Source organism: Bidens hawaiensis, unplaced genomic scaffold, assembly GCF_021521415.1.
Source record: "Bidens hawaiensis isolate Kalapana, Puna unplaced genomic scaffold, B.hawaiensis_p1.1 tig00010928_1, whole genome shotgun sequence".
In the NCBI taxonomy this organism is placed as follows: Eukaryota; Viridiplantae; Streptophyta; class Magnoliopsida; order Asterales; family Asteraceae; genus Bidens; species Bidens hawaiensis.
Genome location: NW_027491845.1, coordinates 219760 through 291848, shown reverse-complemented (window position 1 = coordinate 291848; position 72089 = coordinate 219760). Strand labels below are relative to the sequence as shown.

General features: G+C 35.7%; 3 protein-coding genes across 3 annotated transcripts; 1 reads left to right on the top strand and 2 right to left on the bottom strand.

Moving 5' to 3' along the window:
• Window positions 1-20519: 20519 nt before the first annotated feature.
• On the top strand, window positions 20520-25102 carry LOC143536806 (expansin-A1-like). The gene is made up of 4 exons (XM_077030719.1): window positions 20520-20617; window positions 20739-20882; window positions 20955-21237; window positions 24462-25102. Exons 2-4 carry the CDS (start codon window positions 20753-20755, stop codon window positions 24766-24768), a joined length of 720 nt encoding a protein of 239 aa, XP_076886834.1. The 5' UTR covers window positions 20520-20617; window positions 20739-20752; the 3' UTR covers window positions 24769-25102.
• Window positions 25103-57738: 32636 nt separating this feature from the next.
• LOC143536794 (uncharacterized) lies at window positions 57739-59203 on the bottom strand. Its single transcript, XM_077030708.1, has 2 exons — window positions 58609-59203; window positions 57739-58514 (listed from the first exon to the last, which is right to left on the bottom strand). The coding sequence occupies exons 1-2, from the start codon at window positions 59201-59203 to the stop codon at window positions 57739-57741; spliced, it is 1371 nt and encodes a 456-aa protein (XP_076886823.1).
• Window positions 59204-59283: 80 nt separating this feature from the next.
• Window positions 59284-59915, bottom strand: LOC143536793 (uncharacterized). Its single transcript, XM_077030707.1, has 2 exons — window positions 59886-59915; window positions 59284-59727 (listed from the first exon to the last, which is right to left on the bottom strand). Exons 1-2 carry the CDS (start codon window positions 59913-59915, stop codon window positions 59284-59286), a joined length of 474 nt encoding a protein of 157 aa, XP_076886822.1.
• Window positions 59916-72089: the final 12174 nt, after the last annotated feature.

The window sequence follows — 72089 nt, the reverse complement described above, 5'->3', positions numbered from 1 at the left end:
TTAACAACATAACATGTTTGTTAAAGATTGAAAAGAATATAATTGTACTATGTATACTGTTGGAATTTATAGAAAAAAAAACAAAACTTGAATATGTATTCATTTTACAAAGCAATTTTTGTAATCATTAAATTATAAATTCATGCTTAAAAGTTTATCCATTTTTTTTAAAAGCAATCCATTTATTTATTATATATTATTATTGTAAATTGTTATAAATTTATAAATTATAAATATATGTTTTATATCTATCAATTTATATTTCAATTAAAAGTAAACCATATATTTATTCAGTTATTTAGTAAATATATATCAATCACTTTCATATATAACAAAGTTTATCATATTTAATTTATTGATTTTTTTATTAAGGATTGTTTCGGGTTTTGTGGAACTTAAATTTAATTTTTAGAGTCAGAAGTTGGTAAATAGATTGTTTGGTACAAGTTAACGACATTTGGGTCAAAATTTATTATGGGTCAAAAATGGAAAATTTGAGTATTTTAAAAATTTTGATAATACATATAGATTTATCGCCAAATTTGTTACGGGTTCAATGAAGTGTTGATTTGAAATGTCAAACGGATGAAAGTTAGAACTTTAAACATGATCCGGGTTTCAAATTTTTATTTAAAGACATTTTAGAAATAATCTAAAGGTTCGGGATTGGGAATATTGACTAATTTTCCCTCAGAAATTAAAATTTAAAAAAAGATAGTGAGTACTTCCGACATGCCACCCCCATGCCTATCAATGTTTTTAACTTTTATCAAATTTGAAACACTTGTGTCAGCATTAATTTTTTCTTCAATGGTTGTTTGATCCTCTGTCTTACACTCGTTCTAATCAATAACTTAGATCTGATCCAGATCTATATGTTGATATTGATTATACGGATCTAACTCTTTCTAACCTCAGTTTGATTGTTATGTAATGTATATATTATCAATATAAGATTAATGTGAAGCTTGAGAGAGAGAGAATACTTTAAATATTTCTGAATAATGTTAATTCTCTCAAAACTTCAACTGTTTACAAGTGAACAGTGGTTCACTATTTATAGAAGACGATCTGGTTTGCTAACATCCCCTAGCGAACCAGCTTCCCCTTCGTTAACTTAAATTAACTTAACGAACCACCCCCTGATTCGTTAACATCCCCTAACGAATCAGGAGGGAATACATTATAGAGTCCTAGTTCGTTAACATTCCTAGCGAACTAGACTTAACCTTAACGAACTAGTCTTAGTTCGCTAACATTCCTAGCGAACTAGACATGACATAACGAATTAGATAAACAAACATTAAATATTACATTAAAATAATCAAATAAACATTTAATGATAATTACAAAGACTCGAGACGCAAAACCGTGCACTAACAGACACCCCCTCGTCTTGAGCTCTTTGTCTTTAACTTATTTGAAACGCTTTGTCTGCCAATCTCTGCAACTATGAATCCCGTGCTTATGGCATACACGAACAACACGTTGGAATTGCATAGCCAGGTCGTAATCTTCTTGGCGTTCAAACAAAATTTGCTTCCTGTGTAGCACGTCATTGTCTGTCTCTGATAAATTAACCAACCACATAGGATCGATTGTCTTGATTAGCTCAGTCTGTAGTCCTCGACCACGAACAATAACGGCCTCGCCAGTACGATTGTCATAGTACTAACGGTTGAAAGACAGATAAATATCTTGCGGCATTGTCTTTACAGGAATTCTTTTCATTGTCTTTGGTGGCTTCACTTTCAAAACAAGTTTCTTCCAGCCAGTCCACGGATCAATCTCATCAGTACGTTTACGTCTTGGGACCTGGGGCTTGAAGAACTTGAAGCCATGATTGACCTCGAACAGTAAGTGTTGATGAAACCACTCAGCAGTTCGGTTGCCCCCACGATTGATAAATGGACGTCTCGCGAGGGTGCGTACATCCCAACGCGGTAGTGTTAGAACATCCATTATCCTCTCGTAATATTGCACACCTTTTTCCCATTTAATAATACATACCTTAAGGTCTGAATCATAGAGCCAGGAGACAATGTCACCATGTACCTTTGAAACTGTCTTGAAGGTAGTCATTTGATTTGCCTCAATCCAAGCAGCAGCAGTATCCTTTCTTTCTTTATCTACATACCGAAAAGCACTGATGATCTTACCCACTTTCTGGCGTTTGAACCATCTTTCAATGTCATCATCAGTCACTTCTTTGAGTGAAGGAACCGTTCGCTGCACAATCTTCTCCAAATCGTTCTCAGTTTCTTTAATTACGTCTTCATGAAATACCGGAGCACCTTGATCAACATTTGCGTGTTGATACAAGTCCGGGTACTCTTCAGCAGTAACATCCTCCATTTCGATCTCCTCGTTCTCATAAATAAAGTCTGTATTCATAAATACTGGATCATCTTCCATTTCTTCCTCATTGATCACTTCGACATCGGGCTCAGTCTCTAATGTAGTCAGCTGATCGTCATTCAGCCCAAGTAGAATAGAGATCTGCTCCCTTGTCAAAGATCTAACCACAAACTCACCGATCTGTATCTCATCTCTGTTCACCATACTTCTAACTATCCCCAATTTATCAATAAATATTACCGTGTTAGCCTCAATCATCTCTATCGGCTTGGCAGCTGTTGGATCTTGAAATGCGATTATCTGCTTGTTTGAATCATCAGCGCCACTCACACCAGCACCAGAGGATGAACCATGTGATTGTTTAGGCTCACCTCCTGCATCAGACTCGTCAGGATCATCATCGTCATTTTTGAGTTTCTTGAGGGCATCATCTTTACAAGTTAATTGTAAAATTAACTCATCTTGTTCTTTTAATTTCACCCCCTGAGACTCAACAATCGCACGTAGCGACTTGGTCTCCTTCTGACAAAACGAAATGTAACTCATCATTTTTCTTTGATTCTCCATGAATCGTTCTTGATTGAGTCGGTCAGCTGCCATTTGGTTTTCATATAAGTGTAACAGATTAAGCAGCATTTCTGTTTGACGTCCAGGTGACAAATTGTATACAGATGGATGAACTGGTTGAATAGGACCCTGAGGCCGAGTGATTCTCATGAAAGAGACATCACTAGGCAGAGATGGAGGAAATGTAGTTGTTGGCAGAGGAGGCGGTCCCATTGTAGGTTTTTTTTTTTAATTTATTTTGTCGAGTTTGAGCAGAGAATCATATTGATCAAATTGCCCTCCCATCACAGTTTTATATTTCAGCGATATTATGACTGGCGATAAGTCGGTCATTGGTATTGTTGTCCACATAAATCTAATAACACACATTCAAGTATTTTTGTGATATGATTAAATAGTTCAATTAGAGCACAGAATATCAGAAATCATCAGCCTCTAATCTCGGTTCAAGCTTAATTTGATTTTTGCCAAATCACCCCAATTTGACTTAAACCATTATATTGTTGATCAAAATTTTTTTGATACCAATTGAGAAATTTTGAGCAATGCATCAAGTTTCTTTTACTGTGAGTGAGTATGCACGAGTCCATCTGTTGGCTTACATACATTGTATCCCTTGGGGTCCGTTTCTTAATGGTATTAAGATGCACGCAAGGGAGGAACAATTGTATGACTAACGATTTTGATCAAGTCAGTAATGTAAATTGTACGAGGTACAGCAGTGATCAAGTTTAATGACTTTGGGTTTGCTCTAGAAAGCGAGTAAAATATTCATGCATATGAATACCCAGATTGTTAAACCGCATAAAGACTCACAATATCCAGAAACTTAACGCTTGTTATTTGCTTTATTTGATTTTTGAGTGATCAACAAATATAAGGCTTGAGTATGACTGGTTATTACATTTCTGTCATCCTCACCAAGACTTTCTCTAGAGACTAACACCCCTTTCAATTTGGCGTTTCTTTATGTTTATATTACATACTTTACTCTACTGGGTTGTTTTAAGACCTACCAATGCACCAATGCAATTAAGCAGACAGACTTTTAAGCTTACTTTTTGCTGAACTTGGGGTCAAAATAATCAATGTACTATCATTTTCTCTTTTTGCTTCAAAAACTCAATATTTTGAGGAGCATAAAAGCAAACTAAAGATAAATTTAATCGCCCCAGTTAACTTAAGTTAATAAATAAATGGCTATCCTTCAATCCACAAGTGAATTATAGGACCAAGACATGCAAGCATGCTTCACAAACTTAAATAACCGACATAATTTTCAGCGAGAAAATAATCTAAAAATCTTTTTGGATTTTCTCTGTACAAACATTAAAACACAATATTTTTGGTTTTTCAGATTTTTCTGTACAAAACATAAAACACATTCTTTTTGGTTTTTCAAAATTTTAAAATGTTTTTGGTTTTTCTAGATATTTAAAAGGAAAGCATTACAGAACAGAAATCACAATATTTTTTGAATTTTGAAAATTTTTAATGTTTTTGGATTTTATCTATACAAACGAAAGCACATTCTTTTTGTATTTTCTATACTTTTCACCCCCTAAAATATAAAACATAAAAAATAAGACTAAATTTATAAAGCAATTAAAAGATAATTATCCTAATTTTAGGATCTCAGCAAGGGTCTTCAATCCATTTAAACCAAGCAAAAAAGTAAAACGTGTTTTATCAAACGCTTTGGTAAATAGATCGGCTTTTTGAAAATCTGTGTGTACTTTCTCAAGATCAATTAATTTCTTTTCATAGCAATCCCGTATAAAATGATATCGAATCTCGATATGTTTCGTTTTGGAATGGTGTACGGGATTCTTGGTGATACTTATAGCAGCAGAATTATCAATCAAGATGGGAGTAGTAAGAAACTTCAAACCGTAGTCGCGAAAATGTTATCCACAGAACCTGGGAACAGCAACTCGAGGCTGCAGCATATTCAGCTTCGGCGGTTGAAGTAGAGACCGTTGTCTGCTTCTTACACTGCCAGGAAACAAGCCGGTTTCCTAAGAATTGACATCCTGCAGTCGTTGATTTGAAGTTGATCTTGCATCCTCCATAATCTGAGTCTGAGTAGGCGGTAAAATCGAAAGAATTATCTTTGGGGTACCATAACCCGATGTCAGGATTTCCCCGTAGATATTGCAAAATACGCTTGACCGCTGCCAGGTGAGTCACTCGGGGACTAGCTTGGTACCTAGCACACACACAAACAACAAACATTATGTCGGGTCGAGAAGCAGTTAAATACATTAGAGAACCAATCATAGCACGATAAAGGGTCGGATCAACAGTATCCTCCAATTCATCCGGTGATAAATTGTGACCCACTGGAAGAGGAGTTGAAGGGATTTTTCCGGCAGTTATCTTGAATCGGCTCAAGACGTCGTTCACATACTTAGTCTGATGAATGAAGATTCCCTTATCAGATTGATGAACCTGCAGCCCTAAAAAGAAATTCATCTCTCCCATCGAGCTCATTTCGAACTTTGTTTGCATGGACTTCTCGAACTCCTTACATAAAGTGTCGTTTGTAGACCCAAATATAATATCATCAACATAAATCTGGACTAGAAGAAGATCATCACCAACAGTTTTATGAAATAAAGTGCAGTCAACAGTTCCTCGTTTGAAGTCATTATCCGTCAGATGGTCGGCTAGTGTGCCATACCAAGCTCTCGGGGCTTGATGTAAACCATACAGGGCCTTGTTTAAACGGTAAACACGGTCAGGATAATCAGGATCTTCAAAACCAGGTGGTTGTTGAACAAACACTTCCTCATGTAGTTCACCATTGAGAAAAGCACTTTTGACATTCATTTGATAAACCTTGGTATTCTTGTAAGCAGCATAAGCCAGAAAGATTCGAATCGACTCTAATCTTGCAACTGGAGCATATACCTCAGTATAATCAATACCCTCTTGCTGATGAAAACCTTGCACCACTAGACATGCTTTGTTTCTGACAATCACCCCTCGATCGTCCTTTTTACATTTAAATACCCACTTAGTCGGAATAGCTTTCTTGACTCTAGCAGGTTTGTCTATTAAATCCCAAACACCCAATCGTGCAAACTGCTGTAATTCCTCTTGCATAGCTTCTACCCAAGAAGGATCTTCAAGTGCCTTACGAGCTGTCGTTGGCTCAACTTGAGATAGAAAGCAATTGAATTTAGCAATATTCACAATTCCCGAAGAGTGTAAATTAGTGTAAGCACACAATACGTTATTGTTGCTTGACGAAGCAACTTGATGACGTGTACGAACGCCCACATCAAATTCTCCAATGATTTTGTCCTGTGGATGATATCCATGAATCCGAAGAGTAGGATTTTCAGAAACAACAACATTGTCAAATAAATTAGTGTAATGTTCACCCAACTCGGGAGATGAGACATTATCACAATCAAGATCGATAACTTGAATCTCAGCTTGATCATCATTGGAAGAGGTAGAGGCACAATCAATAACAACTGGAGGAACAACTTGAGATTCTTCAGTTGTAGCATCGGGTTGAACTTCATCTGCATTAGTATTTGAAGAGCTTGGAATGTTCAATTGTTCTTCAAAGTAAGCTCTAACCAGATCTTCATCGATGTGATCAGTCGAAGGAGTAAACGAATTAAATAAACTATCGTAGTCAAACATCCAGTCTGGACCTTTCCCTTGTTGAGGAGTTGTGTACTTTTGACAGTCCACATGGTACCATTCTTCAACACATCCAGATGCAAAATTAAATACTCTTTTCTTTGGAGACGCATAGCCCAAGAAATATCCTTCGATAGCCTTTTCATCAAATTTACCCGAATCCTTCTTCAACATTGTACACGGACACCCAAATGGTTCCAGGTACCTTAAATTAGGTTTTCTGTTATTTAATATTTCATAGCTTGTCTTCTTGAGTTGCTTAACTGTTAGAACCCGATTAAGTGTATAACAAGCTGTGTTCACTGCTTCATTCCAAAATTGAATAGGAAGCTTTGAATCAGCAAGCATTGTACGTGCAGCTTCAATCAGAGTACTATTTTTTCCTTTCAGCAACACCGTTTTGTTGTGGTACATAAGGTGCACTATATTCTCTATGAATTCCCTTTTGAATACAAAAGAAATCCAAAATAGTGTTTTTGAATTCAGTACCATTATCACACCGGATTCTCCTCACCTTTTGTTTGTAAAGTGATTCGATCTTGGTAATAAGGTATTGTACCAAAACAGGTGTTTGATCTTTTGAACTCATAAATAACACCCATGAATATCTTGAATAATCATCTGTCACGACAAGACAATACCAGTCTCCAGAAATACTCGCACGATTCACTGGACCAAACAAATCCATATGAAGTCGTTCAAGAGGAGTATTAATGGAATTCAATAACTTAGATGGATGTGTCTTCTTCTTCTGCTTGCCCTTCTTGCATGCAACACAGTGATCAGATAACTTAAAGTTCTTTAGTGAGACACCCTCAACTAAGTCATTTGCCATTAAATAATTCATCTTTCTAACATGAATGTGACCCATTCTTCGATGCCACAGAATCGAGTCTTTCTCGGTTGCTTTCGAGACAAAACATGTTTCGATTGATGTTGATATCTTAGAACTCATGTTTAAAACATAAATATCATTTGATCGTGGTGATCGCATGACAACCATGTCCTCGGGAATCACGTAACCCGGTTTCAAGATAAGACACTCTTTGTCAGTAAATATTGTAGTGTACTTTTTATCACAAATCTGCGATACACTCAATAAGTTATGATCAACCTTGTCACAATAATTTACTTTTTCAAATGTAATATGACCATTTGAAACATCACCCTCTTGTGTGATCATGCCTCCAGAATTCCCAGCAAATGCTACATAACCACCTTGAATATTTCTTACGTTGGTTAATAGGTCAAGATTTCCGGTGATATGACGAGAACATCCGCTATCCATGATCCAGTTTTCACCAGAAATGGTCTTGGATGAACCCTACACATAAACAAAAGTGATTAGTTCAAAAAGGCAGCCCAGGCATCAGTCTTGGGCACCTTTTGGTTTTCTCTTTGATCATTAACTTTAACAGTTTTCAATTGTTGTTCCGCCACTTGGGAATAAGTTACCGGCTTCTTAGACTTTCGTCTTAAATAAGCTGCCTGAAAAATGTTTGAATTCATGTTTTGACATAAAGGTTCAGTTGGAATGAATATTGGTTTCACTTGACCGTGTGTCTCATTGATCTGAAACACCTTCTGAGGATTCACATCAGAGAACAAGATATGAGTATCATCAGCATACGACATTGGTCGTTTCAGAATCTCCTTAACCACTGGAATTGGTTTAGATTTGTCCTTGATAAAAGGATAAAGATTCTGAAATTTTTGTTGATTACAATTTCTCACAACATGACCTTGTTGACCGCATAAGAAACACGTTCGCATGTCCACATGGTGATGTTTAGAAGAAATTGGAATAGATGATTGATGATGACCCATTCTTCGATGCCACAAAATCGAGTCTTTCTCGGTTGCTTTCGAGACAAAACATGTTTCGATTGATGTTGATATCTTAGAACTCATGTTTAAGACATAAATATCATTTGATCGTGGTGATCGCATGACAACCATGTCCTCGGGAATCACGTAACCCGGTTTCAAGATAAGACACTCTTTGTCAGTAAATATTGTAGTGTACTTTTTATCACAAATCTGCGATATACTCAATAAGTTATGATCAACCTTGTCACAATAATTTACTTTTTCAAATGTAATATGACCATTTGAAACATCACCCTCTTGTGTGATCATGCCTCCAGAATTCCCAGCAAATGCTACATAACCACCTTGAATATTTCTTACGTTGGTTAATAGGTCAAGATTTCCGGTGATATGACGAGAACATCCGCTATCCATGATCCAGTTTTCACCAGAAATGGTCTTGGATGAACCCTACATATAAACAAAAGTGATTAGTTCAAAAAGGCAGCCCAGGCCTCAGTCTTGGGCACCTTTTGGTTTTCTCTTTGATCATTAACTTTAACAGTTTTCAATTGTTGTTCCGCCACTTGGGAATAAGTTACCGGCTTCTTAGACTTTCGTCTTAAATAAGCTGCCTGAACAATGTTTGAATTCCTGTTTTGACATAAAGGTTCAGTTGGAATGAATATTTGTTTCACTTGACCGTGTGTCTCATTGATCTGAAACACCTTCTGAGGATTCACATCAGAGAACAAGATATGAGTATCATCAGCATATGACATTGGTCGTTTCAGAATCGCCTTAACCACTAGAATTGGTTTAGATTTGTCCTTGATAAAAGGATAAAGATTCTGAAGTTTTTGTTGATTACAATTTCTCACAACATGACCTTGTTGACCGCATAAGAAACACGTTCGCATGTCCACATGGTGATGTTTAGAAGAAATTGGAATAGATGATTGATGATGACTCACATTCTTAGTCATGCTCTTAGCAAACTCATCAGATAATTCAGATTTCTTCTTTAAATAAAAATCTAAATTAGAATTTTGAAAAACTTTGTAGTGTATCTGTTCCAGTTGACTTAACAAAATTAATCTTCTTAGCTTGCTTTAAAAATTGTTGTGCCTTAGTCAATGGATCAGATGAGACTGATGCTTTTGTTTGAGCATACACACGTTCAAGTTCTTAAATTTTTGAAGTTCATTGACAAAAACACTCTCAATTAGCTCAGGCTTAATGATACTAATTGGAATATCTTTTTCATTGAACATTGTGTCCATTCCTTTTAACTTAAAAACTCTAGCAGCAGATGGCTTAGAACTATAAGGATTAATGAAACGCATTAAATCCTCATCAGAAATTTTCGGTTTAACTGATTTCTTTGCCTTCATAGAGTTCACTTTCTTTGAATTTTCCTTTTTCTCTTGAGGTTTGTGTGAACCATACACTGCATCCTCAAATTCGTGAGGTTTGCACAGAATATGATTAGAACTGGGAATGTTCTTATTCTTGTGTATAATCTCTGGTTCAAAAACATCCTCGATAATGACCTCGTCATTGTGTTCAACAAATACCTTTTTGCTTTGGACATGAGATTTTTGAGGAGCAACTTGGGGTTTGACAATTTCCGGTTTAACCATTTTTGGTTTTTCAGAAATTACAGATTCCTTTTGAATCAAATCCTCTTCTTTTCTTGCAAAAGGATTAATTTTATAATCATTATGAAAAGGTGGTGGAATTTCAACAAAACCAATACCTTTCTTAGAATCTTTTTGTTTTCCAGAAACGTCAATAATTTCATTCAATAAAAACGAAGAATTTCGAAATTTACCCAACTTGTTCTTCAACTCAAGAACCTCATTCTCAAGCTCAGTTATTTTAGAACGATGTTTCAAGATTTCCTGAAACTTTTGGTCATTAATGGTCATTTTCACAGATAGCTCGGCTTTGAGATCATGATTACTTGTCGACAATGCTTCAATCTTTTCTCGAGATTTCATTTGAGACTCAAGAGATTGTCGATAAGTGTCTTTAAGAGAAGCAATTTCTCTTATAAGATTATCATTTTGATTTTTCAAAGCTTCTAACTTAGAGTTATTAGATTCACAGTCAACACATGATGCTTTAACAAATGAATTGAAGAGATAGAATTACTAACCTCATTGATCTTAGCCATGCAAGCAAACATTGATTCAGAAGACTTGTCACAAGAATCATCAGAATCAGATCCAGAATCATTTTCTGAAGACATCACACTAGCAGTAGCATCTTGACAATCTTCATGTAACCCAAACATAGCTAAATTTGCTTGAACATCATTGCACAATAGCCTTTGAGACCAATCAGTTCCATCTGCTAACATCGCTTGTGTTGTAGAAGTAGACGGTTTCTTTTTAGCATCACTTCCTCGTGGTGAAGAAGCATTTTGACTTTGACCACGAGGTCCAGTGTATTTTTTTCTTGGTTTGTCGCATTCCTTCGCGAAATGACCGAATTCTTGACAATTATAACACTTCACCTTCAATTTGTCAAAACCCAACTTCTTGTTTAACGCTGGAAGATCTTTTCCAGTTTTCTGCATGAATCTTTTAACTTTACGAACGATCATGGCCATATTCCATTTTAAATCCATGATCTCTAAATCATCCGGATCTATTTGATCATAATCCTCATCTGTTAACTCACTCGTGGCAATTTTACTACTCACCAGGTTTTCATATGAAGACATAAATGCCGTCAGAAAAGCAAAGTTTTGCTCAGCTTCCTTCATATTCACACTAGTAGGTGTAGCAAATGGATTAGTACTAGTAGAACTTCCAGAACCACCTGAATTACCAGCAGAGTAGAAACAAACTTTTGGATCATTAAATAATGCAGATTCTTTTTCACTTGCGGCATGAGTAAGAAAAGCAGTGATAGGTGAGATTGTTGAACTCAGAGGCATACTTCCACCATAGAAAGCCGGATCTTGATTTTCTTCTGAAGACTTGTGACACTTAAGATCATATTCTCTTACTTCGATCTTTTGTAGGAATTCAAGTGCTGTCAAATCTTCATTCAGAAAATAATCATTCTCTTTCAAAACCATGAGAAATGTTGAATAGGAACTAGGAAGCACACTCTTGATAGTGTCAATTTTATCTCTTTCAGAAATTTCCATTCTCATTTTATCCATTTCAGCAATCAAATGACTAAATCTGGTAGTCATTTCTTCAACTGTTTCTCCTTTTAATAAATTAAAGTTTCGAAATTGAAACTTGAGCATCACTTTCTTACTCTCAGCTGTGTTTCCCATGCTTCTCATACGCAGATGTTGAAACAAAGATGCACATCTCTTGATACTTCCAACTTGATGAAAAATATTCTCTGGTAAAGCCATAGTCAATGTAGAATATGCTTTTATCTCAATTTCTAAAGCTTTCTTTTCTTCTTGTGAATATTGAGAGACAGCTTTAGGAGTATACCCAACAGTATCATCACCAATCATTGGTGCAACATAAACCTCATTTAGACAGTATGAACAGTCAGGATGTACCGATCCTAAATGCGCACGAAACCGAGGTTCCCATTTGGCAAAGTCACTGAACTTCATCAATCTTGGACATTTAGAATGTGAACCAATCTCGGTATCAAGTTGCAACATCTGTTGCATCAGCATATTTTGAGATGCCAATGCATACATACCAGCCATCTTTGAAAATAAACAAGTAATAAAATATCTTAACGAATCAGTGAACAGTAGTAGCGAATGGTGAACAGTTGTAACGAACTGTGATTAGTTGTAACGAACTGTGAACAGTTGTAACGAATTGAGACTTAACGAATCAAGTCTTAACGAATGAGGAGAATAGGTTAACGAATCAAAAGTCAACTAAGCGAGTCAACCTTAACGAATCACAACTAAGTTTAACGAATCATCCAAATGACGAAACAGATAACGAATGTGATAAAGGCTTAACGAATCACAAGTCAACTTAACGAATTGACTAAACGAATTGACCAAGTCAACTTAACGAATTGATCAAGCGAATTGACCAAGTCAACTTAACGAATTGATCAAGCGAATTGACCAAGTCAACTTAACGAATTACTTAGGAATGCTTAGCGAATTAAGATAACGAATCAGCTACAATTGATAACGAATCAACACTATAGCGAATTATAATATAACGAATCAGGTTGTTACAACTGTTTGTAACAAACTTGATTCCTTTTTGCCACGTGGCAAAAAGTTGTTATGGCACAAATTCCAAGACAAACACGTGTCAAACGAATCAGTTATCTAGTTAACGAACTAGATAACACGAATTGATTAACTCACACGAATCAGCTAGCGAACTGATTAGCGAATGGCACGAGTTTATAGCGAATCAAGTTAAAGACTTAGCGAATCGCTTGAAACTTTATAGCGAATTGCCATAATCTTCAAATCTTCAAACATTCAAGAACAAATTTCCAGAAATATGAAGATCAAACCCAGAAATATATCAATTCCAGATCTGTAATACACACACAATTCTTAACCAAACTCAACACATAATATACCAAAATGCTCGTAATCGCAAAGCGAATTCAACCCAACACATCTCGTAACCAGTTAACACCATACACGAACCAATTTCGACCAAAATCAAACCCCTGTTCACGGACTCAAACCGAAAACCCAATACACATCACAAATCCAATTCACAATTCAATTCCACACAATTGAACCTCAATTATACCTTAACTAAACCAGTTTTACTCTAATCCATCCATAATCAATCCAAAACAACCCAAATTGATTCAAATTCAAACTAAACAGAAAATAAATCAAAAATTATAATAATAACAATCAAAACCAAGTGAATTGAGCCCCGAAAGCTCTGATACCACTTGTTTGATCCCCTGTCTTACACTCGTTCTAATCAATAACTTAGATCTGATCCAGATCTATATGTTGATATTGATTATACGGATCTAACTCTTTCTAACCTCAGTTTGATTGTTATGTAATGTATATATTATCAATATAAGATTAATGTGAAGCTTGAGAGAGAGAGAATACTTTAAATATTTCTGAATAATGTTAATTCTCTCAAAACTTCAACTGTTTACAAGTGAACAGTGGTTCACTATTTATAGAAGACGATCTGGTTCGCTAACATCCCCTAGCGAACCAGCTTCCCCTTCGTTAACTTAAATTAACTTAACGAACCACCCCCTGATTCGTTAACATCCCCTAACGAATCAGGAGGGAATACATTATAGAGTCCTAGTTCGTTAACATTCCTAGCGAACTAGACTTAACCTTAACGAACTAGTCTTAGTTCGCTAACATTCCTAGCGAACTAGACATGACATAACGAATTAGATAAACAAACATTAAATATTACATTAAAATAATCAAATAAACATTTAATGATAATTACAAAGACTCGAGACGCAAAACCGTGCACTGACAATGGTGATCAGAACCTTGTATTGGAAGCATGTCATGCTAAACCATGCTCAAATGAGCAAAATATTCACAAAATTGAATGTGTTAACATGTTATTTTTTATGTTGTCATTATTGCAAGGTTGATAATCCCCTGAAACTTATCAAAATATTTTTCATGGTGTAGCTCAGAGAAACATAGTTTTTAAAGAACATCCGTCGTTTTAATTTAATATTCTCCTTTCCTTCTATGGGTTGTAAATTGATAAATATTTCAACAAAGTTAATGCTCCTTCGGTGTTATGCTGAGTGATCAGAACTACTATTGTATGAGAAGTGTTCTTCCTGAATTCTTTCAATTATACATATATAACACTGACAATGAAAGTTTCAATAAAATGAGTTTTCTCGGGTACGCTTTTGCTCGTGCATTCTTTGTTAAGTTCATTTAAAAAAAATCATTTTATGATATAAATAAATTTAAATGTACACATAATATAGTATAGATGTAATGCATTTATTCATATACGTTATGTAATTATTTGCTTTACTTGCAATTTTATAATTTGGATAATCTCATGTGTTACACGTGCTCTAAATCTAGTAATATAATAAAGGAATTTTTACATATTTCCCCTTACTAAATACCCTTAATTACATATATCCCCAACCCCAAATATCATATTACATATTTCCCCTTTTCATATAAAATTACCTATCTATCCTTATAATAAATTAAATATAAAACAAAAAAAAACCCAATCACCCAACATCTATCTTCTTCCATAACCCCAATCATTGTCTGTTAGACCAGGGCCGCCGCCGCCGACCAACCATCACCTTTCATCATTTTCCGGTGACCTTCTACCGGCACTAATCATCATTTTCCGACGACCTCCAGAAACGACCTTCACCATTTCGCCACCATCTTACCACTGTCAACCAAATCTGAAACCATCTTCACCAAATCTGGAATGACTCGTCGGAAAGGCGATTACAAGGTGGGTTTTCCAGTATTTTGTTGCCGCCACATGCAATTTTTATCCGCAATCACCACTCGGGTCCGGGTGGAGCTTGGCCGGAATGGGATTAATGGTGGTGGATCCAGGAGGAGCTTGGCCGGAACAGGATTAATGGTGGTGATCCGGGAGGAGCTTGGCCAGAACGGGATTAATGGTGGTGAATCCGGGAGTGGGAGGTTGAATTTTTTGTGGGGATAACTGATTTTGTTGTTTGATGTATTAGTTAAAATATTGATTTTAGATTTTAGGGTAATTTAATAAAAAAAAAAGGGTAAATTAGTTAACTAATAAGTTTGTTTTATTGAAATGGATAAATATTTAATATATATATATATGTTAGGAAAGGGAAATATGTAATTGTTGTTTCGGTTTTAGGAAAATATGTAATTAAGGATGTTAGAGCATTCACATCCCATTCCATATATTTTCCCTATAATTTAGCTAAAAAACACCATTCTATAAATTTATTTATCATTTTTCAAAATTCTTTCACATTCTATTCCCTATTTATATCCATAAATTAATTCTTTATTACCTTTTTCTCTTTTGTCTTATTATATAGTAAATGGTGATTGGGAGATATGTGATATATTATATGGTATGGATAAAAAATGAGTCCCTGTATTTAGGGATTTACTTTAGTTGCCATATAACTCATCCATATAATAGAGAATGGATTGAAGAGGTGATTTTGATGATTTTTTAAAAATTTACCATAAATTATATGGGTTTGACAACTTTAGAGAATGGGTTAAGAATGATCTTAGGGAGGGAAAATATGTAAATGCCCATATAATAAAAGGATCCAATTAATTCCAGTTGATGTACAAAATTCAATTATATGAATCCATTTCTACGTACTTTATCCAAATCATTTTGTTTTTTAAGCTAAATAAAAACTCCCATGTCTATAAACTCAATTCGATGGCTCAAATATAAAATGAATTATTTAGAAAATTTCATGGTCGATACAAAAATTTGAAGCAAACACTCAATGAAACCTTTCAAATAAATCCAAATCCACAAACCAAATCCATAAAATCTAAAATTTGTTCATCTTGATCTAAATAGTAGACGAACCAGTATATGTATAACTGAAAAAAAATCTAAATTGTTTGAACGTTGGCTGCTATCTTGTTAGCGTGAATGGATAAAAATTTGTCCAGAGGTGGTATGTGCGATGTGGGTCAACACAAGTCAATGAATGAGCATTGTTATATATTCAAAATCAAAGGTTCTTAAAGATTTGTAGTTGTGGCCAGTTAATTCGTACATGATGTCTGTCAAAACATTGGTTTGACTTTTTGATCGAAACTTATTTACACGGGGTGTCTGAAGTTTAGACGGGCATTCATGCTGTTAGACGGTGCGTCCCATGAACATGATCTTGTCTGTAGTTGGCTTTAAAAGGGTCGCATGAATAGTTAGACGGTCCATCTAGTAGTTTGTACATACTCGTTTATGTAAAAAAAAGGTTTTAAACATCGTTTCAACATTTTGTTTATAGTTATTAACCCTCATACATGGTTATAAATGTTGTTAACATTCCGACAACACCATTTTAACAAGGTTTGGTTCCTATAGCTAAAATCATGGCTTAAATGTGTGTAAAACAACTTTTAACGGTCTTATAAGTCAAAACTACACCTAATAGTAATTAACATAATGACTAAGTTAATGATTTTTAGTACTTCTAACACCTTAGAAATTCAAGAATAAGGTTTTGTAGCTTTCTTTTGATTTTGGATGTTAAACAGATGTTTGATGATGGATATGAGCATGCATGAGAATTATTGAGATCCCCTTTTATAGCCCAAAGTCTTTGGATATGCATAGATACGCTCTTGACACATTTACAGCCTTGCTGTCAATTAGTTTGATGACTTAGCAGTTAGTCCACTTGTCGATCTGAAATGGGTAGGAGGATTAGATGGTACGTCTAATTCACTCCCGGCGGTTATGTTTGCTATTAGACAGGACCGTCTCAAAACGTGGGTTGATGAAACGGTTCATCTAATAAAATACCCTTTGTAAGTCACCCTTTAGAGGGGTTTTCTAATCTATTAGGCGACCCTTCTAATCCCAAATTTACAATATTTCATATTAGACCATGGACTTTAACTTTGCTATAACTACCAAAGGGTCCTTTAATTTCCAAAGTTGGTAATTTAAACACTAAAATTGGAGGATGTTATTATTGGTTAATCTAGGTCAATCAAAATTACACTTGTTCAATCTAGATCGATCTTAGTCATTTATATATGGTCAATCATAATCATAGTTAATCAACATATGCCAATCATGGTAAATAAAACCGCCAATCTTGATGTATATAGTCATTTACTATCGTATTTTGTCAATCTAGGCCAATCACAACTATACTTGATTATTATGTGTTATTTGCATGCACCTATAACCATTCACACCCATACATTGCTAATATAGATCAATCATGGTCACCCTATGCTAATCACAATCATACTTTTAGGTCATACATGGTCAACAATGGTGATTTATGGTCATACTTAATTGGTTAATCGAGTCAAATCACAACAATACTTGATTTAAGTCAAGAATATATACTCGATTACAACTATACCGGGTTTATATATCAATCATATATGTATATGTATGTCAATCTGGGTTAATGATGGTCAACACTAGTCACAACCACACTTGGTGATTATAAGTTGATCACAACTTAACTTGGTGAATGTAGGTCATGCATTTTCACGTTTAGGTCAAAGGCCAATATTAATCAAAACTCCTAACCATGCCATTTCACCCTTAGTTAGATAGGTTGTTGTATGAACACATTTTGTATATTTATTCTGATTTTTTATTTAAAGAAACTTGTTAGTGATATTTTGAATGGTTTTGGTATATGGCATTGAAAATATTTTTATTTAGTTATTTCTTTTGTTAAAAACCTATTACCGACAAAATAATAGCGGTGATTAACTGTCATGATCTTTAAGTGAAATAACCATAAGTAGTCCATCGGTGATTCAATCATTCGTGATCCTCAATGAGTGTTTATTTACCCATGAGCTTCTTTAATGAAATTCATCGATGGAGTAATGACTCTTGATATATTAACTAACAAAGTAGGGGCGTATTTTACGATCTATATAAGTTTTTTTTTTTTGCTAAACCAACTCACTTCTCTCCCCCTCTCTCTCTCACTCACACACAAATACAAACATGCGCGCGCGCACACACACATATATATATATAATTATTAAGTAGAAAGATCAAAAGAAAACTCATACTCAAAGAAAAAACTTAAAAAACTAATAAGAAAATATTTTTGATTTATAAAAAAATATTTTCAATTTTTTTTTCCTTTCATCCTTCTTATATTTTGTTATTTTTCACCAAAAAAGAAAATTGATGTAGTGCACATATGCAATAGTGTTATATTACATAAGTGCAATAGTGTGTATATATTTAATATGTTCAATAGTGTTTAATTGCATATACACAATAGAGTGAATTGTATATACGTGCAATATGGTTGTATTATATGTAAAAAATAAATAAAAAATTGATGTAATGCATATGTGCATTAATGTTGTATTACATGCATGCAATAGTGTGTATTTGATATGCGCAAGTGCATACGTGTATTAATGTTGTATTACATATATGCAATAATGTGTATTCGAGATGTGCAATTTAATAGTCTTATGCTGCATATATGCAATACTGTGTATAATATATGTGTAATAGTGTTTTGTTATATGCAATACAACACTCTTGCATATATGCAATACACATTATTGCATATGTGCACTACAACGACGATAGTTTTTTTTGAACACTATTAACATGTAAAAGAATGAAAGAAAGAAAAACTATAAAATATTTTTTGAAAAAAGTTTGAATTCTAGCTTGGTAAATGTTATATTTTTTTAGATTAGTTTGTAAGAGTTAAAAATATGTAATTACATGTGGAAATTGTATTTATGGATATATAATAATATCATTTGAGTTAAGTTAATTATTTAAGAGTTTTTAAGTTTTATGTTTAAAGAGGAGCTTTTTTTTATTTCACCCCAAATTATTAATTATGTTTTATTTTAAAAATATAACTAATCTATTAAAGTAACACAATTTTTTCAAAATGACATTTAACTTGGCACTCCATATGGACACTCATGGGTATTACCCCTTAACCGGCCATTCATAAATCGTTATTCATTTCTACTATCAAGTATCCACAAACCATAAAATAACTGAAAACACCTACCTATAAGTACCCTAAAACATTTTTTGTAATATATGTAATAAATTGATTATTAATGAGTATTTTACTTGCTTCAAAAGCCTCCAACAATCATATAACCACACGGCAAACCTTTGCCACAAATTGTAATTTGGCAAACTACCCATATAGTTAAGGGTGAGTTTGTCATGTGGTAAACTACCCATGAACCTTACCTACACTAATGCCCCAGTCCCTCTTATGATCCATTACTCGTTTTCCTATTATAACTCATGACTCATAAGGCTTTATATAATTTTGAAAAATAAATTTTTATATGATACAAGTTTCAAACCTAAGAGCTTATGTTACAAACCAAATGTGCTTATCAACTCCACTAAAACAGTAATTGCGCCTGATTTCTTGACTTAACATATATAAATGTGATTTCTCTTCAAATATAAAACAAAAATTATATTTGATTGTTAACATTTCCATAATTCACAATATCACATTGTCTTCTCATATCTCTTTAACACAATCATTTAAGATTTTTCGTCGTTTCTCCTTTTATTTTAAAGTATAATATATTTTTATTTATTTTTCTTTTACGACAAAACCTTAGTATTTGTAAATTTAGTTTTTAAATCTGAAACAACATTTTTTTATAAATATCATTTTTATATACACAATATTTAATATAACAATATCGGTAAGAATAATTTATTTTAAATAAATCAAACACCAAGATTTGATTTTTAACTTAAAATTATAGTGTATAATATATCAAAAACTTAATAAAAAGTCACAAATAGAAATTATTATATGAAATAATTGAATTTACGTATTACATAAAATATTTTTTTTATTTTTATTATAATTTCTACCCGTGTGGAGCACGGGCTTTAACCTAGTTAGTTACGATTATTGGAATTGCATTTACACCATATTGCTCGGGGTAAACTATAACTTATTTTTGGAATATGGTATATAAATGAAAATAGTTTCCAATATTTTGATACACGTCATATATTAGAGTAATTAAATAGATTAAGACATGACGTATTAAATGCGTGACAATATACGAAATCAAGACTTTGGTATCATAAGTCATGATTCCCATATTTCAACAAAAATCTTAAGTTTAATGCATGTACACCAACAAGTATATATACTTGTACTTTAGAAAAAAAATATATAATTAGTCGTCCCATCAATATTTTAACATTTGTTTTTCTTAATTAAATATAGTGATCAAATTAGACCCGATTAGATCAAAGATCATTTGACACAAAGGTATCTGATGATTTTTTTTTTCATTTAGATTTAAAAGTTAGTAGGTTCAAATAAAAATTAGGCAAATGTGGATTTAAGAGTACATTATGTTTAAAAAAGTTATATTGAGCATAACTATTAATATTATTATACATGTATATTATTAATATCGGAACAAGTTTCTCAATGTGTAGGGGTCCATGCACACTCAAGAAACCCCCCTATTTAATCCCCCATCTACATTTCATAAAATCTATATCCTTTCAAGCTTGCTCATGATCAACATCTTTACTCACTCGTAATCCTTCTACTTCTCATTATATTTACATGTTTTCTTCCTTTCCTTTCTTAAATCCTAACATATATCCTCATCAAGTGACCAAAGCAAGACTATTTCAATTATTATTATTTTTTTGCAGGAAAATACGCGAAAATGGGGTTGACATTCATCTCGATTATGAGCTTTTTGTCGGTGTTAACACTGGTTAATGGTTACTATGTAACTCCATGGAGCAACGCTCATGCCACCTTCTATGGTGGTGGTGATGCTTCTGGAACAATGGGTAATCACAACTCTTCATGCACCAAGTATAATAGTTTGAATTAGGGTTAGTAACAATATTTATGACTTTTAGGTGGAGCTTGTGGCTATGGGAATTTGTACAGTCAAGGATATGGTACAAACACTGCTGCACTGAGCACACCCTTGTTTAACAACGGCTTAAGCTGCGGTGCATGTTTCGAGCTTAGGTGTGTCAATGATCCACAATGGTGTCTTCCAGGTACCATTGTGGTTACTGCCACCAATTTTTGCCCTCCAGGCGGATGGTGTGACAATATCCATTTTGACCTATCGCAACCTGTTTTTCTTCACATTGCTCAGTATCGTGCCGGAGTCGTCCCTGTCGCTTACCGAAGGTATTCACTTCTATAAACCATCAATGGTAATTTACTTAGTCGTATTACATTCGACAACACCATATTTAAGGTCATTGGCTTTAATATTTCCATATATACTTTAAAGGTATTTTAACTAGTTAGTTAGCAGTATTGTATGGTCACTTATGGTCAAACGTGACGTCTCATATATGCCAGACCTGTTATCTATAATAGTTTTTTGGGAGAGAGAGATAATAAGTGTTCTTGTATAGAAACATGTCATGAGAAAGGAGAGAGCATGTTTTTAGTTGAGAGTTCTCTAACTTTAATGGGGTAAGTTATGTTTAATTTGCCTTTTTACATAGACACGTCATTGTTTCTAGTTGACGATGCATAGTCTCATAAGACCGTCGTTGTCACGAGTGGTGAATTCGTCTATTAACAATATTTATTACCACCATTCACGGCTATTGATTTGGATGGCTGTGAAGGGTGATATCGTCAGTTAGATATCTAGAAGGATTCTCTTTAAATACTTTAATTAGAAGGGCGGTCAATATCAGCGACAATTTTGTCTGTTTAACATACTTGTGTAGTCCGGTACCGGTATCAATTATCACAACTGTCTTGCCAAGGGTATTTTCGTCATCAATTCGTGATATTTTCATTACACCGTATTCTATAAGGGCAAATATGTCTTTATGAACATCCAATAAAGAATTTTCTTTTTGACAATGAAAGTACCAGGACTGTATCACTGTAATACGATTTGCTATTTTTCATATTGAAATTATGTGTACTTGGTATCTTAATTTAAACTATCATAGCCTAATTGTGTTTATTTTAACAAACAACGAATAAAACCAGGCTATCCGGGGTATTTTAAACTATACACTCATAATCGCAAACAACGTCGAATATCCCAAGGCCACCATCTCCAGTTTCGGGAAAACCCATCATTTAGAGACGCACTCACGTAAAACCCGGGTGAGATCGGATTTGCGCTTGAAACAATGATCTCAAAGCCAAATGTTTGTTTGTTTTTTCAAGTACCAGTCGAGCTAAAGTTATTTACACCGTACCTTAGTTATTAAAAAGTGGCATAGAGATAATCAAAATTATTTATGCCTTATTTTAATACCATTTATAGTTATTTTATACTTCTTCCGTTCAATTATAAGTGTCCACATTTTTTTTTATATTTGTCACATTACAAGTGTCAACTTTCAAAATTTATTAGTCAATTTCCAAAGTTACTCTTAAAAACACATAACTAACATTAATAAACAATACTGATAGACCCACTTTTCAATTACATTATTGTCATTTGGTAAGAAAAAAAGTAAATATTCAATCCACCTTAAAATTTTTGTTTTTTAAACATGAACACTTATAATGGGACGGAGGGAGTAATACCTTAGAGACTTTATTATTTTATATGCAGTCAAATGCTCAAATTTATCCTATTACCCATTTTCATTGCAAATAAGGTTACGATGAAGTAGTAAAGAAGAGACTTGGTATTTTAAATGAGTCAGGTTTGATTTGGTCATATTATTTAGATTTAGCTACACTAGGTGATGATAGGAGACTAGGCGAGTAGATGGCAGCGTTCACTAGTTAGATATTTAAACATAACAAGTTTTATCTTACCACACTATCGTGCATTAAGATAAGTATTCACGCGCGTTGGCCTTTGATGAAGGTTTCGTCCGGATCGAAGGCAACTACTTCATTTAAAGAATTTGTTGAGCGTTAAAAAAATACTTTTATTAATTTATGTGGTATTTGTCGGTGCCTTACGTCACAAAAGTAATCGTGTTGGCTTATAGCCACGTTGTGGCAATTATTTCGTATATTTACGTTTGCAATATCTCTGCTCATCGCCACGGTTGGTTCTTTCATCTTTCTTCCGTCGGTTACGCCATGAAAATCACATTCAGTTGAATATTTCTTTTTTATTTTCCTTTTTTATCTAATTGTCGGCCAGTACATTTTTCTTTCTTTCTTTCATAATATTATTATTATTATCATTATTATTATTATTATGAACACGACCGAACCCGAAATGAATAAACATAACCGAGTTTGAGTTAACCCGTTAACCCATTTAATTAGTATTTAAATTTTTTTAATTATAGTTTTGTATATGTTTTTTTTCCATTTTTCATTTGTCTGAATATTCTCTTGCAAATTCCAATTCAATTTTAAGTTTTTTTTAAATTTCTATAAAAATTAAATTCATATTACTTATTTGTTATATATGTCGGCTCTAAATTATATCCATTTTGTTTATAAGAGACTATTTTAGTTTTTTTTGTTTCTTTTTGATAAATGAGTTAAACATGTCATTTTCTGGTTGTCCTGAATTTGTATATGTGCGGGCTAGCATTGAAATATTTGACACGAATAGTAATGACATGTGAACCTCTCAAGCCACCAACACGCAGTCCATCAACTAGGCACGATTAACACCCCTTATTAAGCGTATAACGTTAAGTATCATGAAAGTATTAGAGAATGCATAATATATTAGCTGAGTATTAGATAATGCATAATATATTAGCTAGTTTATTATAGCCAAATTGTATAGATGCATTTTGGTTCTATTAAAGTTATGAACGTATCATTATTATATATTTATAGACTATAAATACACAGGTGGAAATATAACAATGTTTAAATAATTCATGTGTAGCATTATTGAGTGTAAGTTTAGTTAGATTTGGTTTTCACTCGAATATAACGGTTCTATAGTGCTGGGTTTCCTCCATAATTGTGTTTTTGAGTTAGTCATGCATGGAATATCAAAATCAATATAGACGGTTGACATCGTATTGAGGGTAGTTACAATCAAGAAAACCAACACATGTTTTTTGGTCATATCATGACACTACAAGTACTATATAGATAATAATATATACAGAAGGATTTGGATTTGTCAACCATGTGAACCTTTTGAGTGCCCAATCGAATTGACAGGGTGAGCAATAATACAATCTTGTCACACAGGAGTACATGAGTTATCAAGAGATTGAAAATGCAGCATCATATTGTATAAAGTTTCAAATTTGAACTTAATAAACAGCTTCAAATTAATTTCATAATTGTCCACTCTTTTCAAGTATATTTATTCTTTATCAATCACAACCCCTTTGCAAACTATACAACTAGCTTCTTTTATAAGATACATGCACAGAGGCACAACCCCTTTACTTTTTTTTTAATAATCTACTCAATCTTTAAATTCATGCTCTCTCCAGGGTACCCTGCAGGAGAAGTGGTGGGATTAGGTTCACAATAAACGGACATTCATACTTCAACCTGGTCCTTATCACAAATGTTGGTGATGCTGGAGATGTAAGATCTGTGTTCATAAAGGGGTCAAGAACAGCATGGCAACCGATGTCAAGAAACTGGGGGCAAAACTGGCAAAGCAATAGTTACCTCAATGGGCAAGCACTATCCTTTAAGGTCACCACAAGTGATGGTAGAAGTGTAGTGTCCTACAACGTGGCCCCTCGTGGTTGGTCATTTGGACAAACCTACACCGGCGGCCAGTTTCGTTAAGTGGTCATTACACATATAGTTCGATGGTATCCGGTATCATCTTTCGAGCAACTTATTTATTAACTTTTAAGTGTTATGAGTTTATATCCTTCTTTTTGTTTTATTTACTCGGAAGGAACCAATAGGCCCGAGAATGATGGAATAAAGAAATACAGTAAACGGTATCCTATATTAGTTATATATACGAGTATGATGGGTATAATGATGTACGCTGTTCACATAAATAGATTGATGCATGTGCATTGTAAGTGTTCTTTCCATTGTATGGAATAATTTTTAAATTTGAGCTCGTTGTAATCGTACACGTATATAAGAATGTATTCCGCTTTATTTATATCGTTCTAGTCTCTTAATTTAGTATGTAGAATACACTTTTTCGTGGGATTACCGGCAGCTATATGTATTTGTAAATTCTTCAATATACAGCATCTAAAAATCTGTCAAAAATCTCATACACAGTCTTATATGTGTAGGTGATCCTTTTGTTATCATATCATACTCAAAGATTTCCATTATTATATTAGTGATCTATCAGTTATCACCAACAGATTATTGACTTATTGTTGTTTCAGTTTCTCATATTTTACTTGGATTATTATGAGTTTCTCTAGTAATTACCAAATGGCTCAACGCAAAATGTTAATTTGTCGTTCGGTGATTGTCTTTCACATCTTAATCTGTATGCCTAAGAAACTTAACTTAATATTTTGAATGAATAAATTACAATATAGTTCTTTGGTGTTTTTAACAAGTCGAAAATTCACTTTTGGTTTTTTCCTTTTCTTTTCGAGAAATTATGCAAGTTGTTCCAACTCTTTGCTAAAGTGTTCCATCCGAAATTGTATTCAACTTGCACCGTCATGACGGAGAAAGCTCCACTACCCCCGTCCACCGATTAGGGAAGGGGTTGACGACAAACAAAGAGAATATGGTGGGGTTGATTGATTTTATTCTAAGGACTAATTTCATATATATTTTTCACACGTTACAAATGTCATGTCATTACAAAGTAACTAAAATATTAAATATGCCTTTATAAAACAATTAGAGTATCATATATACCCCTAGGGTGAGGTTATAATTAGAAGTGGAGTGTATCTAAGAAGTGTAAGAAGTAATCTGGTGCATTCGATATGTTGATCTGACGGAGGATATGAAAAGTGTGTTTATTGGACGGTATGTTTTATTTTAGTTGCGGTGTGTTTATTGTACGGTGTATTTTATTAGATCTAATGGTGAGAACACACTTCTTAGAAAAAATTTACTTCTTATTATAACTTTGCTCTATACCCCTATTCATTAATAATAATTTCATAAATGAACATTTTACCGTTATTTTTCAAAATATTCAATTTTCATATATGCCCATTTTTTAACGAATACACCATTCTACCCCTTTTTATTACATAATGTGTTTATACCGTATGTTATTATTTTAATTTGAATTAACGTTTCTCACATTTAACGACAACCAAATCGCTTTTCGTTACTTCTTCAAAATTACAAACCATTCGAAGGTTTATGGCATTTCGTTACTTCTTCAAAATTGTAAACCTTTAATCGCATCTAATCAAACTAGAGTAATATGGTCATTATTTAACTTTTTTTATGAATTAGGAATATATGATATATTAATAACTTTGTAATAGCATATATGATATTTTTAGTTTTGCATGGATATATATGATATTTTTAATATTTGTAAGGGTATATATGAAATTGCCCCTTATTTTAAAAACCAGTAGGCCGGTTTATTAAGAAAATAGTGGTTTCTAGGTATCTCACAATAGATCAAATGGATTTTAGGTATCTAGCCATCTGAGATAGCTGAATTGAGTTTATCTATTATAGTGGCGTTCCACGTAAGCGATGACGTGTGCATCTGGATCAGCCATCTCAGATGGCTGGATCCAAGTTTATTACCTTACACATCATTTCGCCATATGGCACCATAACATGAGACCAATCATTTAATATAGCTAGATTGAACTCCCTACTTTCATTAACTGTTCTTCAAGTTTGTTTTTCACATGGTGCTTTGCTAGAAAGGATAGTAACTTCATATTCAAGCATGTTTTTAGAACACAAAAGTCTAGGAATAATGGCTACGACACGATCACACATGACCTGGTCTATTCAACCATGAAATTTTTTACATTTGGAACCCTATAAAATATTTGAAATTTAAGAAAATTGGTGAAGATTAACAAGGAAAATTAGGGTTCTTAAATATTGTGGACATGAGTAGAGTCTACTTCCGGGTTGCGATTAATCCAGAAGGTGCAAAAAACAACATATTGACAACAAGTGCAAATCACCATTAAAAATTTATGAACTTGAGGTAGTTATTTGAGAAAGATTGAAGAGTTGTGAATTGAAAGGTTGGATAAAAATATACGGAAAAAGTATTGGTGTTCTTTTTTTTTCATAGAATCTAAATTATCAACTCATATGACTTATTTTGCACGAGAATACTAGTAAGAATAGTGTTCAAAGTATGTTATATTCAATCAACTAAAGTTGCATTCTTTTAAATCATATTTGCATCTTCAAAGAAGTACACTCATGAGTTTGGAGTGAATGAAAGTAGGGAGTTTCCAAGTATCTAAGATGGTCTCCACGTGACGGTAAACTTGGATCCAGCCATTTAAGATAGCCGATCCAGTCACCACAGATGTACACCTCGTTGCTTACATGGAAAACCACTAGGACTCATATTTCATGATCTACTCGGCCATCACATTTCATTTAACATATTAGTCGGCCAAGTTTTTTTTATAACCTTCACTATTCATGGTTCATGATATGCACGTGTTTCATCATCTACTCGGCATGGGTTTCTTGATTAATGATCTACTCGCCCCGACAATAATGTTAATTCAGTCGTCGGGCAAGCTACTTTGTTGGCGTCTAGTTTTTGATCTTGGGCGAGTGTATTGTTTAACGTAATAGTCGGCCCGTTAGCTTTAGTGACATGTGTTCGGTTTTCATTGGCTATACCAAAACCCGTCTTGACTTCTTTTCTACTCGATCTGCTCGTTTCGTAGACATTTCGGGTATTGTTTGAAAAGTAGGACAATATTGGAAAATCAATATTTGAAATGGATATTTTGGGAATTTTCTCCATAGGTAACCGTAAGCGCGCATACAAGTATTAAAAAGATGCTCTTAGAATATTTATAAAGTTGACAGTATTCAGCCAAAACAGTTTAATTTGTCAACATGGAGAAATGTTTTTTACGTGTCTAGAATGTTTTACTTTAATTCAAAAAAATAAGCAATCAAGATAGGTCTTGTGTTAGGGTGGTGAGGGCGGAAGTAGACACTAGGTCGGGGTGGTGAGGATAGTTCGATGACACCGTCGGCCTGCCGTCATCCCCGTCAACTTCTTTATGGATAGCTTTCAAGGTTAATAGAACCCACTTGTTTATCACTCTCTTCTATACATTCACACCTATTTTGTTTCTCTTTTAACTTTTTCCCTCATATGTTTATGTTGTAAGTTGTAATCAAAATGTATTATATACAACAAAACAATTAAAATTCTTTAGTGTACTTATAGGGTTGTGTGCCCATCTCTTAGGATAATTCATGGTAGTTCAGGATAAAAATGAGGTAATCATGCATGATTGGTCGGGTCTTATGGTATTTTTTTAACCCTTAGGATTGCACCCTCACCACTCTTAGAGATTAATAACGATAGATAAGAGAACTATTTTTGGTTGTAGGATAGAGATGGTGAACATATAAATTAACTATTCTCAAAAAATAAAAATATAAAAATGTGAGATACATTTGTATCTTTATATTTAAAATATATACATGACTAGTGTTACCCAAGGTAAGTGATGTAGTGTGGAAGTAGTAGAAAAAGATGCTAATTTTTTCAAAAGTTTGTTCACTCAATGTTGAGTTTTAAATGTATAAAAATGATTATTATCTTTACTAGACCACACACAATATATGCAAGTGCACCTATCGTGTATATAGTAAAGTATTGGTAAGAACCAAGTATAGATCAACAGACAAACTTATAGAGTTTTACTACTAAATCGTTGTATTTATTTAACCGGAAGTAAAGATCATTTTTGTTTTGTTTATGGTTTTTAGTAAATAAGTTCCAGTAGACATAAATTAAATGACAATATTTTTGGGGTTTTCATATTTTAATGTAGAAAGAAAATTAAATATAAAAGGGTATCATCTTGGTTAAAACTCATCTTAAATAGGTTTGATAGTTGATTAGTAAATATGTGATCTTAAGCTTACTATGGTAATTAAATGTGATAATAACATAGCTAGGCATGTTATTTCATGATAGTTAAAGAAAGAGATGACTCTTAACCCCTTTGACTAAAACATCATTTTATATAAGCAAGTGGTTTTAAATAAAGATAAGTTAACTCACGTTAAAGATGAGACAATCACATAAATTACTAAATGAATTGCCCTGGATACTTTAGTAAAATAATCTTTGTATGTTGCCTAAAATACCAATTAAGATTAGTTGAGTCTTAAAGGATTAACCTTGAATTACCAAGTCTTAACCCACACATAAATCAATGCACGCCGATTGTCGAGCTTTGTTGGCACGCACTTCGAGGCGGGTGTCGGGTCATCTTGGGGTGGCACGTACTTCAAGACAACGTCGATTGATGGCACGCACTTTGAGGGGGATTCGGGTTTTTGGCACGGATTTCGAGGCTTCGGGTTTTCGGCACTTTGAGAAGACAACGTCGATACGATATCGCGTATAGCGATGAGTCATCAGCATATTTAATATTATTTTATTCCTTAGCGATACGCGATGGGAGCTTGGGAGGCCATCGCGTATCGCGACTAGCCTTGTCGGGTAACCAATAGGCTTGCCACGTGGTTGGACACACAGTCCCACGTGGAGACACGTGGCGGGGCACGTGTCATCGTCTGTCAGACTACGTCATCGCGATACGCGATGACGTTGCGGCTTAAAGGTATCGCGTATCATAATACCTTCCTTTCTTGGGTTTTGTAATATACCCATAGTGATACGCGATTGGTTTTCTTCTAATCCATCGCGATACGCGATGGGTCAGTGAAAATTTTCGTGATGTTACATCCTCCCCACCTTGGAATGAATCTCGTCCACGAGATTCGCTTTTTAAAATAAGTGGGGGTACTTTTTCTTCATTTCGGATTCTAACTCCCAAGTGTACTTGGGGCCTCTTCGATAGTCCCATTTTACATTCACCAATTTTAGTCACGTCGTTTAAATTTACTTGTTTTAGAATCTTCAAATTATAAAGGTCGTTCTACGAATTTGAGGTTTTCAATTATTTAGACATCTTTTAAGGGCATTGACAAGGATTCGTCAGCTAGACATTTACGCAGATTAGAGACGTGGAATACATCGTGTATCCATTTCATTTCTTCGGATAGTCGCAGACGGTAAGTGTACCCATTCGCTCGAGTACTTCAAGTGGTCCAACAAAACGTGGACTTAACTTTCCTTTCTTATCGAAGCCAACAATGCCTTTCCAAGGTGAAACTTTCAATAAGACTCTATCGCCTACTTTGAATTCTAATGGTTTACGACGGATATCAGCGTAGCTCTTTTGTTAGTCTCGTGCCGTCTTAAGTCGTTCTCGGATTTGTAATATTTTATCTGTGGTTTCTTGGACTATCTTGGGTCCAGACATTTGATTGTCTCCAGTTTCAAACCAGCATACGGACGCTCTACATTTTTGGCCGTATAACGCTTCGAACGGTGTGGCTTGAATACTTGTGTGATAACTATTTTTATACAAATATTCCATTAGGGGAAGAGGGTCGTCCTAATTTCCACCTTGGTCAATCACACAAGCTCGGAGCATATCTTCAAGCGTTTGAATTGTTCTTTCACTTTTCCCATCGGTTTGATGATGACAAGCAACGCTAAGATTTAGCGGGTTCCTAACGCTTGTAGAAAACTTTTCTAGAAGTGAGACGTGAAACAGCTGTCTTGATCAGAATTGATAGACGGATGCACTCAATGCAATGCAATGATGTTGTTTACATAGATTCGTGCTAATCTATCCATGGAATAGGTGTAACATCATGAAATTATCGGGTTAAAAATGTTAAATTTCAAACTTAAAAGCCAAAAAGGAAAATCCGTCATCTGGCCTGATCGCGATACGCGACGGCCTTGGACCAAACGTCATCGTGTATCGCGATGATGTGGTCTGACAGACGGACACGAGTCCCACCACGTGTCCACATGTGGCACTGCGTCCTCCACGTAGCAAGCCTATGGGTGACTCAGTCCACCTACGTCGCGATACGCGACAGCGTGATCAAGGGACCATCACGTATCGCGATGGGTCCCCAAATTTTCCTATAAAAGGAGGCCTCCATCCCTCTCACTCCCTCACACCAAATTTCACACACTCTTTCTCTCTCTAAAACATATCTCTACTTCGAAAAACGTGCCAATGAAACCACCTCGTAATTTGTGCCCTAAACCGACATTACCTCGAAATCCGTACCACACACCGATGACGTTATCTTGAAGAGCATGCTATCCCGAGACGACTCGACGCCCCGCCTCGAAGTGCGTGTCGACGTGTTGTGAAGATTTTGGTGTGCTTAGATTCGCGTGCCAAGGAGGGTGTTGATCAAAGAAGCTAAAAAGGGTAAAGGTGTCAAATTTTTGCCCAAGTTCCTAGGGTTTAATAAGCAAAGCAAGGTAGGCATAATGCCCGAATAAAATAATAATAAAATATTAAAAGGCTTAAACCCTAAGTCGAGGGTATACTCGATACCTCGAACAAATGAATAAAGAAAATATAAGTAAAGAAATGTGATAAAAATGATATCTTTGTTATTGATAATATTATTATTTTAGTTTCTTAAATAATAAGTAAAAGATTAAAGTATACGTTTCTTCAAGAAGAAGAAACATAGTGTTAGAAAAGTAAATAAGTCAAATTAAAGATTTTTACCTTATAAAAGAATGAAAGAGTATTTAAGCTAAAGGTTTAAAAGAAAATATTACCGAGGTAAAGAGTATATAAAAGAGACTAAATGTCTTAAGCTGGATTAAAGATCCGGTACTAATAAAAGTTTATACTCTTACTATAGGTCCGAGATAGCTAAGGAAGAACCGATCAGTGTATTGAAGCTGATTTTTTCAAGAAAGGTGAATACTCCTAACTTTATAAACTTTTTTAATCGAGTCAAATACATGAAATACATGAGATTACGTATCTCTAAAATATTATAACAAAAGTAATCGCTAGCCCTCAGGCTGTCGTGTACGTTTGTTTGGATCCTTACATATGTGGTAAAAAGTCAGTGGGCACACCACGCCACACTTGGTTATGAGCCTCCACCACAATGGGCCGAACCTAAGTTACGTCTGAGTGAGGGTAATCATGTGTATACTGATGATATCTAAGTAATATCGAACGTTGCGGTGTTTGCTGAGTGGTTCGTGTAGAACTTAAGTTTATAATTGTGTTTTGTTTTAACTTGAATATTCCTAAGTCACGATGATCCGGACCTAAGTTATGTTTCGAGGGTAATCAAGTAAAGAAAAATATTTTATGCGTCAGCTTATTCACCAGCATGTGTTGCTGACGTATTTTCTAAACATTTTACATGTAAAGAAGATTAGCCGCTTGGAAAGGAAGAAGTGACATCTAGGCGATCTGATGGCTCAGATCATTTTGTTAATATTAAAATATGAATGGTGGTTTTTGTATAAAACAAGTAATCTTTGTAAACGCTAACCGGATATTTTAAAATCCCGTGTTTTGATATATTTAATCCACGCAATCATATTTTCCGCTTTAATCCACTAACTCTGATTTATTTACAAATGTGGTACCAACTGTTGGTCGCACACCCATGCCCGAGATGAGGGTGTGACAGGTTGGTATCAGAGCCAACGATCTTAGCGAATTAGGTATTAACTTTCAATCCAAGTGAATAAGAAATTTTTTATTTGTTAAATTTAAATAGGGATAACATAGGTTGGTAAACATTTTCTATCCCTCCTCAATCTAAACCACCCTTAGATGTCTTTCAAGAAAATACTCGACGACTTCAGGCGCGACGCAAGAAGAGCTGGATGTCCCGACCCGATGCCGAAGGACAACATGAGTGAAGACTACTACAAAGACTTCTTCAATACAGATGACCCAATCGAATAACCCACACCGATGTATTTTCCTGGAATTAAACAACTACAAATTAACATACCTGATGATCCACCAAGGCAAGAGTATGAAGCACCAAGACATTCAAGTTATCATCCATCAAGCATATCGATTATCACCCCTCCGAAATCCCGACATATCAACCATACGACATTCCAACATATCATTCGTCTGACATCCCTACGTATCACCCATCCAATCCTCATCCGTCTTATACATTCCTAGCCAATAGACCAATCAATGAGGAACCGAAGTCTGACTCTTCCGACTGGATGCAATGTCACTCTGACCAAAGGCGATGGAATACTGGAACCTCTGCCTACAACTCTGTTGATTCTCACCCCAACACCTACGATGGACCTTCTTGAAAGCCAAAGATGAGAGTCATCCAACCATACGAGGGTTATCGCTTGCACCGTTAGTGTCTGATACAACAAAATCTATGGAAGAAGATGAAGACCCAGAAGAAGAGGAAGATCCGGAAGAAGAGGAAGACCCCGAGGGAGATCCCGACGAAGAGATCTCTGAGGCAGTAACAACTCCAATGGAGGAACCAACAGATTGTGACTGCCCGCCAGGACAGGGATGTGTGCAACCATTCTTCCACAAAAGTCCAAGTTATGGTTTTGTAGATCCCTACATGAAATACCTTGAAGAAATAAAGAACAAATTCCCGCCAAACTTTCCACCATATCAAGGCGATATTCCTTCAATTCAAGAACAAGTAGACGAGATCCGTGAACAAGAGGCAACAGCTGAAGCATTCTTCAACTATTCGTCTGATGTTACCTCGTCACCATATCCAAAGACTCATTACGACATCATGATGATGGGATACTGTGATCCACCACCACAATACGGTTATCCGAATGTGATCCCGCAGTCCCAAGAAGAACATCTTGATCGAGCATTACACGAGACTGATGAGTTGAGGAAGAAAGTGGCCAAAGAAGAAATCAAAAAGAAGAAGATAGGAGACAAGCTTCTTCACAAATACAACAATATGACAAGGATGGTGAAAAAGTTTATGAAGGACTAAGAATAGGATTAAGTATTGTTGTAATCGTTGTATGTTTATAAAGAACGTTAAATCGTTCGAAATGAGGATATGGAAAATATATATATCAAGTAATTATATATATATATATATATATATCTTTATGATATTTAATAAAGTGAATAAATTAAAACATGTGTTATTAAGAAAAGAATGTAATTTAATTTTAGTATGTCGAATCAAAGTAATGCTGAAGCTTCTTGAAAGGAAGCATAAAACTGTATAGATAAAGAAAAAGAACAAGAACAAGAACAAATACCCAGAAAGTATATGAATCAAATACAAAAGATGATAAAAGAAGTCGTAAGAGCTGAATCCCATATTATAACTCAAACCAACTCCGTTGAACCATCTCGAAAATCCGTTAAATCACGCCCTAAACCGTCTCAAGGTTGACTATCAAAATGGTTTTAGAAGTTACAAGGTTTAAATCTTTCATAAACATGTTCATTTAACTATTTTAAACAAAATTAGTAAACTAAACTATTTAAAACAAAAGCTAGTAAACAAGAGTTCTGTCTTGGTTCGGTCTTGGTTCGATCTTGATTTGGGTCTAGTCTCGGGATAAAACCAAGACTAGTGACTTCATACCCAAGACCATGAAACTCTTTAAACAGTAATTAAAACTAAACTATTTTAACTATTTTAAACAAAACTAGTAAACAAACCTATTTAAAACAAAAGCTAGTAAACAAGAGTTCTGTCTTGGTTCGGTCTTGATTCGGGTCTAATCTCGGAATAAAACCGAGACTAGTGACTTCATACCCAAGACCATGAAACTCTTTAAACATGAATTAAAACTAAACTACTTACAATATAAACAAGACTAGTAAAGCATTAAAGGAAAATAGTATAATCAAGAACTACAATGAGTTCTCCATGAAGCCTTACCTTGTAGCACATCACCTCCCGAAGAAGATAAAAGCCGAAGGAAACAAGGGGTGCATATTATATATATGTTGTACCACAAGATATGAATTAGCAAGTAATAAACAAGAATTAAAGAAGGTTGTTGCTTGATTATTTATAACCTTGAAAGTTAGAGATAGTTTTCTTAGTTTGAGAGAGAAGGTAGATGAATGAGCAAGAAGAAATGAAGGGGATGGGTTTGTTTATATAGGGAAGTAGTCAAACTTGTTTTCCTTGTTTTATATCTAGACTTGCATGTGTTTAAAAAAAAGTTTAAACAAATTAAATAATATAAACAAGTAGTAAAATCCAAAAGTAAGAGATGATTATGAAACATAAAAAAAACCCATTATCTTATATTATTGAAAGATTCGGTTTATAACTCGGGTCGGGTTTTGGTACAAATACAAATACAAAAAGGATCGAAAATGAAAAATGTTACAGTCTTCCCTACTTTAGGAAATTTCGTCCCGAAATTAAGAAGAATCCGTAATAAATAAGTGCGGGTACTTTTCCTTCATCTCGTCTTCTCTTTCCCAAGTAAATTCAGCGCCATGCCGTGATTCCCTACGGACGTTAACTAAACGGATACGGCTACGTTTGGTTCGTTTCTCATTACGGTCCACGATTTCAATGGGTTTTTCGATCATTTGCAAGGTTTCATCGATACGTAATTCGTCGAGAGGTATATGGAGGTTACCTTCGGCTAAGAACTTTTTGAGGTTTGAGACATGAAAGGTGGGATGAACACCGGCAAGTTCTTGCGTTAAATCGAGTTTATAAGCCACTTTTCCAATCCTTTCGAGGATTTTGAATGGGCCTACAAAACGGGGTGCAAGTTTTCCTTTCTTTCCAAAACGGACTACCCCCTTCGAAGGGGATACTTTGAAAAGGACAAAGTCGCCAACATTAAACTCGAGGGGTTTTCGCGGTTTTCGGCATAGCTCTTTTGGCAATTTCTAGCAGCAAGGAGATTTTTTCGGATTTGATCGATATGATTGTTAGTGTCTTGAACCATCTCGGGACCGGTGATTTGGGCTTCACCAATCTCGTTCCAAAAAATCGGAGAACGACACTTACGATCATAAAGAGCTTAGAAAGGAGCCATCTCGATGCTAGAAGGATAGCTATTATTGTATGAGAATTCAATAAGCGGGAGATGAGAATCCCAATTTCCACCAAAATCAAGAACACAAGATCGAAACATATCCTTGAGTGTTTGGATTGTACGTTCGGATTGGCCATCGGTTTGAGGATGATAAGCGGTACTAAGATCGAGGCGAGTGCCCAAAGCTTCTTGAAGCGACTTCCAAAAACGGGATGTGAAACGAGCATCACGATCGGAAATGATGGTCAAAGGAATACCATGGCGGCATACAATTTCTCGAACATAGATTTGAGCGAGTTGTTCAACGGAGTACTTCTCGCGGATCGGGATGAAGTGAGCCGATTTGGTTAATCGATCAACAATGACCCAAATGCTATCATTTCGCTTTTGAGTGGGAGGCAATTTGGTGATAAAGTCCATAGCGATGCCTTCCCATTTCCAAACGGGGATAGGAGGTTGCTCGAGTAAACCAAAAGGTTTTTGATGTTTCACTTTAACCTTTGAGCAAGTAAGACATTTTGAGACATGAAGTGCTACGTTCTTTTTCATACCCGACGACCAATAAATAGATCGAATATCGAAGTACATTTTATCCGCACCGGGATGTACGGAATATCGCGACATATGAGCATCATCGAGAATGAAAGTACGAAGCTCATCACGATCGGGAACCCACAAACGATTGAGGAAATAAAGCAAGCCATCGGGTTTGGTTTCAAGTTGAAGTTCGGCTCCACATGACATTTCATAATACATATTGCCTTCATCAATGGAGGTGCATTGGGCTCGATAGATGCGGTCTTGGAGATCGGTTTGAATGATGGTGCTATGAAGCAGAACGGATTTGACATTAACTTTACGACTAAGGGCATCGGCAACTACATTCGCCTTACCGGGGTGGTAGCGAATTTCACAATCGTAATCACTAAGTAATTCGGCCCATCGACGTTGTCTCATGTTGAGATCTTTTTGGTCAAAGATGTGTTGTAGACTTTTGTGATCGGTGAATACAACACATTTTGTACCATAAAGATAATGTCTCGGATTTTGAGAGCGAAAACGACTCACCAAATTCGAGATCATGAGTTGTATAATTCTTTTTGTGATCCTTGAGTTTCCTTGAGGCATATGCGATAACTTGACCTCGTTGCATGAGAACGCAACCGAGACCTTGGTTGGATGCATAGCAAAATACCAGAAAGTCGTCGTTTCCATCGGGAAGGGTTAGAACAGAAGCATCGCAAAGCATATTCTTTAGAGTTTGGAAAGCTTCTTCTTGTTTCGGTTCCCATTTGTAAGGTTCTCCTTTATGAGTTAGTGCGGTGAGGGGTAACGCGATTTTAGAGAAGTTTAGAATGAATCGCCGATAATACCCGGCCAAACCAAGAAAAGATCGGATTTCCGTGGGTGTGGATGGAGTTTTCCAATCTTTTACGGCCTCGATTTTGGCGGGATCAACATGAATACCTTTATCGTTGACGACGTGACCCGAAAATTGAACTTCTTTTAACCAAAATTCACTTTTGGAGAACTTGGCATAAAGTTGTTCTTTTCGTAGGAGGTCGAGAATGGAACGTAAATGATGCTCATGTTCGGCTTGGGTCTTAGAGAAGATAAGAATGTCATCGATGAAAACAATTACGAATTTGTCCAAGAATGGTTTGCAAACGCGGTTCATGAGATCCATGAATACCGCGGGTTCATTAGTTAATCCGAAAGGCATAACCAAGTATTTGTAATGTCCATACCGAGTACGAAAAGCGGTTTTAGGAATGTCGTCTTCATGAACACGCAATTGATGATAACCCGATCGAAGATCGATTTTGGAAAAACAAGTTGCGCCTTGAAGTTGATCAAAGAGGTCGTTGATTCGAGGCAAAGGGTAACGATTTTTAATGGTGAGTTTATTGAGTTCTCAGTAATCGATACACATGCGAAACGAGCCATCTTTCTTTTTCACGAAGAGGACGGGAGCGCCCCAAGGAGAAGAGCTTGGACGGATAAAGCCCTTATCGGAGAGTTCTTGAAGTTGGTTCGCTAACTCTGGCAATTCCGAAGGAGCTAAACGGTAAGAAGCCTTGGCTACGGGAGTCGCGCCGGGCACAAGGTCGATTCGAAATTCAATAGGACGAATGGGTGGAAGACCAAAGTCGTCTTTGGGAAAAACGCCGGGAAATTCAGAAACAACGGGAATGTCTTGAATTTTCTTTTCTTTTGGATCTTTCACCACCGCTTGGGCTAGGAATGGAACGTACTTTTGGCGCAAGTACTTACAAGATTGAGAGCAAGACACGAGGTTGAGTTTCTTGGGGATCGTTTTGCCAAAGACTTTGAGAATTTTTCCATTGACGAGTGGGATACGAATGAATTTGTCATAAAAAACGACTTCGGTACGGTGCAAAGCTAACCAATCCACGCCTACTATGATGTCGAAGCATCCCATTTGCATCGGGATGAGGTCGATTGAGAACTCGTGCTTGCAAAGAGTGAGGATACAATCGCGAATGACCAAATCGATGATGATGGAACTACCATTGGCGACTTCGACAGAAAAAGGGCGAGAGAGTTTAGTGCGGGATACGCCAAGAATAGATTCAAATTTAAAAGAAACAAAACTCCTATCAGCTCCGGTATCAAATAAAATTGAAGCTAAATGCTCGTTTACTAAAAACGTACCATTCACCACATCGTTGGCAACTTGAGTTTGGTTGGCGTTCATCATAAAGGCACGCCCTTGGTTGCCGTGGTTGACTTGTTGAGCTGGAGGAGGAGGGAGAGCTTGCATGGCTTGTAGGTGTGGTGGATGAGGAAAGGCTTGTATAGCTTGGATCGGTTGAGCGGGAGGAGCCAAGAGTTGTGGGATTTGGGGTTGGTAAGTATGAACTTGGTAGGCTTGGGTTTGGTAGTAGGGTGTGGGTATGATTTGGGCTTGGTTAACAAGGGCAAGTCGAGGACAAGCATTACGGAAGTGGTTCGGGTCTCCACAATTGAAACAAGCCCTAGGTTGGGATGGAGGGTTTTGAGCAAAAGGAGCTGGACGATTTTGGTTGGATGGGGCAAACCTCGGTGGAGCGGGTTGCCCATGAGAGGCTTCTCGACACACGTTGTTAGTGTGACCATAGCGGTTACACTTGGTGCAGTGGAGACAAGCAGAGTAGGAAGGATGATGACGTTGACAAGTGTTACATAATGGGTGCGGGCCGGAATACGGTTTTCGGTTTTGGAGTGCTTGGGATTGGGATTGAGGTTGTGATGGGTGGGTGACAGCATAGTTTCGGTAATTTGGTTTGGCTTTCTTTTTGGTGTGGTGGGTGGAATTGGAATAGTTGATCGCTTGAGGTTGTGGGTCGACTTTAGCTTGAGGGTTTGGTTCGGGCTTACTCTTGTTACTCGTTTTTTTGATTGAGAGGGTACCGTCTTTGACATGGTTTTCAGAAAGATCACCGGCGAAGGTAATAGCATCATGAAGGGTTTGCGGGTTGCGACTCATCACCGAGTCGCCGATTTGCATAGGCAAACCGCCGACATACTTGTCAATAGCCCTTTCGAGGGGAGTGACCAAGTGAGGAACTAAGAGACTAAGCTCGTAAAAGAAGTTGGAGTAGGTGGAGTTGTCACCACTCTCTTGCTTGAGTTCCCAAAATTCGGATTTGAGTTTTTGAAGTTCATGTTTTGGGCAAAAATTTTTAAACATGAGTTCTTTGAGCTTGGTCCATGAGTAGGCCATAGCTACTTCCGCTCCATGGGTGAAAATATCGCTATTCAACCAAGTGCGGGCGGTATTCTCAAACGTGCTAGAGGCATACGTGATCTTTTTGAGTTCGAGGCACTCATAAAGAGTAAACACACTTTCCATTTTCTCGAACCATTGCAACAAAGTGGTGGCACAGCTCGTACCAAAGAATTGAGATGGGTTTGCACTAGTGAAGTTTTTCAAAGCGAAGGGTATGGGGTTGGGCGTGTTTTGAGTAACGGTGGGTTGGGTGGCTTGGATTTGAGTTATGAGTCCGGGAATCAGAACGGCGATTTCTTATGCTACCATTGCGGCCATCCGACGACCGGAGCTCGGCTTGCGTAGTTGGCGACGGATTGGAGGCATTCTAAAATAATAAAAGAGAAATGGTACAAGTTTGGGGTAATTGATGATTCTAAAATAATAAGTATGAGGGAAAATGAGTAAATGTAGGATTTAATGATTGTGAATCCTAGAGGTATGAGAATGAGAATGTTAGTAAAAACCATTTTATACTTGCATCAAAAGATAAAAATGTATATATATTTATAAGTTTCAAACTTTTTCCATTTAAAAATTGGTGGTTTTGAGATTTTGAAATTTATATATATAGTCGGGAAATCGTACATGAAATCACCAGGGTTTGATATCCCGACAAATAAAGTTGTATAAAATAATAGGTGGACTCGAACATGCGCACGTACCACCGCGTCTAATTATGTTGTTGTGACTCAAATAACGATAATAACATATAATAAAAACGGAGATACAACGAGATGTTAAAAACAACTTGTATTTTTAACACCAAAAAATATAAGGAGGCAACCGGAACGCTTGCATTAGACAACTTAAAGTATTGACATGTATAACACGATTCGTGGGTCGAGAAAATGCACACTATAATTCAACCATCCCAGGTAAGTATATCACCTTCGATTCTTGGAATCTTTTTGTCAAATGGTCTTTTCATAGTGTTTCGCTTTCCATGATGGCTATAAACCCGATATAAATGCAACCTTTAAGGAGATATTAAATAACGGGATCCAAATTAAGTTTGTGATCCATAAATGACAATATAAAAAGTAATGTTTTTTGCGTTTTAAGCTAAGGTTACCTTGGAATACTATGAGACTGTGTGCATGTATATATTTTTGAAGATTAAATGAAATAAATAAGCAATTAAATGTATAAGTGTAATGAACAATCAAGTAGGGTAACACGTATAAGCAACACGTATAAGGACCCTAAAGCAAAACTATACTAGGCCGTTACTTCTAACCACCTATCTTATAGTCTTGGCTCTGATACCAATCTGTAACACCCCGACCAAAGGCGTAACATGCCAGGGTGAAACGAATTGCCCAAGAACACAAGACACTATTAAAGTGACAATATTTAATCAACTCATTAATTTCATTCAATCATCAAAGTAACACATATTGTTCATACAAATAAACACCAAAATATAAAAGATAGATATTGTTCATTCTTCTAATAACCTAGCGGTATCAAATAGAATGACGTCTTCGAACTCCAACTCAAGTAATAATCAAACCTGTAACAATGCATAAAATAACATTTGTCAACACGTATGTTGGTGAGCAATTTCATAGTTTTGAGTATGTATAATATGAGCGAAATCCACAAACGTATATGAGACTATAAATAAAGCATCAATCATGGTATATAAAATATATGTAAATGAGGATCTTTTCTAATCGGTAACAACCGACATACTTGGATAATGAGGCCCTATTCTACTAGCACAAGGCTAAGTAGTTAGGGGAGCGTATGATCATACTTAATGAGGCTCAACAACAACATAAAAATAAACACTCGCACACGTAAAGCATATGAGACATATAACACACAATAGAGCAAGTATTCTAGCATCATACACCCTAAAGTTTGTGGTTTGATAAATGAGTATAATAAAAATCATTTTTGTTTGAATAAGTATGCATGTTACCCCCAAAAGATAAAAGTGAAAACGGGGGATGAAATGTACTCACGTTAACTAAGTAACTTGAAAGATTGATTCGTGATAATCGGAGATCGGGTTAACGAGCAAGACCTAGATTGAATGGGTCTTAAGTTAGTAGGTAGTCTTGGAAGGGTTTAAAGTAAAGTATGACAAGTAAAGTAAATAAATGAAGTTTATGGTTTAAAAATGTAAATATTTGGGAAATTAAAGACATGTTCTAAAAAGTAAGTTTACTCGAAACCGGGTCTTGGTATTTCATTCATAATTATTACTCAACCTATGTTAAGTAACTTATGTGGGTTATAATGCACTAATGCAAGACCCTTTGGGTATATGAACACCAAAACAAGGTTTTAATCGAGTGTTCGGATTTGTTAACTTGGGTCTAGACAATTAACTAAACTCAAAGTTAACTTTCCAAAATGTTTTGAGATAACTCAATAAAATCGAAAGACTTAACCAAGTATATAGTTCTATTATGAAGAACCTTAACGTCCGTTAAGTGAGTATTTGGTTTCACCGGTCCAAGCTTGTTATAAGATCAAGTTGGATTCCGACACACCAAGTAAGTTGATAAAATACTTAAAATTAGTTTAAAATACATTCTTGAAGAAAAGAAGGGTTTCGATGGCCAAAAACACACTTGTGTGTCTTAGGCAAGTGAACTCGGTTTAGTTCGGTTTTGGTTCGGTGCTTGACTCGAAATGATACCGAGAATGGTTGCCACATACCCAAATACCATAGAACTATCAAAATGGTTTTAGAAGTTACAAGGTTTAAATCTTTCATAAACATGTTTATTTAACTATTTTAAACAAAACTAGTAAACTAAACTATTTAAAACAAAAGCTAGTAAACAAGAGTTCGGTCTTGGTTCGATCTTGATTTGGGTCTAATCTCTGGATAAAACCGAGACTAGTGACTTCATACCCAAGACCATGAAACTCTTTAAACATGAATTAAAACTAAACTATTTTAACTATTTTAAACAAAACTAGTAAACAAAAATATTTAAAACAAAAGCTAGTAAACAAGAGTTCTGTCTTGGTTCGGTCTTGATTCGGGTCTAATCTCGGGATAAAACCGAGACTAGTGACTTCATACCCAAGACCATGAAACTCTTTAAACATGAATTAAAACTAAACTACTTACAATATAAACAAGACTAGTAAAGCATTAAAGGAAAATAGTATAATCAAGAACTACAAAGAGTTCTCCATGAAGCCTTGCCTTGTAGCACATCACCTCTCGAAGAAGATGAAAGCCGAAGGAAACAAGGGGTGCATATTATATATATGTTGTACCACAAGATATGAATTAGTAAGTAATAAACAAGAATTAAAGAAGGTTGTTGCTTGATTATTAATAACCTTGAAAGTTAGATATAGTGTTCTTAGTTTGAGAGAGAATGAAGATGAATGAGCAAGAAGAAATAAAGGGGATGGGTTTGTTTATATAGGGAAGTAGTCAAACTTGTTTTCCTTGTTTTATATCTAGACTTGCATGTGTTTAAAAAAAAGTTTAAACAAATTAAATAATATAAACAAGTAGCAAAATCCAAAAGTAAGAGATGATTATGAAACATAAAAAAAACCCATTATTTTATATTATTGAAAGATTCGGTTTATAACTCGGGTCGGGTTTTGATACAAATACAAAAAGGACCGAAAATGACAAATGTTACACAAACCGCCGACTCTGCGATGTAATTGACTGGTTACTTGATAAATGGTCTTATTCGCAACAAAGAAGAAGACAAGAAAGTGATGCCTTGAAGAAACCACAAGAAGACCGGAGGAAGCGCCCGATTCAAGGGCAAGGGTATAGATCAACGAAAATCTGGATTCAATTCCAACTATACCCAGTTCAAAACTTGTTAGAAGTACCATAAGGGAAGATGCCACTTGGCTTCGTCTTCAACCACAACTGTTTGCGACTATTGTCACAAACCCGGCCACGCAACGACCGATTGTTGGAAGAAGACGATGACTTGTTTCAATTGCAAGGATATGGGACATTTAAGCTTTGAATGCCCCAAGAATAAGCCCGTTGCTGGCGGTGCGGGTTGAAGTGGCCAAAAAAATGAAGCGAAGAAAGGGAATATGAGAGTCTTCGTTCTTGATACAAAAAAAGCGGCCGACATGCCAGAAACCATCACCGGTACGTTCTTAGTAAACGACACATATGCTAGGGTTCAATTTGATTCAAGTGCCAACATAAGTTTTATAGATTATAACTTTTGTAGTCTATTAAACGAACCTCTAACGAAATTAAATTAAACTCTAACCGTCGAGACCGCTAGTGGCGAAATTGTTAAAATCTTCGAGGCCTTAAAAAACGGAAAAATCTTAATAGCTGGTTATGTTCTACCTATCCAATTGTTGCCCATTACTCTTTCTGGATTTGACATTGTACTTGGTATGGATTGGTTATCCAACAATCATGCTCGTATCATTTTCAATAGCAAAACTATTGGACTTCGAGCCCCTGATAAACGAACCATTCGATTTGAAGGGGACAAAGACGCTTGCCAAGTTAGCATAATCTCCATGATAAGGGCTAAAAAATGTTTAAATCAAGGATGCTTAGCATTCATGGCCTACGTCACCGAAGAAACCAAACTAAAGGAGATAAAGGACGTACCTATTGTCTCCGAATTCTCTGATGTCCTTCCTGACGAACTTCCTGGTATTCCTCCCGATAGAGAAGTCGAATTAAGGATTGATCTCATGCCCGGAACCAATCGCCAAGGCTCCATACCGACTAACACCAACCGAAATGAAGGAGTTAAAGAAACAACTTGTCGAGCTACTAGAGAAGGGATTCTTCATTCGTCAGAGTTCATCACCATGGGGAGCGTCAATTATTTTTGTCAAGAAGAATGATGGATCAATGCGTATGTGTATCGACTATCGAGCTCTAAAAAAAGTAACCATAAAGAATCGATACCCTCTACCCTGAATCGACGATCTTTTCGACCAACTTCAAGGCGCGAGTTATTTCTCAAAATCGATCTGCGTTCTGGTTATCACCAACTTAAAGTTCAATCCGAAGATATCCCGAAAACCGCATTCCGAACAAGGTATGGACATTATAAGTTCACGGTCATGCCGTTTGGTCTCACTAATACCCCAGCCGCGTTCATGGACATTTTGAATCGAATCTGTAAGCCATACTTGGATAAATTTATTATCGTATTCATCGACGACATATTTATTTAATCTAAGTCTAAGGTAGATCATGAAACTCACCTCCGAATCTTACTTGAATTACTTAGAACCGAGAAGTTGTACGCCAAGTTCTCGAAATGCGAGTTTTGGCTTCACGAATTAAGTGCAATTTCTTGGACACATTATAAACGTGAATGGAATTCAAGTCGATCCCGCGAAGATTGAAGCTATCTCTAAGTGGGAGATTCCTAAGTCGCCAACCGAGATCCGAAGTTTCTTAGGTTTGGCTGGCTATTATCGTAGGTATATTGAAAACTTCTCTCGTATAGTCGTTCCTTTAACTTCGTTAACTCGTAAAAACATCAAGTATGAATCGGGAACTAAACAAAAAGAGGCATTCGATATACTTAAACAAAAACTCACCCAAGCACCTATACTGGCATGCCAAAAGTTACCGTGGACTATATTGTCTTTAGTGATACGTCTCACTCTGTTTTGGGATGCGTACTAATGCAATGAAAGAAAGTAATCGCTTACGCCTCTCGTCAACTCAAGATACACGAAAAGAACTACACAACTCACGATATAGAGTTAGGAGCCATAATCTTTGCCTTTAAGATATGGAGGCACTATCTCTATGGAGTCAAGTTTGTCGTGTATACCGATCACAAAAGTTTAAAACATATCTTCGAACAAAAAGAACTCAATATGCGTCAACGACGCTGAATGGAAACTTTAAATGACTACAACTGTGAAATCGTTTATCACGAAGGCAAAGCCAACGTTGTGGCTGACGCCTTGAGTCGTAAAGAACATGAAAAAGCCAAAAGAGTTTGAGCTCTACGATTAGAACTCAAAGTAGATCTAATTGAGCAAATCAAATATGCCCAACTTCAAGCTATTAATGAAAACAAGATCTCTGATGAAAAACTTAACTACATCATTGACTAGCTAGTCAAGGGTGACGATGGTATACTTAGACTTGGAAACAGGATCTGGGTACCAATCATGGGAGACTGGCGTGAAAAGATAATGAGTGAAGCTCACAAGTCCATGTACATGATGCACCCTGGTAGTGACAAAATGTACCAAAACCTAAAGCCGAACTACTGGTGGAATGGAATAAAAAAAGACATCGCTTTGCATGTTGCAAAATGTTTGACGTGTTTGAAAGTCAAGGCTGAACATCAAAAGCCCTCGGGATTGCTTCAGCAACCCAAACTCCCTGTTTGGAAGTGGGAATTGATAACCATAGACTTCATCACAAAACTCCCGAAAACAACTAGTCAGCATAATGCAATATGGGTTATCGTCGGAAGGTTAACAAAATCCACACACTTCATACCCATCAACGAATCATACTCGATGGATAGGTTAGCACGAATCTATGTGAACAACATCGTTGCTTTACATGGAGTGCCTCTTTCTATCATCTCTGATCGAGACAGTCGTTTTACGTCTCATTCTTGGAAAAGCTTCCAACAAGCGTTAGGCACAAAGTAAAACCTTAGCACTGCCTATCATCCTCAAACCGATGGTCAAAGAGAAAGGACAATTCAAACGCTTGAGGATATGCTCCGAGCTTGTGTGATTGACTTAAGCAGAAGTTGGGGCGACCATCTTCCCCTAATGGAATTATCGTACAATAACAGCTATCACACAAGTATTAAAGCCGCGCCGTTCGAAGGGTTATACGACCAAAAATGTAGAACGCTGGTATGCTGGTCTGAAACAAGAGATAATCAATTGTGTGGACCCGAAATAGTCCAAGAAACCGCCGATAAGGTTTTGCAAATCTGCGAACTACTTAAGATGGTGCGAGACCGCCAAAAGAGTTACACTGATGTCCATCGTAAGCTGTTGGAATTCAATGTAGGTGATAGAGTTCTATTAAATGTTTCTCCAAGGAAAGGCGTTGTTCGATTCGGAAAGAAAGGAAAATTAAGTCCAGGTTTTGTTGGACCATTTTAAATACTCGAGCGAATCGGTACTGTCGCATACCGCTTGCGACTACCCGAGGAAATGAAAGGGATACACGATGTATTCCACGTCTCTAATCTACGTAAACGTCTAGCTGATGAATCTTTGTCAATACCCTTAAAAAAATGTAGAAATAAATGAAAATCTAAGATTCGTAGAAAGACCAATACAAATCGAAGATTCTAAAAAAAAGAAATTAAATAGACGAACATTGAATATAGTCAAAGTAAAGTGGGACTCACGAAGAGGCCCCGAATATACTTGGAAATTAGAATCCGAAATGAAGAAAAATTACCGCCACTTGTTCTAACAAGCGAATCTCGTGGATGAGGTTCATTCCAAGGTGGTGAGGATGTAACATCATGAAATTATCTGGTTAAACATGTCAAATTTCAAACTTAAAACCAAAAATGAAAATCTGTTATCTGGCCTTAAAAACCAAAAAATGAAAATCTGTCATCTAGCCCGATCGCGATACGCGACGGCCTTGGACCAAACGTCATCGTGTATTGCGATGACGTGGTCTGACAGACGGACACGTGTCCTGCCACGTGTCCACACGTAGCACAAAGTCCGCCATGTGTCACCACGTGGCACCGCGTCCGCCAAGTGGCAAGCCTATGGGTAACTCAGTCCACCTACATCGCGATACGCGACAACGTGATCAAGGGACCATCGCGTATCGCGATGGGTCCCCAAATTTGCCTATAAAAGGAGGCCTCCGGCCCTCTCACTCCCTCACACCAAATTTCACACACTATTTCTCTCTGTAAAACATATCTCTACCTCGAAAAACGTGCCATCGAACTCACCTCGTAATTCGTGCCCTAAACCGACGTACCTCGAAAGCCCTACCACACACCGATGACGTTATATTGAAGAGCGTGATATCCCGAGACGACCTGACACCCCGCCTCGAAGTGCGTGCTGACGTGTTGTGAAGATTTTGGTGTGCCTAGATTCGCGTCCCAAGGAGGGTGTTGATCAAACAACCTTAAAAAGGGTATAGGCGTCAAAGTGATGTCCATGTTCCTAGGGTTTAATAAGCAAAGCAAGGTAGGCATAATCCGGAATAAAATAATAATAAAATATTAAAAGGCTTAAACCCTAAGTCGAGGGTATACTCGATACCTCGAGCAAATGAATAAAGAAAATATAACAAAAGAAAATATAAGTAAAGAAATGTCATAAAATGTTATCTTTGTTATGAATAATATTATTATTGACTTTCTTAAATAATAAGTAAATGATTAAAGTATACGTTTTTTCAAGAAGAAGGAACGTAGTGTTAGAAAAGTAAATAATTTAAATTAAAGATTTTTAACTTATAAAAGAAAGAAAGAATATTTAAACTAAAGGTTTAAAAGAATATATAATCGAGGTAAAGATTATAAAAAAAAAGAGACTAAAGGTTTTAAGCCGGATTAAAGATCCGGTACTAATAAAAGGTTATACTCGTACTATAGGTCCAAGATAGCTAAGGAAGAACCGATCAGTGTATTGAAGGCTGTTCATAGACATATTATGCGACCATAAAATTTAATTTCATAATCTTGTTTGGGATATTAGGACCCTTTTCTTGGTACTATAAATTAATTTTTAGGGACACTTGTATGTGTATCAAAAGTTTACAATTAGGTAAGCACATGTAAAAACATTGTAAAAGGTGTCCTAATATGTTTTATTGGGACGCATTTTGGGTTGTTAATAGATATATTATGCGACCATAAAATTGGTTTCATAATCCTATTTGGATATCAGGACGCTTTTTGAGTTCCGAGACTTATTACGACCCCTTTACATGAAACGTTTTTCCCGTTGGTCCTATTAAATGAAAGGTCCTATAAAATAGCATTTTAGGACGCTTTTGTGCGTACTAAAAGGCCCTTTTTGTTGTAATGTCATGTCTGTAAACCCGAGTTCACTTTAATTCAAGAGATTGTTAGTGACATTCGCCTCATATGATCACTTTTAATTCAAGAGATTGTTACATTTTTTAGCTACCTTATTATGAACACCATTAATTTTCTCAACATGTCTTTTAAGACACTTAGTTCACTCCAATTACAAAAGCCTTCACTTACACAATTCTTCATTCCACCTTGATTACCAACACTTACATTAAACAAGTAATAGTATAAGCAATATGCTTTTTCTTGTTTAGTGCTATACTCCAATCAGTCGTGTTTATTAAACCATTTTACATCAAAACATCGTTGGCCACTAATAATAGTTTGTATATTTAAAGTCATGACCTCATGGTTGAAAAGTCTTTTTAACAATATATGCTCTTCTTATGTCATCTACATGATTAGGATGACAACTAGGAATATGTGGTCTATCAGAGAGATCCTGAAGGAAGTTATTCAAATCGATTGTATTTAGTTTTGAAAGGTTTGAGTCGAAGGAATATTTAGACAAATATTATCATTTTATTGCCTATCATTCTCAATATTGAACATGGACCGATATCTTCAGTTTCTTGCATATCATCAACAATATTTTAACTTCAAATTGGAATATTTAAACTTGGTTTTGGATCGATATCATCATTTTTCTTTTCTTATTCTTTTAAACAGATTGCTAAAGCGACTGTTGAGCCCGTTTCTGTTTGATGTTTCTCGTTCAAGAACAAAAGGGAAAAAAGGGGGGGGGGGGGGTTTATTTTCTTTGGGCTTTAAACTTTGTTTGGGTTTTAATTGATTTGAACTTTTAAACTGGTTGGACTTTAAACAAACAGGGGTACCGTAATATTTTTTAGGGGTAGCGATATACAAAAATTGACAAAAAATAATTACACTCCCGACAAAAATTTGAGGGGTAGTGGAGGTTACCCCTAGTTGTGAACTAGGTTCGTCCCTAGTTAGACTAAATTTATAAGATTGCTATGTCTTCAATTTAGATAGAGCATCAGTTTGGTAACAATAGTCAACAAATTTAAAAGCAACAATGTCTAACACCAGCGATCAGGCGGAATAAACGGCAGAACGAAATCCGCAATCGTCAGACGACAGTTAGATTCAATGTCGATTCGATAATCTTCAGTAAATAATAAAGTGAGGACACAGGTTTAGTACTCTAGTGGAGTTTTGCGTATGGATTCTAGTGAGTGTAACAATCCGAATTTTTCTTTTATCGTTTTGTTATCCGTTACCTGAACCGTTTCAATGATCGGGTAGTTTTATCAATAATGCATCGCATTTATCGAGTTATTATTATTATTATTTTATTATTATTGTTTATTATATTTAATTAATTATCAATAATACCTTTCAAATATATACAAATTACACCTTGAAGTTAAGTTCTAATCCATTTTGTATTCACACTAAAACTTCATAGACCTAATTGCAAATATGTAATATAACTATATTATAACCTTAAACCCATTTACCCAAACCCGTAACCCATTACCCGTTTATTAACTTGTGCCTTAATCGTCGTTCTATAATCTAATTTGTCTTGGAAGATCATTGTATTACCTATTGCGACTCACACCGACTCAATTAATTAGGAAAACGAGATTAATATGATACTAATTGACATAATAACCAAACCGGCGATTCATAATTGCTGTAAGTAATTAATTTGTGTTTCGTATTCGCCATTGCTTCAGCAACAATAACCCCAAGATCAATCAGCCAAACATCAAACGTGTTGGCCGATTGAATTGTTAGGGTTCTTATATGAATTGGGTTTCTGATCTATATGTGTTTACAGTAAATTGTTTCTTTATCTCATCTGAGTTAGTCACCAGCCCAGTGGCCGGTACATGTTTGATTAAGATTATTACTTAGTAACCATCCCCGGTCCCTTTTTTTGGAGTATTTGTTATTTATTTATTTTAATCTTATTTCATTTATAAAATACATTATAAATGATATAATAACTAATTAATGTTTTTATGAAACCGGCTGATTAGTTAGTCGCTTTTTGTACTTTTGTTAAAAATATATATATATATATAGTGGGGGATGGTTCAGGAGAGAAGTTAAATTAATGCAAAAAATACGAGAATTGAATAAAAACCATTGATTATATTTGATCTATGGCCTACATTCAATATGGCAGTCTTGTAAATATTAACGGCTTTTATTACATGCTTTTAAGGGAAAATGAGTATTTTTCGTATTTTATGTCTAAGCTAAATTAAGAAACATATATTATCATATCCGATTCCATATTTTATGCCTTATAATTATTTTCTCAACCATATCAAAAGTCAATCACACGGATAATTTTAATACAATAAGCTCTTTTGAATTGAGATTATTTCATCCACAAAATTTAAATGTGAGATCTTCAAAGGTTAACTTGATTATTGGTTGAATGATTTGTGATTTTTTTTTCTAGCTTTTATTCTTCTGAAGTTTACTGTACATTCATACATATATTTAGATTCTTTTCATTAAAATACATCCTCAAGGTTAATTATTCGGGGGAATAATAAGGCTTTTATCAATAACTTTGACATTCATGTAGAGACTATAATACTTGCATAGGATACATTGATATAGGCTACACAACATATGTAGATACCAATTATATTATGTAGGATATGTAAGTTATGTAAATGCATCAATTATTACTGACTGTGGAGAGCAAACTCTAGTGGTATAGGCATAGATTAATTTACTGTGTTAATTACTAATAGTGTGTATGAATTATTATTTGTGTAGGATGAATACTTTGTTGTGTAGGTATTGTACATGAAACTCGAATGAACTCTTCGTATTTGTGTAGGATACTAGGATTAATACTTTGTTGTGTAGGTATTGTATATGAAACTCTAATGTGCTATTTTTACATGTGTAAGACTTTTATGTTGTGTAGGCACTAACTATGAATTTGTCTATGCATGATTTTTTTTTGTGCATGAAAAGCTTAATTGTTGTGTAGGATGTTGTCTTTAAAAATTATGATGTTTGTTTAATTTGTTGGATGTGTATGTTGTTGTGTAGGAACGGTGTATTGTTTAAGTATATGAAGAATGTCATATTTTTGGTGGAGGAAATATATGTAGGAATTTTGTCGAACAATTTTATGCCGTGCAGGTATTTAAGTCAGTTGGAATAATGTGATGTGCTTTGTCATTTGGAATAAAACATTTTTTGTTATGGATAAATAATAAAATTTTACGGCCTCTTGAATAAGTAAATACAAAGGGATTCTTGAAATGCATATGACAAGATATGAAATATATCTTCTAGGATTTGACCAAATTGATTTTTGATACACAGGAATTTTGAAATAAAAAACATGGATTGTTAAAAAGACTGATTTGTTATTTTTAGTTAGTGTTAATTTTCAAATATTGAACTAAAACATTTTACTAATATACCCCATCTCTCTCTCTCTCTATATATATATATATATATATATAATAAGTAATAAAATGATAGAACTTACTTTAACAATAAAAATTATAATAAAGTCTTTAATTTAAAATAAATATTTAAAACGTATATTATATAATATTAAAATATAATTATAGGTACAAGTATTTTATAAATGAATATATTGTATATAAATATTATTATTTATTATTTACAATCTTAATTAAAAGTACTCTTTATAAATAATATTAAAATTAAATAATTTATTATTTCACAAACACCCGATCATCATTCAATTCCAAATCTATATCAATTTTGGAATCCATATTAATCTATAGCTATTTTCCGCTATCACTCTTAATTAGGAATTTCCGTTGTTATTTTCCGACGAGCGTGACGCCTTATTTCTTATTTTTATCGAATCATTCTGCTTGCTTATTTGATAAAGTGAGTAACTCATTCCCCTTTTTACTCATTTTAATCATTTCAGGGACATATGCGTGTCTTACGGTATTTACATATTATTTAGTATTCTCATTAGCAAACTATTGATCCTTGTGTGTATATCAATTATTTGCTTAACTTGCTATATGTTTAACTGCTTATTTGAACGCATTTGGAGAGGTCCATCATGTTCACATTATTAGTATGATCATACAACCGTCGTAGTAGCCAAAGCCCACTCCTCAGGGCGATGGTTTTACCGACACTTATTAATTGCTCATTGACTTTAATTGTTTATCTCACAAAGGACGGTTTTGTTCTTTTCATTTTATATTGTATTAACTGACTGACGTTTTACCCACACAACCTTGTGTTGACATATCTACTTTATTTTATACGCATATGCGAGTTTTCGTTTGAACTGATTGCTAGTTGGTGAAGAATTTAGGGATGATTTATGCTAGAGAAAATTTATCAAGATTTAAATTTAATTTGAATTTGAACTATTATATTGTTTCTTTTATTTCAAGATTACGTACTTTGTTTATTTGAATTGTTTGGATATTTAATTTGAATTAATAGATATTGTCACATTTAAATATTGCATGATAGTATCTTGAGAGTTGTGAATAATCAGTTCGTCTCCCAACATTTCCGCCTTAGACTGGGGTGTGACAGCGAGCCTCGAGTTCGAAATGAAAAAAGTTTTGTAAGCTATATTCATTTTTATTCCTTTTTTATGACTTTAGGTTCGAGTGTGTACAAAGATTGCTATGTTAAATGTAAAGTTTGTGTGAGAGTTAATACACGTATGCTCCCTAACCTTAAAAAAACTATATTCATGCTCTATGATACTTTGAGAAGTGTGTGACACTTCTAACCGTTCAGAAGTTGATTTTGTTATGTTTTATTTAAATTAATTATAAGTTTAGGAAAATTTTTTCCTTAGAGGAAAATGTTTAGTAATTGTCTTGGAGAGAAAGTTAAGTATATCTATAAATAGGGGTCCATATTATTTTTTTAGGGTTGGCAATGAAACCCGAAATCGATGAGAAAACCCGAAACCCGACATAAATGGGACGGGTAATACCCGACCCATTAGGGTTCGGGACGGGTTTGGGATGATATGAATTTTTCACGGGTTTGGGATTTCTAATATACCCGATTACCCGACCCGCTTACCCGATAACATAAACCCATTTACCCGGTTATATACCCGATGTACCTGATATAGCTTATTTTATATATATATATATATATATATATATATATAGAAAAGGGTCCAAATAAGAACAAGAAGTTTCCTAGGAATAGTAAGAATCAATAAAATTTTGACATTTGGCATTACAAATGATGGTGAAAGAACAATTCTAGGAAACTATGTCGGTTATAATGATGAAAGAGTGTTTCTAGGAAACTACGTCGGTTATTGGTAATTTTAAATCTCAACCATTGATTAACATGATTCAATAGCTATGATTTATTCCTAGTCTTCCTAGGAAACTATTTGTTTTTAGGATAACCCTCCATATATATATACACTTCTCGTTGTAATATCACTTCTCGCAATTGGATCATTTCAGAAGTTTTTTTACAGCGAGAAGTGCGAGAAGTGAAGGTGTAACTCTATTAATCCCTAATTTCACTCCATTTTCTTATGTGTAGGTGCGTTGTGTAGGTGCATATGTATGTGGATAGGTACATATGTTTGTATATGTGTGCGTATGTTTGTATATGTGTATGTATGTTTGTATGTGTGTAGGTACATAGGTTCAGGGGCGGACCTATGTTGCAGGAAAGGGGGGCTGCAGACCACCTTAAATTTTTTTTAGTGTTATTTGTATGTGAAAATCTCGATCGCCCCCCATAAGATTAGTGTTAAGTCCCGATGCCGCCCCCCAAGAAAATAATTCCTGGGTCCGCCACTGCATAGGTTTGAATGTGTCTCGGTACATTTATATGTTTGTATAGGTTGGGTTGAATGTGTAATTAAGACATAAATACCACCAACCTACATATATGTATGTAACATCATATGAAAGATGGTGAAATTAGGGATTAATGGAGTTATACATTCACTTCTCGCACTTCTTGTTGTAATATCACTTCTCGCAAGATCCATCCCCTATATATATAGGTATATATATATATATATATATATATATATATATATATACTATATTCCTAATATATTATTTGTTGAAACTTGTTTATGTCAATTATTTGAGATATTTTATCTTTATGGTAACCATATATGTAATTGATTGGTTATATTTTGTCAAAACCCAGTAGAAACCAAACGTGTTTTGAGCGGGTATACCCGACGGGTACTTTATCAAAACCCGATATGAAACCCGAAACCCGATGTAAAAACCCGAAACCTAACGGGTAAGTACACGATTAAAACCCGACGGGTTTTGGACGGGTCGGTACGGACTTTAATAACCGGGTTTGGGTTTGGGTTTGGGAATACCTAAACCCGAACCAAACCCGACCCATTGCCATCCCTAATTTTTCTTATTGATTTTCTTCTCTATGTAAGTTTGTTAAGTTCGTTTTATAATTTGAAAAGAGTCTAGGGTTATCACCCTAGATTTCTCGTGTTCATTCGTTTGTATGAATAGATTGTTTGATCCGTCTGGACAACTAATTATTCAAGGGCCATCCCAAATTTCATATTTATAGGTTGGATGCATTATGATCCATATGAGAAATTTGAGTTGAAATGGTCATGAAATGTGCATTCTAACATGTAATTGTGGTATTGGAAATCAAAAGCTCGGCGGAGAAATTTAAGTCTGGGTAATTCTATATGGGCAAAGGTAATTATCACTTACATCTAGAGATGGCAAATGGGTTGGGTTGGGTCGGGTCGAACGAGTCATGGGTTGAAATGAGTCATGGGTCAAAACGAGTATGAGTCAAAATGAGTTTGGGTCAAAACAAGTCAATTAAAAAAGGGTTGTTTTGGTTTGGGTCAAAATAGGTTAGGGTAAACCGGGTGTTTTTTTTTTTTGTGAACGAGAATAACGGCGGAAACATTTTGGTTTTTTTAGATTTTTCATTTTTTACTTATATTTTAAGTTATGAATTTTTTAATTATTTTTTTGAATTTTTTTGAGGGGTTTTCTATTAAGATCAAAAAACCCTCAAAAAAATATTCAAAAATAATAATAAAAAAATTATAACTCAAAATATAAATCGTAAACAAAAAAAGTAAAAACACTAAAATGTTTCACACGTTGTCCTCGTTCCATAAAAAAAATCTAGAATTGAACCGAAACCGAAAGAATCGACGAAAATGAAACAAAGAAACAAAAAGCCAAAACCGGACCACATCAATCGAAATCGAAAAAATCAATCAAAACGAAACTAAAAGAATTCAAACCAAACAAAAACAAAACTGAAAAAACGAACAAAAACGAGTCCGGAATCGACCAGAAAGAAACAAAAGAAACCAAAACCCAACAAGTCACGGGTGAAAACTCGTGTTGACTTGAAACCTGAACCGATCCCGTTCCAATCTGAAACCCGTTTCGTGCCGAAACCTGTCTTGTACGAAAACCCGTTCCGATCCGAGACCTATCACATTTCCTTAGGACACTAACCCACATCGACCGATTTCTTTGAACTTGTCGACCCATTTTGACCCGAAAATAAAATGATGGAATTTCAAATGACTCATTTTGACCCATTTATTTAAAACATTTTACCCAAACCAACTCATTTAACTTTTAAAACAACTCAAATTGACTCATTTGAAAGGGTTTGGGTCAAGATTGTCACCCCTACTTACATCTTAATAACATATGGTATAAAATCTTAACATTATAAAGAAATATACATTTAGAATGTTATGTAATCCGTTAATTTGTGGTTTAGGAAAATCATTAAGTGGCTAACGAGTGTGTGTGTGAATGATAGATAAGTAGTGATAATCATGTGATAAACCTTAGTTGATAAATAACCTTATGTTGTGAATTAACTAGTTGAACAGGAAAATTTTGACTCGTTTGTATTTTAGAAGAGTAAACCTATATGTAAGTGTGTAAAACACGTATGGTTAGATAGTATACTTGTTCCGGTGGTGCGGGTGGTCGTCGTAGTAGTTGTCGTGGTAGTGGTACTGGTGTAGTGGTGCAGCACATGCAACAATAGTAGAAGTAGTAGTGGTAGTAAACATTTCTTAGTTGGGTAGCTAGTGGTAACTACAAAGGTAAAATGGGAATAAATGAGTCGAGGTGTTTAATCGTACGTGTTGAAATAATTTAAATTGGTAGTTATATTAATTTAGTAGCTGGTACTAGATAGAACAACAAGATTGCTTGTGACATATGTTAAAAGGATGATATACTTCAGATGTCATGGATTAAAATGTTACCATTAGTCAACTACCGAATTTTGATTCATTTTCTATTTAAAGGGAATTTTGTATGAATATAAATTAAGTTGTGCTGGAGCATAAATGTAACTAAGTAAAATCATATATTAAATTGTGGGCTTTATTTCATATATTGTGGTTACGCTAGATTAGTAGCATGTACAAAAGTTCAGGATAGAATGAGTAGGTTGGAAAGCTGAAAATATGAAATTTGGGTTGCAAACATGCAACAGCCATAGCCTACGCCAATATATAGTAGTGTATCCTACGCTGCCATTACGTCGGTTGGTGTTGCCTTGCGTCGTCATTACGCTAGGTTGCATGTTGGCATAACTTTTGCATGGTTTTTCACTAGTTTTAAACACCTTATGGCTTCTTACATGATTATCGTCTAAGCTAATGATCTAAAATGTTTATGTGTGTGTATGTGTCCAACGGTAATTGACCCATGAAAGCAGTGGCGGATTCAGAAATTTTTTTTGGGTGGTGCACTACTTTTATATGTTTCAATTTCACCGAGTCGGGTATATAAAATTCCTGGTCGGTTTGAGGTTCGGGTCGGTTCGATGGTTCGGGAAAAGTTCATTACATAATAAAAATACGATAAAATAATAAAAGAGACACCGTCATTAGAAATTAAAAAACACATAATATCAATACAATAGTCTTTATGAATTAAAAAAAATGCTTATAGTTGTTCCATACGAGTCTTCATCTTTTGAAATCGTTGCATTACTTCTTCAACCGAAACTTGTTGGAGGAATTCCCTTTCAATGTAACAAATGCAAGAATCGTTCATGTATTCATCACCCATCCTATTACGCAAATCCGTTTTCACATTCTTCATTGAAGAAAAACATCTTTCAACACTTGCCGTTGCAACCGGCAAAACCAATGATAACTTTATTAAACGATACACTAACGGATAATCAGTGTGTAATCTTGTTTTCACCATCATTTTAGCAAGATCACCTAAGCTACTCAAGTTGGCATACCGCTTATCTTTTTTCACGTTAGTAATGTAGTGGCCAAGTTCATATACAAGCTTATCCTTTTCATCAAAATCAAAATCACATGGATACATCTCGGCCAAGTTTATCAAGTTTACTTTACTAAAGGCACTAAAATTACAAGACGGGCTCAAAGAACTCATATTAGTAAGCAATTTAGTGGTTACCTCATTAAAGCGGCTTCCAAGCTCTTGAATTTGCATATCGAGAACCGTGTTGAATTTATTAACCACATAATGATGACGATTGGTGATACCGGTCTTCTTTCTTTTAAATCTCGGGTCAACATACTCGGCTTCCATATCAACCACTTCAATTTCATATTTTTCACAAAAGGATGTGACATCTTCCAAAAGTGAGTCAAAACCTTCAAGTCGATACCTTTTTAGGCCTTCATCAGTTAACTTAACTAGCTTAACTGCATTCAACATATCTTGATCTTTTCTTTGAAACGCTTGACACAATGTGTTAGTAACACCCAAGATGTATTTCATCAAATGTAAATATAATAATAAAATTAAAAGTTTTTATGAATTCTTGAAGCCCACGTGATTCATTTTGGTAATTTGAAAACTCTCCTGATTTTTCTATATATTCAAGCACGTCAATAACACTAGGATATAAAGTAAGCAAACGGAGAATTGTTTTTTCATGAGAACTCCAACGTGTATCCCCAGCTCTTGCAAGTGACAATTCTTGATTCTTTCCACTTCCGGTTTCAACTTCCGAATTCAATCCCAAACTTTCTCTTTGACTTTCTCTTAACAAATCTATTCTTTTACAAGATCCACCAACAACATTTACTAAATTTGATAATTCTTTATAAAGTCTGTAAATCTCATAATGTTTGGTTGCAAGGCCCACAACAACAAGTTGAAGTTGGTGAGCAAAGCAATGAACATAATATGCCGAAGAATTTTCTTTCAAAATTAAAGCTTTCAAACCATTAAACTCACCGGACATGTTGCTTGCACCGTCATATCCTTGGCCTCTTACCCTACCAATACTCAAGTTGTTGCGAGCAAATAGGTCATCAATTGCAGCTTTAAGAGATAACGTGGTTGTTTCCATAACGTGAACAAGGCCAATAAATCGCTCATTCACAAATCCTAATTTATCAACATATCTTAAAACCACGGCCATTTGTTCTTTTTTAGAAATATCTCTCGATTCATCAACTAATATGGAAAAGACATCATCGTTAAGTTCTTCAAATATCCTCTTTAATACTTCTTCTGCAAAACAATTACAAACTCTTTCTGGATTGATGGAGACGTCATTTGATTATTCCCGGGAGCATTACCCAATATAACATTACCAATTTCTTCACTTAGTTCTCCAAACACTTTTAAGAACTCAATAAAATTTCCCCTGTAAAGAGATTCTTCAGACTCATCATGACCACGAAAAGCTAATGAACCATTCAACAATGCTTTGGTAAGTCTAGCCGAAGCATGTAATCGGATTCTATATTGTTTTTTATGTAGATCTGTTCCCTTATCAATAGCCACAGGTATAGACTGAGCTTGGTTAAGTAAGTCTTTCCCCTTTTTACGTGCTTTGTTGTGAAAACTATTGATTTTTCCAACATGATTGCTAAATTTCTCCCGACACCTATTCCGACATCGCAATCCTTCACTTAGAAATGCATCATTTTGTCCACTTTCCTAAAACAAGTAACAATGCAAACAATACACTTTATCCGCTTTGACACTATATTCCAACCAATTTCCAAATTCACTAGTGTACCATTCCTCATTAAAGCGTCTTAATTTACCACTAAAATTTGTTAGAGGACAATCATGCCCGGTTGGTTGACATGGACCTCTAAGTAGATATGCCCGTCTAATTTCATCTTGTAAGGCCCCGAACCCGGTAGCCCTACTTTAGCGTCGGATTTACTCATAAACACAGTCCTTCAATTCAGAGTTTATTAAAACTTTTCGCGGAATATAAAACATCAATCATTTGTTACAAAACATTAAATCTTTTCTTTGATACCATAACACAAAACTTTATATTTAAAACATCTTTACTTCTTTCTTCAGATGCCAGCCGTTCAACCCATGCCATGCGTCATCCTCTTGCTAGCTCTGTAATCGGCTCACCTGCGTGCATACTAAAAGTCAGCTACGCTGGGTGAGTTCTAGTTAATCAGGCAACATACAATCTATTCCCATATATTACTTCCCGTATCCGAAGACACATATTACTACCTTAACCTTGTATAAATATCCATAGGAGGATCGTCACGTAATATCTATTAAAAGAACCATTACCATTACCCTACCATATATAATTTCCATAGGAGGAACACTATACTATCCATAGAAGGAACACTTTACTATCCATAAAAGGAACACTATACCTTCCATAAAAGGAACACTATACTTTATTATTTAATATCCATGTAAGGAGCTAGTCACTTCCCTTGACGATACGTGCAATATCCGAAGATCGTTCACGTACCGTCAAGCAATCAATCGTATCGATCACATCTACCATACACGGCATACACATAAAATTATATCCTTTCGTTCATACTTTCTTTTGTATTATCTTACTTTCATATCTTACGTTATAAAGAGCATTACGCCCTACATTCCTCAAGTATTACTAGGGCTCGGTACCCTCTTCGTAACCATACAACCATATGTTATCATTTCTTTCTTCTATTATCTCTATCATGTTCATACACATAAACATACATAACATACTTACCTTATTCTTAGCGCTGCAACCTGACAGTACGTGCAATATCCGAAGATCGTTCACGTACCATCAAGCAATCATTCATATATTTCACATTATCCATATAAGGCATACACTTATCTCTTAGGATAAGTGTATTAACAAACATATTGAGTATGCACACAGCCCCGAAAACGTAACACATAAATGGGGCTAGAAACTCACCTGAATTCTGCTTCTTTTTCTGATAGCTGTAAATCCCTTCTCTATCTGAGCTCGGCTGACTGTACAAGTTACACGTATCAATACTCGCCTGATCTAACCTGGTGGCCTAGTAGTGGCTTACTTAACTTATCGCTTTTTAATTTATTTTCTAATCAAACTTAGCTCTAGGCGAAGTTAACCTTAGGCGAACTTAGATGTAGGCGAAGTTACCAGCTAGGCGAACTTAGCTTTACAGCGAAGTTGCCATCAGGCGAACTTGGCTTCAGGCGAAGTTGTCATCAGGCGAACTTGGCCTCAGGCGAAGTTACCAGTTAGGCGAACTTAACTTTACAGCGAAGTTGCCATTAGGCGAACTTGGCTTGCAGGCGAAGTTCATCAGGCGAACTTAGCTTGCAGGCGAAGTTCATCGCGTTGAAGGCGAAGTTGCCCAGATGCAGGCGAAGTTACCCAGACAGCCGCTGTTCGGTTTCTTTCCAGCATTTTGAGCGTTTTTAACACCCTTGCTATGGTTCAATATCACCCACTACGCTTCCCGACCATCTTCGGTCGCTTATACACTAAAAAGCTTGGATCTTTAAACCTTAAAGGTCAAGAATCATACCTTTTTGAGCTTGTTTGGATCTTGTTTAACTTGTTAACACAACTAATCGCTCTCTCTCGGACCTGCCCGATTCTTCCCTTGGCTCAGCCGGTTCCGGTGAAGTTAGTGGGTATGTGTGTGTTAGGGAGTTTGGTGAAATATGAAAGATATTTTGGGGTTTAGGGGATATTTATATCCCTGAAATCCCATGGACCTAAGGCCCATTCTCATTTAACCCATCTCTATTAATCCAAATCCATAACCCACGTCCAATACCCAACGCTAGCCCGACCCATACCAACTCCTATTCTATTATCTATTTCCAGATAACCCGAGTAAACTTTCCCTCTATTATTTAGTAATATAATTAATATTATCTTGAAATTTCGGGACGTTACAAGTCTTCCCTCCTTAAAGAGGTTTCGTCCCCGAAACCTAACTTATTCCCTATAAAAGGAAAACTTCTTATATTTACACGCTTTATTGAATCGCCTTCGTTTTCTGAGTTACCCTTCTTACTTCCGACTTTGCAGTCATCGAATGGTGGTCACGTGTATTAGCTATTTAAGGTAGCTTGTCCATGAGGCCCTCAATGTACCAAGTCTCGTTTCGATCTTTAAGAGGCTTTGTCTTATATCATATTAATGCTAAAGCCTAAGTCGACACTCTATCACAACACGTCAATTTATCATGACTAACATGCATTCAGACAATTCGTACCATAATTAATAAACACCAGTCTAAATTTCAACATAAATCAACACGCATCGAGTCATCAATAAGTTACACATAGATTTAATACTTATGGCTAGCATCTAGCCTTCTTGAATGGCTTCTCTAAGCATACGGAGGAATCTGTTAAACCTCAAGCACTCTTCTCTCCTTCATGTCTTCCCTTTGGCTTCTTACAATCCCTTGCTAGGTGCCCACGTCCTCCACAGTTGTGACACCTATGGTAATCATTACATTCCCAAGAGGAATGTTCTGCTCTTCCACACCTGTAGCAAACACCTAATCCCTTTCTGCACTCTCCGGGGTGTCTCTTCCCACATTTTTCACAAGCAGTGAACCCCTCTTGCCTTGCCTTCTTTTTGCGTGGATCCACCTCATTGGCTTCCTCTGGTTCTGGGGTTGGGTTCTTTTTCTTCGGTTCCATCTTCTCCCCTTCACAGTTGGCAAGGTCCTCATAAATCATCTCGGCCAATTCCACGGCCGAGTCAAATGTTGCGGGCTTACTAGACTTAACCAAAGTGCGAACATTCCGTGGAAGTCCCCTTACGTAACACTTGATCCTTTTAGCTTCGGTGTTCACCATGTCAGGTACCAACCTAGACATGCGGTTGAATTCAGTAGTATACTCCCGTTGTGTCATCTCTCCCGCTTTCAAATTCAGAAACTTTATCTCCACTCTTTCAACTTCTGTATCAGCGCAGAACCTCTTCATCACCATGTCCTTTAGGTCATTCCAACTCATCGCCTTGATCTCTTCACGGGTCTTCCTCTGCTCCACACTCTCCCACCAATACATAGCCTCATCTTCAAAAGATTGAGTGGCATAACCGACAGCTTGGTCAGGACGGCACTCGCTAATGCGGATAACCTTATCCATGGCAGTTATCCACTGAAGAGTAGCGATTGCGTCTCCTAAACCAGTCAGCTTAGGCGGGTCACAACCTTTGAAGGACTTATAGTTGCAACCGCCTCGGCCCCTCTTCCTATCATCATCTTTCACAGACTTTACCTCACTCGAGTCACCCCTTTCCCTCTCGTCATCCTTTCTATTATTACCACCTGCCCCTTCAACGGTTCGTTCACGGCTTCCAGCAGATCCTTCGGGATTCAGGTTCTTCACAGCAGCAACTACAGCTTGAACAATGGCTGCTTGAACTGCAGGGCTAAGTTGAACTTCTTCGTTGTTGTTCTGGTCTCCTCCAGCGGCGCTCCCTTCATCTTCGGTGTGGGAAGCTTCTTCTACCGAGGGTTGCCGGACAAGACGAGGCCTGCCACGACGTCCAGTGCGACCCCCAGTTCCCACAACTTCTCCAGCTCCAGCCATCAGTATTCTTAAAGGGACAACACAAACATCATCACTCAAGGAACTATTTAGTACAAGGATAGCAAGGCTAACAGGTAATAACAGTGGCCAGCTGTGACTAGCTGATCACGTTGCTTTCCGTGTCCTATTCGCTTCCCTTTATGAGTCTATTTGTGCTGGTTCTACTTAAGCAGTTAGTCAAATCAAACAATCAATTACTTCTATCCTTATCGCTCACGTATCTTTTCTTTCTCATTAACATATATCATTTAATCATACACCTTACCTTTACTGATTTTTTTTTTTTTTTTTTTTGCTTGAGCGACACATGGCATTCTTGAACTGGCATCTTCTTTCTTTTCTTACTTAAATCCCATTCTCTGTTCGAGTCTAAGCATGTAGGATGCTTAAATCTCTCGAACTTATGCTCTGATACCAACTTGTAAGGCCCCGAACCCGGTAGCCCTACTTTAGCGTCGGATTTACTCATAAACACAGTCCTTCAATTCAGAGTTTATTAAAACTTTTCGCGGAATATAAAACATCAATCATTTGTTACAAAACATTAAATCTTTTCTTTGATACCATAACACAAAACTTTATATTTAAAACATCTTTACTTCTTTCTTCAGATGCCAGCCGTTCAATCCACGCCATGCGTCATCCTCTTGCTAGCTCTGTAATCAGCTCACCTGCGTGCATACTAAAAGTCAGCTACGCTGGGTGAGTTCTAGTTAATCAGGCAACATACAATCTATTCCCATATATTACTTCCCGTATCCGAAGACACATATTACTACCTTAACCTTGTATAAATATCCATAGGAGGATCGTCACGTAATATCTATTAAAAGAACCATTACCATTAACCTACCATATAAAATTTCCATAGGAGGAACACTATACTATCCATAGAAGAAACACTTTACTATCCATAAAAGGAACACTATACCTTCCATAAAAGGAACACTATACCTTCCATAAAAGGAACACTATACTTTATTATTTAATATCCATGTAAGGAGCTAGTCACCTCCCTTGACGATACGTGCAATATCCGAAGATCGTTCACGTACCGTCAAGCAATCAATCGTATCGATCACATATACCATACACGGCATACACATAAAATTATATCCTTTCGTTCATACTTTCTTACTTTCTTTTGTATTATCTTACTTTCATATCTTACGTTATAAAGAGCATTACGCCCTACATTCCTCGAGTATTACTAGGGCTCGGTACCCTCTTCGTAACCATACAACCATATGTTATCATTTCTTTCTTCTATTATCTCTATCATGTTCATACACATAAACATACATAACATACTTACCTTATTCTTAGCGCTGCAACCTGACAGTACGTGCAATATCCGAAGATCGTTCACGTACCATCAAGCAATCATTCATATATTTCACATTATCCATATAAGGCATACACTTATCTCTTAGGATAAGTGTATTAACAAACATATTGAGTATGCACACAGCCCCGAAAACGTAACACATAAATGGGGCTAGAAACTCACCTGAATTCTGCTTCTTTTTCTGATAGCTGTAAATCCCTTCTCTATCTGAGCTCGGCTGACTGTACAAGTTACACGTATCAATACTCGCCTGATCTAACCTGGTGGCCTAGTAGTGGCTTACTTAACTTATCGCTTTTTAATTTATTTTCTAATCAAACTTAGCTCTAGGCGAAGTTAACCTTAGGCGAACTTAGATGTAGGCGAAGTTACCAGCTAGGCGAACTTAGCTTTACAGCGAAGTTGCCATCAGGCGAACTTGGCTTCAGGCGAAGTTGTCATCAGGCGAACTTGGCCTCAGGCGAAGTTACCAGTTAGGCGAACTTAACTTTACAGCGAAGTTGCCATTAGGCGAACTTGGCTTGCAGGCGAAGTTCATCAGGCGAACTTAGCTTGCAGGCGAAGTTGCCCAGATGCAGGCGAAGTTACCCAGACAGCCACTGTTCGGTTTCTTTCCAGCATTTTGAGCGTTTTTAACACCCTTGCTATGGTTCAATATCACCCACTACGCTTCCCGACCATCTTCGGTCGCTTATACACTAAAAAGCTTGGATCTTTAAACCTTAAAGGTCAAGAATCATACCTTTTTGAGCTTGTTTGGATCTTGTTTAACTTGTTAACACAACTAATCGCTCTCTCTCGGACCTGCCCGATTCTTCCCTTGGCTCAGCCGGTTCCGGCGAAGTTAGTGGGTATGTGTGTGTTAGGGAGTTTGGTGAAATATGAAAGATATTTTGGGGTTTAGGGGATATTTATATCCCTGAAATCCCATGGACCTAAGGCCCATTCTCATTTAACCCATCTCTATTAATCCAAATCCATAACCCACGTCCAATACCCAACGCTAGCCCGACCCATACCAACTCCTATTCTATTATCTATTTCCAGATAACCCGAGTAAACTTTCCCTCTATTATTAAGTAATATAATTAATATTATCTTGAAATTTCGGGACGTTACACATCTTTTTGACTTGGGTGATAAGATGAAATTGGTTGCCTTTCGGAAGGATCCCATGGTAGATCATGCAAATTTATTTTTAATGGTTTACTACTTGAAGATGATGATCCAAGGTTCGATGGTTCACTTTGATAATATTTCTTCATATTCAAAATACCTACAAATCAACAATTTCAAACTAACAAATTTAAAACTAAGAAACTAACAAAAACTAACAAACTAACAAATTAAAACCAATAATCTAACAAACTAAAACTAAATTTAACAAATAGCTTAAAAATTAAGTAGTTAACACTTAACAATTATGAACAATTAACATTTAACAATGAATTATTACCTTCAAAGTGGGAGGATTCGAGACTCCGAGTAAGAGTAGGCAGTGGCAGGAGGACGGGGATCAAAGACGGGCTGAGTGGCTGATAGAGTGATAGACTGATAAGGACGGCGTTGCGGTTGGTCAGGGGTTGTGCGGGGCAGGCGGGCAGCGGGAGTGGCTGACGGAGGCTGCTGGCGCCGGCGGACGGTGGTCAGTGGCTGAATTCTGAAGTGTAAACTGGTCTGCTGACGACTGTTGTTGCCTATTTGCGAAGAGAGGTGCTGCTTTGCTTATGTTTGTTATAAAAAACCCTAACATCAGCTAGGGTAACTTCGTAAGAAACAAAAAAAAAAAAAAAAAAAAAACTATAAAAACGGGAATAGAACCTGCGACCTCTGGGTTACAAAACCCACAAACTACCAGCCGGGAAAGCACTTTATATGTTTTTAAGATGGTTCCTGTATAATTTATAGGGTGGTTCCTTTATTATTTTCTATATGTAAATACACTATAATTTCGAAACTCGGGTGGTTCCGCGGAACCACCCGTTACTACCGTAGATCCGCCCCTGCATGAAAGGATGACCGATTATAGTTTTAGGATGCATGAAATTACAAAAATTTTTGATGTTGCGGTTAATATTAGAGGCAATGGGGAACCGGACCCTAATAATATCCGAGGCAAGAGGGAACCGGACCCTAATAATACTCGAGGAAGTAGGGCGAAATGCTCTACAAAACATATAAGTGTATATATAAAGAAAGATAAAATATGAAAGAATGAAAGTAAGGAAGTAAGAATAAAGGAATATGCTTATGAGTGTATGAAAGAAAATAAAGCAGGTTAAGTATGAAGTATATGAGCGTATTGTATGTTGCCTGATTAACTAGATTTCACTCAGCGTAGCTGACTTTTAGTATGCACGCAGGTGAGTAGAATGAAGCAGCTAGCTTGAAGGGGGACACATGGCAGAAGAATAAAGAAGCTGACATCTGAAGACTTAATTTTATGATGTTTGAAAACTTTAGGCATGTTTTATATGGTTTAAATTTTAAGACTTATGTAATGAATGGTTTTCATTTATCTATTTCGCGAAAAAATTTAATTAACTCTGATATTTTGAGTTGTTTATGAGTAAATCCAACGCTAAAGTAGGGCAACGGGACTAGGGCCTTACACCGGGGCAGTATAAAGGGGTATCAGGACTAGGGCCTTACACCAGGGCAGTATAAAGAGGTATCAGGGCAATGGGGTAGTAAGGAAAAGTTTTGTGGGGCCCATCTCTATTCAACTATATTATTACCGTTTAAATATTTAAAAAATTACTAATTAATCTTAATAACACACAACTCACATTTTACATTATCATCTTCCCATTCAACCCACACTTTTTCATCTCAAAAAATAATTACAACTCTCAACTTTTCACAATCGTGAACCCGAACTCGAACCCGTGGGATCCGGTGCATATGTGGTGGCCTAATTTAATAGCAAATAACAACGACCCTACTAAGCATTTTATTGCCAACCAACAAGGGCTTTATTGACTGGTAATTCTGCCCCCCTCAAAAGTCGCAAATGTTCCATGTTATGTTTTATCGACATGTAATGGCCGGTATGCAGTGGCGGATCCAGAAACTTTTGTCAGTGGGGGTAAAAAGAAGGGATCATGTTAGAACGTGTAAGTCATAATAAGTCCAGTAAAAAGAAATTATAATAATCTATAGCACATGAAATTCCCACAATTATGACACTTCTTTAAGTGATAGAACAATCTAACAAAGCTAAATTGAGGGAATATCGGCTAATAAAATACAATAACAAACACAAAAGAATATATATTTCAACAACTTGTGATTTAAATGCCAATATAAATTCAATTCGATACAAATTAGAAAATAGTAAAGTATAAACAATTGCAAACGAAAAAGAATTGAGGGGCAGCAGGATTAAGGGTACAAAAATTGAAGGGGTCTATTTTGATTGGACCTAGATTTTAAAAAATAATATACTATTGGGCTAAAGTTGAGTGGGGGTTTCTCCTCCCCCGGGCTCAATATGTATCCGCCACTGCCGGTATGTCTTACCAAAACCCGGAAACCTAAGTATCCAAACCACAAGTCGTTTCCACTACCTCAAAACGAAGTCATAAAAAAACCCAGAGATTAAAACACAAAAGAAAAGGGTGAAATAATGTCGTGGACAATGAAGGAGGAGATTGTATATTGGCACGTGCGTGGATTGACTATCGTGGACAATGGAGGAGGAGATTGTATTGGCACGTGCATGGACTAACTCGTTCAAAGACTCTATTTAAGGTAAAAAAAATTAATAATTATTTATATATGTCACAACTTTTTTTAGGGAAAAAATATTATTTTTATTTTTATCGAAGGTGACAGTAAACCTTCCCCTACGTTTTGGGTGAGTATACATTTATAGTTTTGTGCTACAATGGGTTGGGTGAATACCACAAGAACGATTCCGTCTACAGCAAATGGCCGGCAATGCAAACAAAAATAACCAACTTCGCCAACGGTACAACCGTGATGCAAACGGCGTCATAAAAAGCGGCATGAACGATACCAACGTAATTGTGTTTGCCCTAAAACAGTATAAATCTTAACAGAAGAATGATTTTTCTATGTTGAAAGATTGGAGGCAATGTGTGAGCTCAAGAAAGTGGGCGCCTGTCCCGCCATGTCTTTCCCGACCATCCAAACAATCAAAAACGACATCTACTTTAGTCGAACCAACATCGTCTAGTGCCATGTTGGATGCTCATTGTCAACTTGACTTGAATTGTCACACCCCGATCGACAGCGGATTAAACATCGGGTCGTAACTTGATCGCATACGAGCACAAGTGACACCATTAATTGAGACAATATAATCTATTTAATTAAAATGCATACTCAAGTACTCATACGAGTTCAAACAAAAGTTAACAAATACATGAAAGATAAATGTTTATTTAATAATATCGTTATGCTTCATGTTCCAGTCTTCATACTTTTAAACCCGTAGCATGGTTAAAATAAATTATAAGTCAACACGAATGTTAGTGAGTTTTCATAAGTTTATGTATATATAATACTTGAAATGGCAATTCATGTGTTCTACGTACTTGACCATTCATAAAAGTAATGCAAAAATAATAAATATAAAAGTATCGTTCGATTTAGCACAAAGTCAAGCTAATAAGGGTAATGAAAACCTCCATTCTATGGCCGAAATATTAAGAGGCGTGGGTTTGTCCCGTCAGATCCTCCCACTACGAGTATGAGTATGAGCATGCGTCTCCAACAACAATAAAGTAAACATGTAGCACTTAGTCATGTAAAGCATAAATAATCATGAATTGGAAAAATAACATAAAAATATATGTAGATGAATTGCAGTGAAAATGAATAAATAATGTAATCTTGTACATGCTACACCCCAAAATGTAAATATTTAGAAGGGGGTTATGAAATTCACGTGAAATATAGAAGGCGGTAACAAATAGACGGCTTAAGCGAGTTGGTTGGTTCCGCGAAGATTCCGACTATTTGGCCTAATTTAAATGTATAAACTAAATAAATAACCTAACGAGAATAAGCGAAAAAAACGATATCACACTTTTTTTAAGTGTTTAGAATCGTTAAAGCTTTAAGTAAGCTTATATATAAAAAATATATATGTAGTTTAAAATATTATTAGTTTGAATATTCTTAAAAATGTTGTATTTGATTTTTAAACAAATAGTTATATAAACATACGATTTTATATATATATATATGTGTGTGGGTGGAATCTAGAAAGAACTCTTTTTAAAAAGAGAACAGAGAACTACTAAAGAATTAATTTTAATTTTTTTAAAAATAACATTTTGCGATTTTTTTATGTCCTTCTAATAAGATGATATTGTTCCTAAAAAACTGTCGATGTAATGCATATGTGCATTAATGTGTATTGCATATATAAGATAGTGTTTTATTGCATATAATATAACACAAATGCATTATATAATACACACTATTCAATATATGCAAATACAACACTAATAATTGTATGCAAAATACAATACTAATGCACATATGCACTATATCGATTTTTTTATTTTTGTATATAATATAACACTATTGCAAATATGCAATAAAAACAACTATATATATATATGTAACATCCCGTTTTTCGAGTTTCGGTTAATAAATGAAATATGAGTTATTATGAGTCGGGCTAGTGTTGGGTAAATGGATATGGGTTTTAGACTTGGGTTATGAAAGAAAGAAGGAAAGACCATAGGCTTAAGCTCATGATCAATAAATGTATATATCTTTAATCACCCATTTAATTTTATTTCACACATATTCCATACACCATCAAAACACACACTTAAGCTCTCTCTCTCTCTAGTCTCTCTCTCTCTAGCCGAAATCATCAAGGAAAACCGATCCCGGTCCAAGATAATGTTAGTATGATATTGTATGAGCTCAAACCCGTTAGATCCAGTTGCGAAACGACGAGCCGACACCTTTAAACCGTTAAAGTCACGAGATCCGGGTGGAATCGGGTATAAACGGAACCTACGATGAGCTTAGGGGTCACCCTAGCTCAGATCTGGATCGAACGGGACGAAAAACGGTGAAAATGGTGCAAAAATACGTTAACAAACATATTTTTTTTTTTAAATGAGGATCTTGTGATAAGAAAGTAAAAAAGTTTGAGAGGGTGAAGATGGTTTTATAAGATGTAGTGAATATGGTTGTATAGTTTTATAAAAATGGTTGGTGAAAAATTAAATTTGGGTAGGTAAATGTATTTATTTCTAAAGACTAAAACGTGCCGGCTAGGAGAAAAAAACTTGACGGCTAAGCGAAGACGGCTAAATAATTAATTGAGTATGTAAAAATATTTAATTTTGGGGGCTAAATTTACACCGGCTAAGAAGAAAACTAAGTGAAGCCGGCTAAATATTTAATAGAGTTGGTAAATTTGGTAAAATATTCAATTTTGGCGGCTAAAATTGGACGGCTAAATGAAAAAAAGAAGGCGGCTAAGTGAAGCCTTAGCCTACAAGCCGAGTTGGAGCCGGGTAAAAAGAATATTTGGAGCCGGCGAACTATAGACACGTATCACGAAGCCGGCTAAGAGTCAAAGATGCCGGCTAAATAACCATAGATGTAGGCTAAGTTTAGCCGCCTTTGACACGTGTCGAATTTTTATTGGTTAAAGGTGGGACCCGTTTACTTTTCATAAAATTTTGTGCCCATAAAGTGGCGGCTAAGGCTTAGCCGGCTTCGGTGGTGTGTCAGTTGTTTATTGGTTAAAAAACCAGTGATTAGATAAATGTAGGCTAAAATAGGCATGTCTATCTTGATAAATTATTAGTCAAACATGTTTATTTCGGTAATTTTCCCAAAAAAAAAAAAAACTTAACATGTTAAAAATATCATCCCCCAAACCCTAAGAAACCTAATTAACGTGTATGCCCTCTATCAATCGAAATTGACAGAGGGCTTTTAAGAACGAAAAAAATGATCGTAATGCATAATTTAATCACCTAGATTGAGCTCGAATCGAAGGAGAACGATGAGATCGAATTTGCAGCCTAAACGAGTAATCAAAAGTGGTTATGAGTTGCCTCTGAGATACAGTTGATATGGGGGTTTGTTTCGGGATATAATGAGGAACGCGTGGAGCAATTCAATT

Bases quoted from the DNA above. Each gene is read 5' to 3' on its own strand.
- LOC143536806 (XM_077030719.1), top strand. From the start codon at position 20,753: ATGGGGTTGACATTCATCTCGATTATGAGCTTTTTGTCGGTGTTAACA. The intron at 20,883-20,954 runs GTAATCACAACT...TATGACTTTTAG, and splicing joins TGATGCTTCTGGAACAATGG to GTGGAGCTTGTGGCTATGGG. The intron at 21,238-24,461 runs GTATTCACTTCT...TGCTCTCTCCAG, and splicing joins GTCCCTGTCGCTTACCGAAG to GGTACCCTGCAGGAGAAGTG.
- LOC143536794 (XM_077030708.1), bottom strand. From the start codon at position 59,203: ATGGCCGTGGTTTTAAGATATGTTGATAAATTAGGATTTGTGAATGAG. The intron at 58,515-58,608 runs GTGGGCTTCAAG...CATTGTGTCAAG, and splicing joins AAATTACCAAAATGAATCAC to CGTTTCAAAGAAAAGATCAA.
- LOC143536793 (XM_077030707.1), bottom strand. From the start codon at position 59,915: ATGAAATTAGACGGGCATATCTACTTAGAG. The intron at 59,728-59,885 runs GTCCATGTCAAC...TACTTGTTTTAG, and splicing joins ACGGGCATATCTACTTAGAG to GAAAGTGGACAAAATGATGC.